Below are 72,089 nucleotides of genomic sequence, written 5' to 3'. Positions count from 1 at the left end.
TATTCAATGCTTTTCTTGTTTCTTGAGGCAGTATTGTATTGCTATAAACTTCCCTCTTAAGAGTACTTTTGCTTCATCCCATAGGTTTTGAGTTGTGTTTTCATTGTCATTTGTTTCTAGAAATTTTTTTATTTCTCTTTTGATTTCTTCAGTAATCTGTTGGTCATTTAGAAATGTGTTGTTTAATCTCCATGTGTTTGTATTTCTTAAAGTTTTTTTCTTGTAATTTATATCTAGTCTCATAGCATTGTGGTCAGAGGAGATGCTTGATATGATTTCAATTTTCTTAAATTTACTGAGGTTTGATTTGTGACCTAAGATGTGGTCTGTCCTGGAGAATGTTCCATGCGCACTTGAGAAGAAGGTATATTCTTCTGCATTTGGATGGAATGTCCTGAAGGTATCAATGAGATCCATCTCATCTAATGTATCATTTAAGACTTGTGTTTCCTTATTAATTTCTTGTTTTGATGATCTGTCCATTGGTGTGAGTGCAGCATTAAAGTCTCCAACTATTATTGTATTATTGTCACTTTCTCCTTTTATGTCTGTTAGTGATTGTCTTATGTACTGAGGTGCTCCTATGTTGGGTGCATAGATATTTACAATTGTTATGTCTTCCTCTTGGATTGATTCCTTGATCATTATGTAGTGTCCTTCCTTATTTCTTGTAATCTTCTTTATTTTAAGATCTATTTTGTCTGATATAAGCATTGCTACTCCAGCTTTCTTTTTTTTTGGGGGGGGGAGGATAGGAATTTATTGGTTCAGATTATTTGATGAAACCCACTCTTTATGGGCAGGCAAAGCACATGTAGGAAAAACAAGAAAACATCATGCAAAGAGAAACTCTTTACCTGCATAGAATTCAGGACTGTACACTGCACCCACAACTGGATTCAATTTCCAGCCTTAAAACAAACACACAAAAATGTTATCACATTTGATTCAACAATTCATATCATTGCAAGTTAACCACAAGTCAAATGGGTTGGCGTTTTTTTGTTTTTTTTTTAATGTATTTATGGCCTTCTTTGATTTTCTGCCTACATAATAGTACAGAAACTACTGACCAGCTACAGATGAACCTTTTGAAAAGGATATGGTGATTGATTCTGCCCCATATCCATATTTTCTAAAGCTCCTATAATAACTTAAATATTTTGTTCTTCTTTCATGTACCGCTGCTAGATAATCCATCACCTCTCTTTGTATTAAGTTTGCAAAATTTTGGAAGCTCACATAAAACAGAATTCTTTTAGAAACATTCTTCAGTTCAGTTCAGTAGCTCAGTCATGTCCGACTCTTTGTGACCCCATGGACTGCCAGCTTTCATTTCCCACTTGCATGGAATATATTTTCCTATCCTCTCACTTTCAGTCTATATGTGTCTTTAGGTGTGAAGTGGGTTTCTTGTAGACAGCATATATATGGGTCTTATTTTTGTATCCATTCAGCCAGTCTGTGTCTTTTGGTTGGAGAATTTAATCCATTTACATTTAAAGTAATTATGATATAAATGTTCCTATTGCCATTTTCTTAATTGTTTGGGGTTGGTTTGTAGATCTTTTTTCTTCTCTTATATTTCTTGACTGTACAAGTCCTTTTAACATTTGTTGTAAAGCTGGTTTGGTGGTACTGAATTCTCTTAACTTTTGCTTGCCTGAAAAACTTTATTTCTCCATCAACTTTGGATGAGATCCTTGCTGGAATAGTAATCCTGGTTGTAGATTTTTCCCTTTCAGTACTTTAAATATATCCTGCCATTCCCTTCTGGCCTGCAGAGTTTCTGCTGAAAGATCAGCTGTTAAGCATATGGGGTTTCCCTTGTATGTTACTTGTTGCTTCTCCCTTGCTGCTTTTAATATTCTTTCTTTGTGTTTAGTCTTTGTTAGTTTCATTAGTATGTGTCTTGGCGTGTTTCTCCTTGGGTTTATCCTGTATGGGACTCTGTGCCTCTTGGACTTGATTGACTATTTCCTTTTCCATGTTGGGGAAATTTTCAACTATAATTTCCAAAAATTTTCTCATACCCTTTATTTCTCTCTTCTTCTTCTAGGACTCCTACAATTTGCATGCTGGTGCATTTGATATTGTCCCAGAGGTCTCTGAGACTATCCTAGGTTCTTTTCAGTCTTTCTATTTTATTCTGCTCTTCAGAAGTTATTTCTACCATTTTATCTTCCAGCTCACTGCTTTGTTCTTCTGTTTCAGATATTCTGCTATCGATTCCTTCTAGAGTATTTTTAATTTCAGTAATTGTGTTGTTTGTGTCTGTATGTTTAGCCTTTAATTCTTCTAGGTCTTTATTAACTGATTCTTGCATTTTCTCCATTTTGTTTTCAAGGTTTTTGATCATCTTTACTATCATTATTCTGAATTGTTTTTCAGGTGGTTTGCCTATTTCCTTTTCATTTATTTGGACTTCTGTGATTCTAGTTTGTTCTGTCATTTGTGTAGTATTTCTCTGCTTTTTCCTTATTTTTTTTAAGCTTATGTTTGAGGTCTTCTTTTCCCAGGCATTAAGGTTGAATTCTTTCTTCCTTTTAGTTTCTGCCCTCCTGAGGTTGGTCCATTGGTTTGTGTAAGCTTCATATAGGGTGAGATTTATGCTGAGTGTTTGTTTGTTTGTTTGCTTGTTTGTTTTTCCTCTGATGGGCAAGGCTGAGTGAGGTGAGAATCCTGTCTGCTGATGATTGGGTTTGTATTTTTGTTTTGTTTGTTGTTTAGATGAGGTGTCTTGCACAGGGTGCTACTGGTGGTTGGGTGATGCCAGATCTTGTATTCAAGGGTTTCCTCTGTGTGAGTTCTCACTATTTGATACTGCAGCCATGAAATTAAAAGACGCTTACTTCTTGGAAGTAAAGTTATGACCACCCTAGATAGCATATTCAAAAGCAGAGACATTACTTTGCCAACAAAGGTTCGTCTAGTCAAGGCTATGGTTTTTCCTGTGGTCATGTATGGATGTGAGAGTTGGACTGTGAAGAAGGCTGAGCGCCCAAGAATTGATGCTTTTGAACTGTGGTGCTGGAGAAGACTCTTGAGAGTCCCTTGGACTGCAAGGAGATCCAGCCAGTCCATTCTGAAGGAGATCAGCCCTGGGATTTCTTTGGAAGGAATGATGCTAAAGCTGAAACTCCAGTACTTTGGCCACCCCATGCAAAGAGTTGACTCATTGGAAAAGACTCTGATGCTGGGAGGGATTGGGGGCAGGAGGAGAAGGGGACAACAGAGGATGAGATGGTTGGATGGCATCACTGACTCAATGGATGTGAGTCTCAGTGAGCTCCGGGAGTTGGTGATGGACAGGGAGGCCTAGCGTGCTGTGATTCATGGGGTCGCAAAGAGTCGGACACAACTGAGTGACCGATCTGATCTGATTTGAGGATTAGTTCTCTGGTAGTCCAGAGTCTTGGAGTCAGTGCTCCCACTCCAAAGGCTCAGGGTTTGATCTCTGGTCAGGAACGAAGATTTCACAAGTGGTTTGTTATAGTATTAAGTGAGATTAAAACAAATACCCAAAAATGAGAAACCAAAGAGGAACCCCAGACAAATGGCAGTTACAAAGTCAGGCAAATAATAATTAAAATAATGGAATATACACATATATGTATATACCCATAAGCAAAGTCAAAACAGTCCAATAAAAATAAAGTACAGTAGATTGACCTGGCAAACAACAGAAATCAAAAATTATATTTACCAGTTAAGAACAAAACTAACTAAAGCACAAACTGGAAAATAAAACTAAAGTAAGGTGCCAAGTGGGGAATAAAGCAATGAAAACAAAACTAACAAATATGTTGAGAGGAAAGGAAAGAAAGAACAGATATGCAAAGTTAAATAGAGGTAGATGAATAAGATTTATATACATTAAATATTAACTTCAAGGGGAAAAGAACAGTAGGAAAAGCAAACAAAGGAATAAATGTAGAAAATATTAATAGGCTTAAAAATTAAATATTAAAGAAAGAGAAAAGAAAAAGAAGGAAAATTCCACAGAACTGCAAAAGCCCAACATACAGGCAGAAGTTTATAACAATAAAAATATGTAACTGAGGGAAAAAAAAGCTCAAAAGCTTAATTAGATTTCATAGTGCCAATAAAATCGACAACTACAACAGGGGTTGAGGGGGGAGAGAAAAAAAATCCAAAAGAATCTACGGAACAAGTCAAAACATAAGAATAATAAATGTTTTTCTTGAGTCACTGCCATCAGAGTCCTTTCCCTTGCTGGGAGTCACAGTCCACCCCACTTCCCTAGGATGCCCTCTGACACTGTGCTGATCTCTGGACCTGCTGTAGGGGCAGCTCAGATTCTAATATGGTTCTACTCCTGTGTGTTCTCGCCTCAGAACTAGTGCATTTTCTTTTGTGGGAGTGCTCAATGTCCTTTTATATATTCCATAGAGAGAGAGTCTGCCTAGTTATTTGTGTGGATTTAATCTGCAGCTTGTACAGCTAGCTGGTGGGAAGGTTTTGGATCTTCTTCTTTAGCCACACTGCCCCTGGGTTTCAATTGTGGTTTTATTTCCACCTATGCATGTGGGTCATCCACTGGGGTTTGCTCCTGAGGCTGCCCTGGAGGACCTGGGTTTGCCCTGTGAGGGCCAAGTATGGAGGTGTTGCAGCTGCTTGGGTTGCAGGGGTTCTGGAAGCATCAGGTACTCAAGGAAGTTGATGGCTAGGGCAGCAGGAAATGACAACCAGTACTGGCCAGTATGTTCCAACATTCTTGCCTAGAGAACTCCGCTGACAGAGAAGTCTGGCAGGCCACAGTCAACAGGGTCGCAAAGAGTTGGACACAACCAAAGTGACCCTGAGTGCATAAACGCAAGACTTTTTTTGCCTGTGGCAGCTCTGTCCCAGTAAGAGTTGAGCGTGAAGGTGGCACAGCTGCTTGGCTTGTGGGGACTCTGGCAGCACTAAGTGTGCAGGGATACGGACTGCCTCTGCTGTAGTCATGGCCCTATCAGAGTCTTTTCTTGAGCCTCTTGTAGCTGATGATCAGAAGGCCTCTGGCCAGTCTTTCTCTGTAGGTCCACCCGTTCAGGCACTTACAGGGCTCCCTTGCCTGGGGTCCTTCTCTGTTGTTCAGTGTGTCAGGCACATAGAGGGGCCCCCTAGCTGGGGTCCTACTCTGAAGATTGGCACATCAGGAACTTAAAGGAGCACCCTGAGTGGGGTCCTACTCTGTAGTTCAGTGTATCAGGCGTTTGGTGGGCCAGCCTCTCTGTATTGTTCAGCTGCCAATGCTGGCAGTGCGTGGGGAGAGAGGCTATGGTGATGGCTGCACCCCCTACACATGACTCAGCAGTATCACCTTGCCTCCATGGCTGCCTGGCTTTCCTCCACAGGCGTCTCCCACCACAATCTCCTCCCCAACAGTTCCTCCACCCATCCTTGGCAGTCAACAGCAGCCCTCACCCTGGGATTGTTCCACAGTCTCTAAACTCCAGCTCCCAGTTTCTGTGCCTTCCAGGGGACCTGTGTCCCTTGCCCTGGCTGTGGCAAGGACTGTCTGATTTTCATTCCATTTAGGCTGCCACAGATCAGCTGTTTCACTCTCAGCCTTAAATATTTCTCTTCTGACTCAGACAATTTCCCCAATGTGGGGATTGGAGCCCGGCTTCAGTTTCCCTACCCACCAAGGGCAGGTCCAGTCCTACTAACACTCCTATTTTTCCCCCTAGTTTCTTCATCCTACCAAGTTTTGCATGATTCTATATATTCTTTTCCGCTGGTCAAGTACTCCTGTTTGCTCTCAGCTGGTGTTCTGCATGGACTTCTTTGAAGACGTATTCCTGATGTATCTGTAGAGAGAGATGAACTCCACATCCACCTACTCCTCCACCATCTTGTTCTTGGGAGTTACTTTTGATTCAATTTTAATTTACATAAAATTAAATGTATTTTAAGTGTACACTTTGGTGTGTTTTGACAATCTACATACACTTTCATAACTATCATCCCAATCAAATGTAGAATAGTTTCCATTACCCCAAATTTCCCAAAGTACCTCTCTAGTCAATCCCCCTTCCTAAGACAACTAAAGCTCCAGTTTCTATCACATTGACTTAGTTTAGTTCTATAAATTAATTTACATACTACATAATAAGCAACTTATGTGTCTGGCTTTTGTTGCTCAACATAATGTTTTGGGATATAATATATCCATGCTTTACACATCAGGAGTTCATTCCTTTCCATTAGTGATTAGTATTTTATTGTATGAAAATATCACAGTTTATACATCCATTCATCTGTTGGTGGACATTTGTTTCAAGTTTTAGGCTTTTATGAACAAAAAGGCTTTTATGATGAAAATCCTTACCCATTTTATATATACTTTGTACTTCTAATCAGTAAACAACCAGAACCAAAACTCCTGGATCATAGGGTGGATATATGTTCCAACACACTTTTCTTTTTTTCCTGAGTATGAAGTTCACAAAACAATTTTTCTTCTTCTGGCCTTCATACCATTATCAGAAAGTTAATATTAATCTCCAAAAATAAGTAATATGTGTTTAGTGCTCACTATGTGCTAGGACCAGGGATAAGCTTTCTGCATGTTACCTCATTTAAACTTGGACTGCAAGGAAATCAAACCAATCAATCCTAAAGGAAATCAACCCTGGATATTCATTGGAAGGACTGATGCTGAAGCTCCAATCCTCTGACCACTTGATGTGAAGAGCTGACTCATTAGAAAAGGCCCTGATGCTGGGAAAGACTGAAGGCAAAAGGAGAGGGTGGTGGCAAAGGATGAGATGGTTAGATAGCATCACCAACTCAACAGACATGAATTTGAACAAATTCTGGGAGATAATGAAGGACAGGGAAGCCTGGCGTGCTTCAGTCTGTGGGGTTGCAGAGTCAGACATGCTTAGTGACTGAACACAATAGGACAGAACCCCATTTAATCTTAACAAAACCCTTTAACGATCATCATTTACACAGCCTTGGGAGGTTAATAGGGGCTTCCCTAGTGGCTCAGCAGTAAAGAATCTGCCTGCAGTGAAGGAAACCCAGGTTCAATCACTGGGTCAGGAAGATCTCCTGGAGGAGGGCATGGCAACCCACTTCAGTATTCTTACATGAATTCCATGGACAGAGGAGCCTGGTGGGCTACAGTCCAAGGGGTCGCAAAGAGGCAGACACGACTGAAGCGACTGAACACACATACACAGGAGGTTAATAAGGGAAGCTGCTGTTGATCTTATGTGAGAGTTGGGAGTCAGAAGAAAATAAATCCAGGAGCTGCATGCATTCGCTCCCATTTTACTATACTACCCCTTTTCTTTCATCAGGTATTTTCTTCTCAGCCAGAACTACTGAGGGTTTTTGTGGATCAATATGGTGGCACACAAGGATACTGGGTTCACGCCCCCTTGTGAACACACCAAAACTACAGCTACCAAGAGACAGACTCATTGGGAACTAGCTGTAAAGAAAGATCCATACAGATTCTGCTAGGAAACAAGAAGGAATCTGCTTGGGGGAAAGAGAAGTGGAGGGGGATATCACAGGCTAGGAGCTCCTCTCAAGGGAGCAAGGGGTTTGAGGCACTCATTAGGCACCCCAGCCCTGGAGTCAGACATGAGGAAGACAAGACCCCTTAGTTGGTTTGAAAACCACTGGGGCTTACCAAAGGGCTTCAAGAAACCAAGACTGTGCTCCTAATGAGCATACACACTGATTTAGAGTCACAGTGTGGTGGTAGCTGATTAAAAGCTGCCTAGGGTCCAGGCCAGCTTGCTAGGACCACCCCAGGACACATCCCAGCCTGTGCCAGGCTGCTGCTCCAGCCCATCCTGCTCCAGCACTACTCCCCACTAAGGTGGAGGTTGCCGTTGCCAACAAGAGTGAGCAAACTTGTTGGGAACAAAGCCACCCAAACCGCAGTCTTGCCTCTGACCAGGACAGAGGCAAGCATGGCCAGCTCTCATGTCCCTGCACACAACCTGAAGTTAGCTCCAGGGCAGAGACAACCTGGGCTGGAGCCCCTGGCCCTGTACACACTTGGGAACGGGTGTGGCCATCTCAGTGATGTGGCACCAACCCCTCCAGCCTGACTCAACCTCTAACCAAGGCACACACTCCAGGAAAAAAGTGAAACCAGCACAGAAGTGCAGCCGTAAGCCCTCGGGCTCTGCCACATAACCAGAAGCAGCCCAACTCCCTCAAGGCTCCAGCTCCAGCTCCTCAGCCCCCAACAGGGTGGTGACAGCCACTGAACATAGAAGAAGCCCCAGCTTGCACCTGACTCTGGCTCGAGCCCCTCCAGCTCCACCCCTGTCTCCCACCAAGACAGGGGCTGCAGCACTCCCTGGGGAAGACGCAGCACACGCTCACTTCCGATCTCACTCTCCCATCAAAGCCACTGGTTACAGGCAAACTACCCAGGGACGCTAGTTCACTGTTGGTGGGATGTAAACTGGTACAATCTCTACAGAAAACAGTATGAAGTTCCCTCAAAAAACCAGAAACAGAACTACAGATTATCCAGAATTCTACTCCTGGCTAGATATCCAAAGAAAGCAAAAACACTAATTTGAAAACATAGATGCACCCCGATTGCCCACAGCACCATTACTTACAATAGCCAAGATACGGAAACAATCTAAGAGTCCATCAACAGATGACTGGATAAAGAAGACGTGAAGCTATAAAAGGAAATGTTGGGGGAGGGATAAATTAGGACCTTGGGATAAATATACACACCCTACTATATATTATATAAAATAGATAACCAACAGGGACACAATGTACTGCACAGGGAACTCTACTTAATGGTCTCTAATAACCTAATTGGGAAAATAATCTAAAAAAAGAATGAGTATATGTATATGCATAACTGAATTCTACACTGTACACCTGAAACTAACACAACATTGTAAATCAAACTATACTCCAAAAAAAAGGTTTCTTTTTAAGAAGATGTAATGGGATGTTGGAATATAATGCAATATTACTAAACCATAAAACAATGAAATTTTACCATTTGCAATAACATAGATGGATCTGAAGGGTATTATGCTTAATGAAGCTAATCAGAGAAATATGGATTCTATATATTTTCACTTCTATGTGGAACCTAAAAAATAAACAAATGAATACAACAAAAGAGAAACAGACTCACACATACAGAGAACAAATTAGTGGTTACCACTGGGGAGAGAAGAGGGAAAGGGGCAAGACAGGGAAGGAGGATTAAGAGGTACAAACTACTAGGTATAAAATAAGTAAAACAGAAGGATGTAATGCAGGGGTTCCCCAACCTCTGGGAACTAATGCCTGATAATTTGAGGTGGAGATCATATCCATCTGATGCATCACTGATGAAATGCACAATAAATATAATCACTTGAATCATCCTGAAACCATCCCCACCTCCTCCCCCATCCATGGAAAATTTGTCTTCCATGACACTGGTCCCCGGTGCTAAAAAGGTTGGAGACTGTTAAAATGTACAGGACAGGGAATATAACCAATATTTTATAACAACTTTAAATGGAGTATGGTTTATAAAAATACTGAATCACAGTATTACACTCCCAAAACTAATATAACATTATAAATCAACTATAATTTCAAAACAAAAAAATCTACTGATTCCTTGAGGCAAAACAATGAGTGCCTTTTAACCAAGTGGGAATGCTTCGTATCTCAGAGCCTCCAAACTGAAAGGCACCAAGGCCTCCAAGAAGTTGATCCATGAAGAGTCATTTACTCCCACAGATACTCTGTTTACCAAGTGAGAGAGTGTGGACAGCACAGGGTGACACCCAATTCTTCTAACAAGAATAAAATTTACAATGAAATACTCTGGTTCTAAATCAAGAGCATCATGTCTGTGGAACAGATTAGTACTAATACCCTGTCTTTAGAGTTTATCCGAATCACCTGGAGAACTTACTAAACAAGGTGTGTGGGGGCCGCTCCACCAGAACATCTAACTCAGTAGGTCTGGGATGGAGCCTGAGATTTTGCATTTTTAATAAGCGCCCAAGGAATGATGGTGATGCTGGTCCTCAGACCTTTGTGTAGCACTGGGCCAAACTACCCACATCACTGTAATAAATCTCTGGTGAGAAACTGAGTTTTTAGTTAAAGAAAGTGATAAAGTTTATCTAGCCAATTAATAGTAGGCCTGGAGCTGCAAGGTAATCTTTGAAGTATTAACTCTACATCTCTGGTATCCAGAATTAGGATTTCAAGGAACAGTTAAATTGTAAAGTTAAATGATCATTCTAGATCATTCTAGACTTGCCTCTGCATTTTGAGATATATAGGTAGATGATGATGATGATGATGACGATGATAGGTAGGTAGTGATGAAATAAAATTTATATTTTATAGAAAAACAAGAAAAATTTAAACATAAAAATTTTTCCTGCCTGTTTGGGTATCCTCCCTCCCCTTAACTGTGTATTGCACGTCTGCACTAATCAGACCTCCTCAGAAGTCCACATTTCTTCTTAATCTTATAAAGGGTGAGAATGACCCATTACTCAATAATTCCTTGGGAGATAATCTTACTTCTTAATCTTGTAAGGAATTGGGATGACCCCACTTGCTTTGTACATGCAGATCTGGGGTGTATAAACTGTCAATACGTCATTCAAAATAAAACACTTTGTCTCAAAAACATGCGTAACTGCTTTGACCTCTACAGGGTGGAACAGTCCTCAGAGCTTTCTGAAAGACTCTCTCCCAGGTTATAATCCTAGGTTGACTCAAACTAAATCTTCCATATCTTTCCTAGATTGATTAATTTTTTTCATGGATGTTAGATTAGATAGATACAGAATGATATAATCTCAGAATGTGTGCCTTTTAAATGAAAGCAAGAATCATTTTTAGAAAAACTCACTACTCTGTGCTTATTTTTATGTTTTTACTACAAAATAGGGAAACCTCTAAGGGGATTCAGTGTTCTATGGGACCTCACGTTAACATTTCCCTCTGAAATGCTTTTTTAGTGGCCACATAGACCCAGCTCTACAAGGATCCTTCAACCAATTTTCAGATTGAGTATTTAATTTCTTTACCAAAGCAAAAGTTTGGCGATTGCTTGATTAATTTAACCTCATTCTTCTTTGTCATGAGAACAAATCTAAATGTCTCAGCTGACAAACACCACTTTAGAAACATCCTGATTCTGATAAATGGCTTCCTTAAATGTCTTAAAAGTATTATTAGTATAGGTGCTAGTTTGATTCTCAACTCCTGCTCTTCTGAGAGCCAGAGGGTGGGAACTGAATTCAGGTTGGGAGGGCATTGCCGTGCCCTCAGGCAGAGTTTCAGGTTAGTATGCAGAACATGTATGGGTGACTCTGAATTCTTTAAGTCTTTTTTTTCCCTATTTTTCTATTTTCAGGTTCCAAGAAGGGAGCTCAATTATTCACTGTTACAAAAATGGCCACTGATGATCTTGAAAACCCAGGTAAAGTAAAGATACTGATGCTCAGCTGCATAAGTAGTTTTCGTTAATAGATATAATTATTTTTCACACCTCCCTAAATAACATGAAGAGCAGTTAAAGAAGCAGTATTATTGGTGATTTTTAATCAGGTTCCCGTGAGACCTGGGCAGAAAGTAATTATTCAAACAAATGAAGGAAGACAGCATAATCCATAACTGCACAAAATATTAAAGGAATAATGTCTCATTTTAAGATAAAGTACATAAATGATATACAGTTCAAGTAAAGCATCTTTTTTTTATGTACTTTACCACTTAATAAAAAACAAATTATAAGTAATTCTATTTAATGATTACATGGTATGTACAACATAATGCACCATTACTGTTTCTAGTATCTTTATCATTACAAAGGATTATTATTGTTAATATTAATAATATTATTAACTATCATCACAGTTCATTTATTACAGCACTTTTTCTGTGCCAAGCATTTCAGAGTATTACTGAAGTTAGTCCACACAACCCCAGAGTTAGATATTCTTCATTTCTTGTTGAAGAAACTGAAGCTAAGAGAATTTAAAGATCTAAGTATCAATCAGGTAGTTAACTAGAAGACCTGCCTAGGAATTAAATTTCTGTCTGCTTGTCTCCATGTGTCTGGTCCTTCCCACACTACCACCAGCTATGAGAGTCAAAGATAACACACTTGATATAATAGGTTTCAGCGCTCAATGACAGAGGTGTTTCTCTATATGTCCTAGCCCAAAACACCACTTGAAGGCAAGACAATTTTGCAATTCAATATCTTCTACCCTGAGTTTCTTATTTTCCTTTTTCATTTACTAGAAGTAGTATGTTCCTACTTCTATATCCTAATTCCTGTTTCTCTCAATTTTACTGGAAGAGAAAAGTACACTTTTGCTTTATCTAAGATAACTTCTTTACTACTAAGATATCATTCAACCTCTTGTTCTCTTAAGAGTCTAGATAGATATTATTTTGTCCACAATAGCCAGAGCTAATACAATTATCCCAGGACTAAGAAGGGGATGTACTTAAGGAAGAAAACTCATGACATCCACCTTATGCAAACATCTTTCTTAACCACTCCTAAAGTTAGTCCCTATCCCTTCACCTCTTCCCTTCCATAAGAAATGTTTCTGATTATTTCATAAATACAGGTCACACTGGTACAATAGAAAGATGGCGGCCTCTGGAATCAGATAGACCTGGGTTACAATGCTGGCTGGCTCCGTTTCAAAGAAAAATTCTTTTAAACACAATTTTAATATATCTCTTAAAATACAATAATATGATTTTTTTCTTTACAGTTTTCTTTTGTATTGGAGCATAGTTGATTAACAATGTTCTGTTAGTTTTAAGTATACAACAAAGTGACTGAACTGTACATATACACATCTATTTCCTTTTCAAATTCTTTTCCCATTTAGTTTATTACAGAATACTGAGCAGTGTTCCCTGTGCTATACAGGAGGTCCTTGTTGATTACCTATTTTGAATATAGCAGTGTGTACATGTCAATTCCAAAAAGTTTGGGTTTTTTTTTTTTTTTTTTTTTTTGGTCATGCTGTGAGGCTCGCAGGGTCTTAGTCCCCCCACCAGGGACTGAATCCAGGCCACAGCAGTGAAAGCACCAAGCTCTAACTACTAGACCACCAGGGAACTCTCTATCTTTTAATAGTTTTGACCACACTATTAACTTCTCTGAGCTTCAAATTTCATGTCTTTAAACTGCTACAAAGAGTGGTTTTGAGGATTTAAGGGGCAATTATATGTAAGAACCTGGCACATCAGAAATGGCAGCTAAACTTTTGGTGATGAGCATGCTATAGGATATACAGAAGTCAAAATATAATATTGTATACATGAAACTTATATAATGTTATAAATCAAGTAGTTATCATGTGTTTACTTTCCCTCCCCATCTTCCAGAGAAACAAGGAAAAACGGCACGTGCTTAACATATCTCAACAGTAGGGAAGAAAGACCTCGAGGAAATCAGTATAAAAATCAGTCTAAAAAGGCCAGTATCTCACCTGTCTCTGTTTCTTTCCTTTATTCAGAAAATATTTATTGGTTGTGTACTATACCCTAGGCACAAAGGATGACAATAATCCAAACATTTAAAGTAAACCAAGCGTTTAAAGAAAAGAGTTCCAAAAAAAATAAATAAAAAAAAAAATAAAGAAAGAAAAGAGTTCCAGAAGGTGGGGACAGAGACAGGTACAAAGGTCTAGAGACAGAAATATCTGATAAATACAAAGATGAGGAAAGAAATTAACACAATTGCAATGTGGTGAACCTAGGGAGTGGTATGAAAAGGCACTGAAACCAGGCAAATGCCAAACTATGGGGAATCTAATACAGTCCATTGTCTCACATGGAATTGATCATTTTCTTAAATCAGTGGGACTTTACTTTTTACAGAACCACATGATACGAATCTTGCTTTACTTCTGGATGATACTGTTTCTCTTGGCTACTTGCTACAGAGGTCTTTTTTCTGTTTTCCTATAGCTGCTATACAGATTCTGACTTGAATTTATGTCATAAACAAAAAGTATCACTAAAGCCTTTTAGACTTTTGGATGACCAAATCTGGTAGGGTTGTAGAATGGTTAAAAGCACAGCTTCTGGAATAACAGCAACCAGGCTGAGATCACCAGCTGGGGCATGTGCCAGCTGTGGGGCACACAGCAAGTCTCTTCCCTTTTCTAACCCTGACTCCTCTTCTAAAAATGAAAGCAGATGAGGACTTCTTGGTGGCTCAGTGGTTAAGACTCTGTGCTACCCATGCAGGGGGCATGGGTTTGATTTGGGAGCTAAGACCCCTGAAAGATGCCCATGCAGCCAAAACAAACAAAAACTCTAAAAACGAAAGCAGATGGTTCTAAGAATTAAATTCTGCACCAAGTGTACCTAGCACAGTTCCTGACACAAAATGGCCTACCACAATATAGTCACTGATATTATTAATATTTATGTAGAAAATAAACATCTCACTTGACTTTCTCTCAAAACCCAGAAGGTACAGAATAGTTTTTATGTTAAACTTTAGTTTGTAACTGCCAAACTGTTTACCTGTGCCTTTGCTAAACTAGGTAAAATCATGACTTAATCAAATTTAAGGAATGATAAGTTTCTCTGTTTTCATAAAGTCTCATCTTACAGGAACATGCATGATTCTAAAGAAAGTTGAGCAGTTATCTTTCAGCTGTGCAACCTCGAGCTAGAATAGCTCTTGTGTGTTCATTTACTCATCCTTTCATTTACATATTCATTATCATGTGCAGAACCCTGTGTCATGTAGTGGGCATAATATGGAAAGAGATAAGCCATGCTCCTTATCCTCGCAATCTAACAGCTTTCAGTTCAGTTCAGTTCAGTCACTCAGTCGTGTCCGACTCTTTGCGACCCCATGAATTGCAGCACGCCAGGCCTCCCTGTCCATCACCAACTCCCAGAACTTACCCAAACTCATGCCCACTGAGTCAGTGATGTCATCGAACCATCTCATCCTCTGTCCTCCCCTTCTCCTCCTGCCCTCAATCTTTCCCAGCATCAGGATCTTTTCAAATGAGTCAGCTCTTCGCATCAGGGGGCCAAAGTATTGGAGTTTCAGCTTCAGCATCAGCCCTTTCAATGAACAATCAGGACTGATCTCCTTTAGGATGGACTGGTTGGATCTCCTTGCAGTCCAAGGGACTCTCAAGAGTCTTCTCCAATACCACAGCTCAAAAGCATCAATTCTTCAGCGCTCAGCTTTCTTTACAGTCCAACTCTCACATCCATACATGACCACTGGAAAAACCATAGCCTTTACTAGACAGACCTTTCTTGGCAAAGTAATGTCTCTGCTTTTGAATATGCTATCTAGGTTGGTCATAACTTTTCTTCCAAGGAGCAAGCATCTTTTAATTTCATGGCTGCAGTCACCATCTACAGTGATTTTGGAGCCCAAAAAAATAAAGTCTGACACTGTTTCCACTGTTTCCCCATCTATTTCCCATGAGGCAATGGGACCAGATGCCATGATCTTCATTTTCTGAATGTTGAGCTTTAAGCCAATTTTTTCACTCTCCTCTTTCACTTTCATCAAGAGGCTTTTTAGTTCCTCTTCACTTTCTGCCATAAGGGTGGTGCCATCTGCATATCTGAGGTTATTGATATTTCTCCCGGCAATCTTGATTCCAGCTTGTGCTTCTTCCAGCCCAGTGTTTCTCATGATGTATTCTGCACAGAAGTTAAATAAGCAGGGTGACAATATACAACCTTGACGTACTCCTTTTCCTATTTGGAACCAGTCTGTTGTTCCATGTTCAGTTCTAACTGTTGCTTCCTGACCTGCATACAGGTTTCTCAAGAGGCAGGTCAGGTGGTCTGGTATGCCCATCTCTTTCAGAATTTTCCACAGTTTATTGTGATCCACAAAGTCAAAGGCTTTGGCATAGTCAATAAAGCAGAAATAGATGTTTTTCTGGAACTCTCTTGCTTTTTTGATGATCCAGCAGATGTTGGCAATTTAACCTCTGGTTCCTATGCCTTTTGTAAAACTAGCTTGAACATCTGGAAGTTCATGGTTCATGTATTGCTGAAGCCTGGCTTGGAGAATTTTGAGCATTACTTTACCAGCGTGTGAGATGAGTGAATTGTGCGGTAGTTGAGCATTCTTTAACAGACAGTAAATGAACACTTCAGGCTTCCCAGGTGACTTAGTGATAAATAATCCACCTGCCAATACAGGTGGGTCAGGAAGATCCCCTGGAGAAAGAAATGGCAACCCACTCCAGTATTCTTGCCTGAGAAATCCCATGGATAGAGGAGCCTGGCGGGCTACAGTCCATGGGATCGCAAAGAGTCAGACAGGATTTAATGACTGAACAACAACAACGACAAAGGGCATCTTAGACCTACTTTTCTGGAAGTTCTCCTTTGTATACCTGTTATGATTTATAGGCTTTAAAGAGATGCCCTCATTCCTTTGTTATGGACTGAATGAATGTTCATAGGTTGAAGACCTAACTCCCAATAAAATGATATTAAAAGGTAGGGTCTTTGAGAGACAATTAGATTTAGATAATGCCATGAGGGTAGGGCCCTCATGTTGGGATTTGTGTCCTCATAAAACTAAGAAGTGACACCAGAGCTCAGCCTTCTTTGACTGACAACAATCTTCCCAGAATGGAGAAGCTCTTTACCGCATGACTTAATCCTAAGTAGACAAAGGCTAACTGATTGATCAGCACACAACTAACTCTGGAGCAACACTTTAAATGACACTTTCCAAACAGAACAAACACAAGACTGGGTATTTTAGATACCTCATTTAATCTACTTTTCACAACCATCTGATGAGGCAAGTGCTCCAGGAATGCTGGATTGATTGATCAATTGATTTTGCTATTTTCACTACTTTAAGACAAACTGCTTTTTAACAACATCAGATTCTTAGCTGCCTTCATTTATCCATGGCTTACACAACAGCATAAGCCACTTTGGTAAGTTTGAAGCCTTACCTGCTTCAGCTTTTAAGAGTCAGAAGAATGGCAGGTATGTCTTGTAATTAGATTTTTACATCAGAATGGATTTGATTTTTGACATCAATGAACAAACCCATTTGTCTATCCCTGCATTGCAGGACTAGAAATCCATCATAATTATTTGCCAGCTGTTGGTTCACCCCAGTCATGGTTTCTTATTCTGAAATGTTTCCTAACTTCCAGAAAGTCCTCACTACATTTGTAGTTTGCAGGTATCTGAACGGCTTGCATTTTTAATGAATTCCTAATGTACTCACTCAAGCAAACAAGGAAAATTATAACCATGGAACATTACATTTCAGACATTAATCATAATTGCTTAATAATACCAAACAAGGAGATTTTATTGCAAACTGAGACTTATTTAACTTCAGAATCAGAATAATTGTCACATTTGCACATATTCTAAATGATACCACATATTTCCAAATGCCTACATTAAACAGTTTAGTCATAAAGAAATATTTTGTCAGCTAATTTAATTTCATTGCATGGCATAATCGTTTCACCTATTTCTCTAAAAACAGGTATTTTAATAAGAGAACTAAAAGGAGGTTATAAAAATCTCACTTTCTCAATTGCTAGGAAAGGTCTCTGCGGAAAGTTGCCAGACAATTACAAATTCGGGGGGTTTCTATAGTTCTTCAATGTATTTGTTATATACCATTAGTCACCAGTGAAGCCCTTCACTAATAGCAATACCCTTCAACAATAGCCCCAGAGAATTTAACACTGATTGATGGCAGGTCACCTGGAATTGGTTGGCAGAATTTCCAATTTTCTGTTGGGAAATTGCTTATTTCTCCAAGTCTATTCCCATTTTTACAAGTGGACAGCAAGCTGAGATTATACATTATTATGTGTCTAAATATAAAATTGTGATGGATGGTGTCACACATTTAAAAAGAGTTAAGCATTTAATTTAAAATTTAAAAAGTTTAAAGAAGTTTAAAATGTATTTTTAATCTTTCTCAGAAATTCATGGGCTGATTCATATTGGGGGAAATACTAAGAGATTACCTAAGGAGTGTCATTTATATGGGGTATTATTTTCCTAAAATTATCCTTTTAGACGCTTGAAGCAGTAGAACCATGACTTTCTTGTAAATACTATCTAAAGATCTCAGGCTTATCAAAAGACTGAAGGAATAAATAGATTCTTTCTGTAACAGTACTAATGCTAAATTTGGCAGAGTAAACAGTAAAGTAAGCAACCAAAACTCAAAAGCCACATTAAAATCAGAAGACACAGTTTGCTATTTACATTAAACTATCATTTATTTAAAAACATATACTAGGTGTAAATTTTAAAAGTGTATATTTAGGATGCAAAAATATCATATGTGTGTGTATGCTTAGTCTTGTCCAACTCTTAATATCGTATATCACAGGAATATTACTATATACTTTTCCACTTAGAAACTCTAGCAAATTCTTGAGTTAAGCATTAAGTCCCTGGCTAAACATATTAAAAGGCAACAGGTAACAATCCAATGACAAGTTTGAAATTTTGTCAATATGGGTCACTCTGGAGAGACAAACTAGCAAAACCCTCAGAATCTGCCTGCAGTGCAGGAGACCTGGGTTCAATCCCTGGGTTGGGAAGATCCCCTGGAAAAGGAAATGGCAACCCAGTCAAGTATTCTTGTCTGGAGAATTCGATGGACAGAGGACCTGGTAGGCTACAGTCCATAGGATCGCAAAGAGTTATACCCAACTGTGTGACTAACTTTCACTTTCACTTTCAACATAATTGGAACAATTTGGTGGTTCAAATGGCAAAGGATCTGCCTGCCATGTGGGAGACCTGGGCTCGATCCCTGGGTTGGGAAGATCTACTGGAGAAGGGAATGGCAACCCACCCCAGTATTCTTGCCTGGAGAATTCCATGGACAGAGGAGCTTGGTAGGTTATGGTCCATGAGATCACAAAGAGCCAGACACATCTGAGTGACAAACACTTTCACTCAACTTTTCACACACACAAATTCTTGAATTAAGCATTAAGTCACTAGCTGCCTATATAAATAAATTAGAGGCAATGGATAGCAATCCAATGACAAGTTTAAAATTTTGTCTATATGGGTCACTCTGGAGAGAGAAACTAGCAAAACCCTCAAAATCTGTAATGCTCAACATAATTGCTTAATCTGAGGATTAAAAATGCCTTTATTGAGCTTCCCTGGGAGCTCAGTGGTAAAAATCCCACCTGCCAATGCAGGATACACAGGTTCGATCCCTAGTCTGGCAAGATCCCATATGCCTCCAAGTAGTGCCACAACGACTGAATCTGAGTGCCCTGGAGCCCTTGCTCAGCAACAAGAGGAACTACCACAATGAGAAGCCTACCCACTCCCAGTATTCTTGCCTGAAGAACTCCATGGACCGAAGAGCCTGGTGGGCTACTGTCCATGGGGTCACAAAGAATCAGACACAACTGAGCGACTAACACTTAAACATTTCTAAAACTGTCATTTTAAAGGCTGCTTAGAATTTCATGATATGGCTACTTAATGCACTGGTGAATAATCTACTGATGGACATGTAGTTTGTTTTGTTTATGTTATTTATTTGTTAAATGGTTATTTATGCAATATTTGTTCATTGCTCAATATCTAGCTTGTCCCGGATTGGGAATACAAAGCCTCTGTTCTTGTAGAGCTTACATTTCTGAGACTTAGGGATAAAGACAGACAAGGAAAACAATGAACACAAATAAATATGGTAGTTGGTGATTAAGTCCTACAATAAGCTATAATATCATAATAAAGCAGGATAAGAAGACAGTGGCAAGAAGTAATAGATGGTCTCTAAGATAGGACAACTTTCAAACAGGGAACTGAATGAGAGTATGGCATTGGCCCAGGGGAAATTTAGGTGACAAACCTTCCAGATTCAGTAAAACATGAGGCAGAGGGAATTCCCTGATGGTCCAGTGGTTAGGTTTGGGCACTTTCACTGTCAGAGCCTGGGTTCCAACCCTGGTCGAGGAACTAAGATCCTGCAAGCTATGTGTTGAGGCCAAAAGAAAAAAGAGAGAGAGAAGAGGCAGAAAAAGGAGTATGTGTAACATGCTGATACAATGTAAAGGAGAAAATCATTTTAAAACAATAAAACTTTTGTGTCTAAATCTTTACACATACATCTTGAGAAAATATTCCCAGGAGTATATTTGTAAGGTCAAAGATACACTCATTTTTTAATCAGAATTTTCTCAATATCTTATGCAAGGAAACTTTTTATTGAAATAGTTCTTTTAAAAACCCTCTATGTTATCATTACTTAGTGAAGTATTGAGGCTCTCTGAGAATTAGTGCACTCTCAAGAATCTGCCATGTATGTTTCTGTCATTTATATGTACAAACAGCCCTATCATTTGACATTATTCAACAGTTGTTGGTGATAAATGTCAGCACGCCGTGATTTGCCTGACAGCTATTTTGCATATGTTCCCTTCCAAACTAGACCCTCACTGCATCACCGTACATGACAGCACTGCACATTCTACAGATTCTGTAACTGCGTGACTGATGTTGTGTAACACTTGCTTTTTTATATTAAATTCTCACCCTAAGTGGTGAGAATGGTGACCATGTAGTATTTGGCTTCATCTCCTCATCATCCAGCATAAATACCTACCACACAGGAGATGCTCTATAGGTACTTTGCATGAAGGAATCAATAAAAACATCTTCCTCTGCAATGGCCTATATGGGAAAAGAATATACAAAAGGGTGGATATATGTAAATGTATAACTGATTCACTTTGCTGTACAGCTGAAACTAACACAACACAGTAAATCAACTAGACTCCAACAACAACAACAAAAGGCAAATATCTTCAATGATATTATACGTGAGATCAGATCAGATCAGATCAGTCACTCAGTCGTGTTCGACTCTTTGCGACCCCATGAATCGCAGCACGCCAGGCCTTCCTGTCCATCACCAACTCCCGGAGTTCACCCAGACTCACGTCCATCGAGTCAGTGATGCCATCCAACCATCTCATCCTCTGTCGTCCCTTTCTCCTCTTGCCCCCAATCCCTCCCAGAATCAGAGTCTTTTCCAATGAGTCAACTCTTCGCATGAGGTGGCCAAAGTACTGGAGTTTCAGCTTTAGCATCATTCCTTCCAAAGAAATCCCAGGGCTGATCTCCTTCAGAATGGACTGGCTGGATCTCCTTGCAGTCCAAGGGACTCTCAAGAGTCTTCTCCAACACCACAGTTCAAAAGCATCAATTCTTCAGCGCTCAGCCTTCTTCACAGTCCAACTCTCACATCCATACGTGACCACAGGAAAAACCATAGCCTTGACTAGATGAACCTTTGTTGGCAAAGTAATGTCTCTGCTTTTGAATATGCTATCTAGGTTGGTCATAACTTTCCTCAAGATAAGAACTAACTAATAGCCAAAGAATAATTAATTAATTTTAAATACTAATATTTCAGAATGTACCAACAATTGTCAGTCCCAGGAGGCTCTCTTTGTGACTTCTAGTGGCTCAGCAGTCACTCAAAGACTTCACACTTGACTCTTAAACAACAGGGGCTTAGGGCACCAACCCTCCTCACACAGTTGAAAATCCCTTATAATTTACCGTTAGCCATCAGTATACGTGGTTTGTATCTCAGGTTCCACATTTAAGGATTTAACCAGTAAGGGATCATTTGGTTCTGCACTATTTACTATTGGAAAAAAAAAAAAAAAACATGGATAAGTGACCAAGGTTCCTTATACACCCCCAGTCATCCCTAACCTCTGCATCCAGCTGACCACCCTGCTGTTCACCAGGGCCTGGTACTCTGTATGAGACTTTAAAGATGACTTCTTCTGTACTCCATGAGTCCCAGACTCATAAGGAAGTTTTGCTTTTCAGTGGCTGGACCCAAACATGTAACAAAAACAATACTGCTGGACAGTCCTGCCCTCAGAGGTTCAAAAAGTCCCCCCACCACCTTTGGAGAAACTTTAGCCAAAGACCTAAAAGATCTCCATCTGGAAGAGGGAACCCTCCTCCACTGTGCAGACAACATCCTGATCATCAGCCTGCCTAAGGAGGCTTCTGAACCATCTAGCCTCCTTAAAGGATATATGGTGTCCAAGAAAAAGGCTCAAATGGCACAAACTAGTGTGACCCACCCAGGATTCATTCTCATAGGTCAGAGAAACCCACCCAGGAAAAGAGAGAAGACATTTGCAGCCTCACCCCCTCCTAAAACTAGAAGACAGCTTAAGGGTTCCCCCTCCCCATGGCCAGGTTTTGCCATTCTGGATCCCTAACTACGGTCTATTAGTTATGCCTCTATATGCAAAGTTCAAAAGAAAGGATGATGATCGTTTTGAATGGAATTCACAATGCAAAGGGGCCTTTCAAGAACTGAAAAAGTAATTGCTTCAGGCCCCTGCCCTAGCCCTCCCAGATTTAGCTACACTCTTTGACCTTTACATTCAGGAGAGAAAAACAATCATCCTTGGGGTAGTAGTTCAAAAGCTGGGGCACTTTCCTGGGGTGGTTGTTTATTTCTCTAAACAATTAGATCCAGCCACCAAGGGATGGCCTCCTTGGCTTCAGGAAGTAGCTGCTATTACAACCTGCTCAAGGAGGCAGAAAAGTTAACATCTGGTCAGCCAATCACTATATGAACTCCGTTATGATTCAGGTTTTAAATAAAGCCCTACTGTATAGCACAGGGAATTTTGTTCAATGTTATGTAACAGCTCGGTTGGGAGAGGAGTTTGCAGGAGAATGGATACATGTATATGTATGGCTGAGTTCCTCTGCTGTCCATCTGAAACTATCACAACATTGTTAACTGGCTATACTTGAATGAAATAAAGTTTATTTCTGGAGTGGTACAATACACTTGCCATGCAGGTGATACATGTTCAATCCCTGGTCTAGGAAGATTCCACACACCAGGGGTAGCTACAGGCGGTACACCACAACTACTGAGCTGCAACTTCAGAAGCCCAAGCTCCCTAGACCCCACACCCTGCAACAAGAGAAGCCACCAGAGTGAGAAGCCTGTGCACTGCAACTAACGAAAAGCCCGTGCAGCAATGAAGACACAGCACAATAAATAAATACATTTTTAAAAATAATAAAATTTTTTTAAAGTTTCATCTAAAAAAAGATTCGGATTTTAGTAAGTTCTAAGGGAACAGAGTAGCTATCCCCCAGAAGGTTGATTCAAGTTCAGACTATGTTTTCAGACAATCCAGTGGCTACCATAAAAACCTGTCACACACTAAATCCTGCCACGATACCCACAGGGCTCCTAGAGCACAACTGTACAGAAACCATAGACACCATCTATTCTGCTTGCCCCGACCTAGGAAGTGAGCCTCTTCCAAACATGGAAGAGGAATGGCTCACAGATCAGAGAAGTTTTATGAAAGAGGGGAGAAGTCTGCAGGATACGTAACAACTTTCCAGACCCAAGTCACAGAAGCCAGAAGCCTACCCTCCAGGGACTTCTGCCCAATAGGCAGAGCTGACAACTCTCAAGGGTGATCCTTAGAGCTCAGGACTGGGAGGATCTGAAACATTTACACAGACTCCCGGGGTGTATTGGCCATCCTCCATGCCCAAGGGTCTATTTGGAAGGAAAGAGTTGTGGTTACTGCAGAGAATGAACAGTTGAAACATGGCTTAAGCATACTGAAACCCTTAGAACTAGTACAGCTTCCAAAAAGGTGGCAGTGACTCATGGTAGGGGTCACCAAACAGGGCGGCGGCAGCGGGGGGCAGAGCTGAGGGAAACAAGGCAGACTCAACTGCCAAATGGTGGCCTGAGAACCAGTAACTTGGCAACCACCCCTTATACCTCAAGGGCCAGATCCATCCAATTATCCCCCAGTCTACATAAGGAAGAATTAGACAATGTGGAAACAGGGCTTTATTAGAGGTCTAGGCAGCCATGGGTGGCTAGTTATTGAACATGGGCCAAACTTCTTTCCCTAAATCACAGCCTGTCAAGCCATCAGGGAACTCATTATGGGAGAGAAGCCCCATGTAATTGGTTGGTTGAGGTCACAGTAGCTCCTGGCAAGAGGAGTATAAATGAGATAGTTGAGACATGCTGCTCTTGTTAGTATGTGGGCCATGTATCTTAAATCGACCAGTGTCCTTGTCACCCAGGCCATATGGCTGATCACAGAAGCTAATTGTGTTCTATCAACGGGATGCCACAAAGGCCCACTGCAAAACCAGACCAAACTGGCTAGATCCAAGATAGAGGGAAAAGTAGGCTAAAGCTCGCTGCTTTTCTTGCCTTGGTTGATCTCTATGTTTCCACACCAGCCCCTGAGAGCTAAAGGACACTTGCCCAGATTCAGCTCTGTGTTTGTTTCAATAATACGAAGTGTTTGGCAGAGATGCTCTGCAGCTGTACTTTGAGAGAGAGAGATGTTTTGAGAGTTACACACTGGTCAACTGCCCCAAATCCGTTCTGACTTGACCTCAGGGATGCACTTGCACAGATGAAACCTGGAGGAGTCCAAAAGTTACCTTTGCTTCATTACCACACTAAGAACTCCACTCCAAGGGCAATCCATGACTTACCAACTAAATAACAACAGCAACCCACTCCAGTATTCTTGCCTAGGAAATCCCACAGACAGAGGAGCCTGGCGTACTACAGTCCATGTGGTCGCAAAGAGTCGGACATAACTTAGCAACTGAGCACAGCACAGAAGCACAATTTGTGGGAGGGCAAGGGGGCGGGAGGGACTGCCCAGGAACCAGCTGTTCCTGGAAATCTTTGTCCTTCGCCCCAGTTCCTGATGATGCACTTGCCTCTCACCCCGCTAAAGGGGAGCAGGTGTCTTTAGACATAAGCTCCCCTTCTCCATTCCCTGGCCATCCAAGAACAGATTGTCTCGCCAGCGCCAAACTCAGTTTTGGTTTTGGCAGTGGGAACCTGAGCAGGAAAGAACTCCCTGACCAATCCAGGGGTGCTTCAGTTCAGAGGGACCTCAAGAGTGGGGGGGGCTCACATCTAATTGGGTAACATCCTCTGTCTCCAAAAGATTAGATAAATTGCCGTCGTTCCGGGATTCAGTTAGGGCCAAGGTCAGGTAACAAACATAGCTCAAGATAGCCGGGGAGTTCACTTCTCCACCCGGGGTTACACCACCGCCCCAAAACCAGTAGGCAGCAGTTACAGAGGCTGGACCTGCGCCCTTCCATGCCCCTCTGCAACGAGTACAAAAGACAGAGGAGGGACTTGCCACTGGTGAAGCCCATTAATAATTCCCGAGAAATAAAAATAGAGGCTGGGTAATAAAGCCTAACCTTTTTTTTGTCTGTTTCCTTTGTGCTAGTTTCACTTGCTCACTGGCTGCCGCGTGCAGAGGTCTTGTACCCGACACTTTTGGACCGAAGTTCCAAGTGCAAGAATGCTGTACCCGACACTTGGGCTCCACATGCCCTGTGCAGAAGCGCTGCACACCGCACAGAGATTCAAGATGGTGGCGGCAGGCGGAGGGCAGAGACGCTGCTTGGGGCGCTGCACTCTACCAGGAGCATGAGCGGCATACCTGCGCCAGACCAGCAAGATCTCGTCCTCCTCCTGGCTCAGTCAGTTCAGTTGCTCAGTTCTGTCCAACTCTTTGCGACCCCACGTGTTATAGCAGGCCAGGCTTCCCTGTCCATCACCAACTCCGGAGCTTGCTCAAACTCATTTCCGTCAAGTCAGTGATGCCATCTAACTTGTTCCTCTGCGGTCCCCCTCCCCCTCCTTCCCTCAATCTTTCCCAGCATCAGGGTCTTTTCCAATGAGTCACTTCTTCGCATCAGGTGGCCAAAGTATTGGAGCTTCAGTTTCAGCAGCAGTCCTTCCAATGAATATTCAGGGTTGATTTCCTTTAGGATTGACTGATTTGATCTCCTTGCTATCCAAGGGACTTTCAAAAGTCTTTCCAACACCACAGTTCAAAAGCATCAATTCTTTAGCGTTCAGAGGGCAAGAGCTCACACCTCTCCATTTTTCAGATCAGAGAGTAAAACCTTCCTCTGCTTCTGGACCAAATTCAGTATCATTCTATTGGCTTGAACAACACTGGGCAGGAGGACCCTGCTGGGGCTTGTTAGCAATTTTGTTGATCAGTTTCTTGTTTACGGGTTGTCAGGTTCCCCCACTAGAACATGAGTCCCAGTTACCATGTCTCTCCTGCTCATTTCAGTGCCCCACACTATACCTGCCCTATACAGGCACTCAGTAAATATGAGAATAAAAATAAAACTAATGAGGGAATGCATGAGCACTCTTTGATTATAAACATCCCACGACAGACTAGTTTCCAAGTATGACCTACAATATGTAACTCAAACAACATTCCTGGCACATAGGAAGAAGCATGCCCCAGGAATTGCCTGGCAGTCATGTGGTTAGGACTCCACACTTTCACTGCTGAGGGCCTGGGTTCAATCTCTGGTCAGGGAACTAAGATCCCGAAAGCTAAGCAGGGTGGTCAAAAAAAAAAAAAAAAAAAAAAAAAGCATGCTCTAAAGAAGTTCTTAATCCCTAAACTAGAGTTATCACACATCTGAGCACACATTCAATACACTAAGAATGAATGATACAGAATATGTGACGATTGCTTTTAATCTTTTATGCAAAGATAAAGAATAATATACACAACTACTTTCTTCCTTTTGAAATATCACAATTCATCATTCTAATCAGGGCAGGTGTGCACCAAGGCCCGCTGGCAATGTGTTTACAATTTCTTTATCCACCTCTTCTTTGCTGTATTGCCATCCACTTGCTAACTACACAGTCCTCAGTATCATATTTAGGAATCTAATTCTGGTAAAAAGTAGAAATTTCCTTTTTCTTTAGCAATTATGGCAAAGTTCCTGGTGCTTTGAGTGACTATTAGCATTGTAACTAGCCACATAGATGTCCCTTTTATTCAAGGTATTCAGTGTCATTTGAAATAATTATTTTGTCTCTCTAATAACATGCCAGCTACATGACAAAAGAAATCTGGTCATAATTGTTCTCCTTATATTCCTCTCCCTGCACCATCCCCAGTGCATAGAACAGTAGTACTGAACTCAACCTTGCTGCTGCTGCTGCTGCTAAGTCACTTCAGTCTCACAGTCCGACCCTGTGAGACCCCATAGATGGCAGCCTACCAGGCTCCCCTGTCCCTGGATTCTCCAGGCAAGAACACTGGAGTGGGTTGCCATTTCCTTCTCCAGTGCATGAAAGTGAAAAGTGAAAGTGAAGTCGCTCAGTTGTGTCCAACTCTTAGCGGCACCATGGACTGCAGCCCACCAGGCTCCTCCATCCATGGGATTTTCCAGGCAAGAGTACTGGAGTGGGTTGCCATTGCCTTCTCTACCCTGGAACTTAACAAATTTTTGGATGAAAGAACAAATCATTGAATGAATGAACCAATGAACTGTGTCTCAGTGTTGGGTATGGATTTCATGAGTAAGATGTCTTTCTACTCTTCTGTTTCATCAGCTTCAGCTGTACTGGGTTACTGATGTTAACACAGGCAGAGTATAGAACCTAGCTTCAGTCAGTGATCATCATTTCTATAATAAAGCCAATGATGGGTTTATAATAAAGCAAATTGAATGATGTTAACTTTGTGTCCCACATTCCCCATTTGTGAACTCAAGGAAGCAGATGCTGTCTTTGCTCTGACACCATCGGCAGCTCCTTATATTACCAAGGACTGCTTCTCTGCCTGAAGGTGCTTTTGGAATATGGTAACATGACAGTGCCTGGGAACTAATGCCCCAAAAGATGATCGATAAAATCTCCATCTTCTCTGTCCTTCAGCAGAACACTTCTGATTATACAGGATTTCCAGGGGCATTTGGAGCCCTGGTTGCCCATGGCAGACACCACTAATTCATAAAAATTCATTTGGTTTTCCTTCCTTCCTTGTTCCATTTCTCCACTCCCTCAGAGAAGACAGAGTGCCTGCCTGCCTGCTAAGTCACTTCAGCTGTGTCCAGCTCTTTGCAACCCTGTGGCCCGTAGCCCACTGGGCTCCTCTGTCCATGGGATTCTCCAGGCAAGAATACTAGAGTGGGTTGCCAGGCCCTCCTCTAGGGGATCTTCCTGACCCAGGGATTGAACATGTGTCTCTTACGTCTTCTACAAAGGCAGGTGGATTCTTTACCTCTAGCGCCACCTGGGAAGCCCTAGAAGACAGAGTATCTGAGATAATTTTCATGGGATTGACTACAAATCCCAGTCCCCAGGTCTCCTTTCGGGATGATACCAGGGAAGACATTGGGGAATCATGTATCTATTGTGTAAAGTTGTTGAAAGGATTCATTGAGTTAATACAACCAAAGTGATTAGAAGAGCACCTGCTATACAGTCTGAGGTCCATAAATTTAAGAGTTGGTATCTAGTATTATTTGTCTCCTCTGACCTACTAATCTTGGTTCTCTATTTAGGTCCACAATTTTCCTCTTCATAGCTGTCTCAATCCCCAATCAATCTCTGAAATTTCTAGATGAAGTTCATCTACTTCCTTTGAACCCACTTTTTTTTAATGACTCTATGCATTAGCTTACATTAATGCAGCAGAGGGGACCAAAGCTTACAAGTACTGCCCACATTTCACAAGATACACTGCAGGAAAAAAAAAAAAAAGACTAAGAATGATCAATAATATCCTAGGGTGTTGGTGGACACCTTCCTAGTGGAGGTGGACCTCTGATTCCTGGTGGAGGGTCTCATTCCAACAGAGGCAAGCTTATTGGCATCCCTCGAGTATGGGAAGCCTAACTGGTGGGCCTGTGGGTGGTCTCATACCATGTGGCATGCTAAGTTGCTTTAGTCATGTCCGATTCTTTGCAACCCCCAAGGACTGCTGCCCACCAGGCTCCTCTGTCCATTGGATTCTCCAGGCAAAAATACTGGAATAGGTTGCCATTTCCTTCTCCAGGGTATCTTCCTGACCCAGGGGTCAAACCCGTGTCTCTTATGTCCCCTGCTCTGGCAGGCAGATTCTTCACCACCCATACCAGGTGGAGAAGCCATAATTCCTGGAAGTGGGATTGCTCGACCAACAGGGGTGGGTGTAGCCCCCTTTCCTGGTGGATACTGAGTGGGGGGTCCAGTAACGCTGGCAGTGGCAACAGCAGCTACAATACCTCTTCCTTGTGGGGTCATGACTTGTTGGGACGGCTCCCCCGGCCCCATGGACAGGGCCTGTTAATCCAGCAAGAGTCTGGGGAATTGGAACACCAGCTAGAACACCTCTGCCAGCGGCTCTACCAACCCCCAGCATCACCAGTAAATGGTACCTGAGAAATGCCAGTGGTACCTGAGAAATTTACAGGGTGGTCCCTCCACAGACATGGAAACCAAGTTCTCCAGGGCAGCCACACCAGACCCCAAACTTGCTTTTCTTCATACTCTGAATGCTTTGAATTCTTTGCCTTGATCTTCCTGAATTCATCGCAGTCACAGAGGATCAAGTTCACCTACTTGCCAAAACCCTTAAAAGGGCCATTGAAGATCCAACCATCCTGCTGGACACATCTCACCTGTGGTCAATGTGCTGCAGCATTTTGCACCTCTTTCCCATAGTCACGATTGCTGTTCCACCAACTTCGATGTCCACAGGAAAGTTTCGGAATCCTTAAGACCTAAGGAAGCCTACAGATTAAGGTATGATGCAGGTTCTCCACCAAACACTGCAAGTTGGGGCAGAAGCTTCCAATAGTAGAAGAAGCCTCTTTGTTTTGATCTGTTTCCTGTTGGTATCAGCTACCTGGGTACTCTGATACTGCTTTAATGACCTCTTGGTGTCTCAGCTAAGAAGACCTGTCTCAGTTCTGCCTGGAAATCTACCACAGGTACTTGCTCCTACTCGGTGACTGCCTCCGGTACAGGTGACACCCACCGCTGGTTGTTCAGTGAGGCTGCCCTCCATTTGACTTGGGTGTCCTACCTCAGGCACGGCACTGTTCCGTAGTCCTCCTCAAGTGTAGACCGTCCCTGGCCTGCTCTGTCGCACCGCGGGCCACTCCTCAAAACAGAACAGAACAGGTCAGGCATCTCCAGGGACCACTCCCCTCCATGCTGCTCTTTGCCACGGGCGCACCAACTAATCACGCCGGCCCGTCTGCGCATGCGCAGCAAGCCCCCGACCCCACTTTTGATAGCTGCCTTTCAACTTGCCTTTCTCTAGGTCATCCCCAACAGCCTCAGAGATAGGAACATGAAACTCGGCAGATCTGACTTAAAAGGCTTACATCAGTGCTGAAAAATGGCTGAGGAGAGTCAGATTTTTATGTTTGGCCTTTTCTGTTCCACTAGAGAGATAATATTGCTCAAGCAATTGCTAGGTGAGCATTTAAGACATTCTTGTCGCTAAGAGTCGGACACGACTGAGCGACTTCACTTTCACTTTTCACTTTCATGCATTGGAGAAGGAAATGGCAACCCACTCCAGTATTCTTGCCTGGCGAATCCCAGGGACGGGGGAGCCTGGTGAGCTGCCGTCTATGGGGTCGCACAGAGTCGGACACGACTGAAGCGACTTAGCAGCAGCAGCAGCAGTGGATCTAACAGGCTTTCCAGGGGGTGCAATGGTAAAGAACCTGCCTGCCAATGCTGGAGAAACAGACGCAGGTTCGATCCCTGGATTTGGAAGATCCCCTGGAGAGGGCATGGCAACCTACTCCAGTATTCTTCCTTGGACAATCCCATGAACAGAGGAGCCTGGTGGCCTACAACCCATAGGGTCACCAAGAGTCAGCATGACTGAGCACACACGCGCGCACACACACACACACACACACACACACACCTCTAGTTAAATGTCATGGTAAATATTTTACCTTTATTTATTGATAAAATAATTTGGTCAAATTGTCCAATGGAGCCAGGATTAAAATTCAGAATTTTCTTACCTCAAATCTCACTCTCAAGCCACCACCATATTGCAGGTCTAACTGACCTAGTATACTTGTTGGAAATCTCATTCTCCTTTCTCCCTGGTGTCAGAGCTCTGAGTTTTTTGAGTTAATTTTTAGCTAATATTTATTCTAGAACAATTCCAGAAAGTTTGACTTTACAGAAGCAGTTGTGTCAATTCCCTTAATGTGTTATGAGTTATGACTCTGCTATATAAAAACTCTCAAATGTAGTCAGGTAGTCACCTTTTTGATATTTATTTTATCCTTTTTCCCAGTGACTAAAGGCTATGAAACACTATGAATATGCAATAAATACATCTTAGTGGATTGGTTTGAAAATTATAAAACAGTAAATTCCCTTTTGCATGTGACTATTTCTACAACAACCAGATAGTCTGTATTTAACCTAACTGCCCCTAAAACATTTCTACACTGTTGGTGGGAATGTAAGTTGGTGTAGCCACTGTGGAAAACAATATAGAGGTTCCTCAGAAAACTAAAAACAGAACTACCATATGATCCAGCAATCCCACTCCTGGACATATAGCCAAACAAAACTATCGTTTAAAAAAATACATGCACTCATATGCTCATAGCAGCACTATTTACAAGAGTCCAGATGTGGAAACAACCTAAATGTCCATCAACAGATGAATGGATAAAGATGTGGTATGTGTATAGCAATGGAATATTACTCAGCCATAAGAAAGAACGAAGCAGTACCATTTCTGGCAACATGAATATGACTAAAATTATCACACTAAGTGAAGCAAGTCAGAAAGAGAAAGACAAATACCATAGGATATTACTTATATGTATATTCTATGAAACAGAAACAGGCTCACAGAGAAGATTTGTGATTTGCAAGGGAAAGGTAGGAAGGGAGAGAAAGGGACTGGGAGTTTGGGGTTAGTAGATGCCAACTACTAAGTTCAGAAAGGATAAACAAGGTCCTACTGTATAGCACAGGGAACTATAACCAATCTCCTGGGATAAACCATAATGGAAAAGAACATCAAAAAGGAATGCATATAACTGAGTCACTTTGCTGCACAGCAGAAAGTAGCACAACATTGTAAATCAACTATACTTAAGTAAAAAAAAAATTAAAAATAAGAATAAAAGTAAACTAGCTGCCCCAATGGCAACCCACTCCAGTATTCTTGCCTGGAGAATCCCAGGGACAGAGGAGCCTAGTGGGCTGCTGTCTATAGGGTCACACAGAGTCGGACACAACTGAAGCGACTTAGCAGCAGCAGCAGCTGCCCCAAAGGGGCTTCCCCATTGGCTCAGGGATAAAGAATCTGCCTGCAAGGGCAGAAGCTGTAGGAGACCCAGGAGATGCAGGTTTGATCCCTGGGTTGGGAAGATCCCCTGGAGGAAGGTATGGCAACTCACTCAAGTGTTCTCACCTGCAGAATCCCATGGACAGAGAAGCCTGGCAGGCTACAGTCCATACGATTGCAAAGAATCAGACACAACTGAAGTGGCTTTGTATGCACACAGCTGCCCCAAAATGTATAACCAAAATTATAGATTTTAAAATACCTTTGGGATGAATTAATTTGATATAATTGCAATATATAATAATGAGGATGACTTCTCTTTTTCAGTTATATTAAATTACTGTAAAATATAATTAAGATAAAATTTACCCTCTAACCACTGTGAAGTCATACAATTCAGTAGTGTTAAGTATCATTTCAGTTCAGTTCACTTCAGTCACTCAGTCGTGTCCGACACTTTGCGACCCCATGAATCTCAGCACGCCAGGCCTCCCTGTCCATCAGCAACTTTCGAAGTTTACCCAAACTCATGTCCATTGAGTTGGTGATGCCATCCAACCATCTCATCCTCTGTCCTCCCCTTCTCCTCCTAACCCCAATCCCTCCCAGCATCAGGGTCTTTTCCAATGAGTCAACTCTTCACATCACGCGGCCAAAGTATTGGAGTTTCAGCTTCAACATCAGTCCTTCCAATGAACACTCAGGACTGACCTCCTTTAGGATGGACTGGTTGGATCCCCTTGCAGTCCAAGGAACTCTCAAGAGTCTTCTCCAATACCACAGTTCAAAAGCATCAATTTTTCACCACTCAGCTTTCTTCATAGTCCAACCCTCACATCCATACATGACTACTGGAAAAACCATAGCCTTGACTAGACAGACCTTTGTTGACAAAGTAATGTCTCTGCTTTTGAATATGCTATCTAGGTTGGTCATAACTTTCCTTCCAAGGAGTAAGCGTCTTTTAATTTCATGGCTGCAGTCACCATCTGCAGTGATTTTGGAGCCCAGAAAAATAAAGTCTGACACTGTTTCCCCATCTATTTGCCATGAAGTGATGGGACCAGATGCCATGATCTTCGTTTCCTGAATGTTGAGCTTTAAGCCAATTTTTTACTCTCCTCTTTCACTTTCATCAAGAGGATTTTTAGTTCTTTGCTTTCTGCCATAACGGTGGTTTCATCGGCATATCTGAGGTTATTGATATTTCTCCTGGCAATCTTGATTCCAGCTGTGCTTCTTCCAGCCCAGTGTTTCTCATGATGTATTCTGCATATAAGTTAAATAAGCAGGGTGACAATATACAGCCTTGACATACTCCTATAAGTATACTCACATCTTTGTACAACCAGTCTCAAAAATTCTTTTCATCTTGCAAAACTGAAATGCTACACCCATTAAATAACTCATTTCCCCTCCCTTTGAGTCACTAGCAACCAACTAACCTTCTATTTTCTTTCTCTATGAATTTTTACTACTCTAGGTACTTCATGTAAGTGGAATCATACAGCATTTGCCTTTTTGCATCTTGCTTATTTCACTTAGCCGAATGTCCTTAAGGTTCATCCATGTTGTAGCAAGCATTAGAATTTCCCTCCTTTTTAAGACTCCATTGTATGTATATACCACAGTTTGTTTATCCATTCATCCAACATTTGGATTGCTTCAATCTTTTGGCAATTATGAATTATGCTGCTATGAAAATGGTTGTGCAAACATTCCTTTGAGACTCTGTTTTCAATTCTGTTAGATATACACACATAAGTGGCATTGCTGAGTCATATAAGAATTACATGCTTAATTTGGGGGGAACTGTTATACAGTTTCCATGGCAGCTGCACCATTTTATATTTCTACAGTGCACAAAGGTCCCAATTTCTCTACAAGGTGATTCCACTTTTCCTACTGTCTCAATGTCACCACATCTTGGTTCCCATCTTCTTTTATGCTTCCTTATTAATTGTAAAAACCCTATTTTACACATTTTTATTTACCTTTGAACAATTTTTTAAAACTAATATTCACTCACTGAGTGCCTACTTTTCATGCTGGGAATTTTTTTTTTAATGAGTAAGCACTAGCCCCTCAGCTCTAGAACCTCTCTAACTAGTATAAAACATATAAAAATACTCCAAAATTATAATGTGATATGAAATATAATCATATAATGTATGTCACCTGATATACATGTGTAAAAGGAATTCCCAGATGACTCAGTGGTTAAAAAAAAAAAAAATCCGCCTACCAATATAGGAGACACAGGTTCAATCCCTGGGTCAGGAAGATCCCCTGGAGAAGAAAATGGCTACCCATTCCAGTATTCTTGCCTGGAAAACCCCATGGACAGAGGATACTGGTGGGCTACAGTCTATGAGGTTGCAAAAGAGTCAGACACAACTTAGCAACTAAACAACATATCAAAAAAAAAAACCTGTAAGAATGTTAGCTGATGTTTTGAAGAAAAGACAGCATTATGATTGGATATAGACTGCTGAGAAGGAGTTTCAAGTTGAAAGAGCGTAAAAGAAAATTTCATTATAAACCGGCAATTTTATGATACATATTATATACAAAGGCAGATGCGTTTGAGAGATTGGGACCAGGTTGGTCCCCAAAAATATTAAATGTCATGAAAAATTCTTGTTTATGTTTATATCATATAATTAAAATTCCATTCATGAAAATATAAAATGAAAGGAGTATAGACTCCACTCCCCCTAGATTAGCTACCTCTTGTAAACCAAGCTCAGCCCAGACCCAGGCATACAAAGTTTAATGATGTTGTCAGACCATTGCAATTTAGCCCAGTCCTCTGGGACTGTGATGGGTCAAAAAGTAGACATCCCATGGTCAATCTGATTTAGAGTACTTTAAAAAACCTACGAACCATGCCTCCATTAATTTGAACATGTCATAGAACCACTGTTAGCCTAAGTAAGGGCCTCCCTATATGGGGCATTTTCCAGTGGTCATGTATGGATGTGAGGGTTGGACTAAAAAGAAAGCTGAGCACAGAAGAATTGATGCTTTTGAACTGTGGTGTTGGAGAAGACTCTTGAGAGTCCCTTGGACTGCAAGGAGATCTAACCAGTCCATTCTAAAGGAGATCAGCCCTGGGTGTTCATTGGAGGGCCTGATGTTGAAGCTGAAACTCCAATACTTTGGCCACCTGATGAGAAGAGCTGACTCATTTGAAAAGACCCTGATGCTGGGAAAGATTGAGGGCAGGAGGAGAAGGGGACGACAGAGGATGAGATGGTTGGATGGCATCACTGACACAATGGACATGGGTTTGGGTGGACTCCGGGAGTTGGTGATGGACAGGGAGGCCTCGCGTGCTGAGGTTCATGGAGTCGCAAAGACTCGGACATGACTGAGTGACTGAACTGAGCTGAACTGATAGACATTCCTGAAAGAGAATTTTCATCAAACTTGCATGGTTAAAATGAATCACAGAAAAGTGATACAGATTCCAAGGACATCTGAATATACAGTTCCATCAAATTATAAACCCACACAGATGTATATGTCATATATATATGGCAGGTAGAGTTATATGTATATAAATATATGGGGGATATACATCTTTCAAAATTATTACCAAGACTATATATGTGTGTGTATATATATCCTAAAGAAAGAATGCATACCATAGAATAGAGGATGCATGCATATATGCTAAGTCACTTTAGTCATGTCCAGCTCTTTGCAGTCTCATGGACTGTAGCCTGCTAGGCTCCTCTGTCCATAAGATTCTCCAGGCAAGAATAGTGGAGTGGGTTGCCATGCCCTTCTCCAAGAATAGAGGATAAGTAGATATTATTGGCAGGTATGTATATTCATAGAGTGGATCAGTGGATCTTTGGGGAAAAGTCATTACTTCTTGCATTTATAAGTCAAGTTCACTGACTGATGTTTTGGGGAAATTCAATTTTAAAAGAAAATACACTTTGCACATAAAAAGCTAACTATTAATGTAGTAGTAAATCATAGATCACAGTTAGTTAGCATTAGCAAGATAGCAGAAAAGGGTACTTTTCAGATGCACAAAGTAAGAAATTTACTACCAAAATAATGTTACCACGTGTCTGATTATTTTTACCCATGGAAAGAAAGTATGATACACAAGTCTTTCATTAATGCTTAGGTGCATATGGACTCACCTTATTTTCTCTATCCCTGGAGCCAACACTTGTGTAATTATTTGATATATATAATTTTTTTATCAAAAGCATTGGTGCACATCAGTGAGAACTTTCAACCACCTTGAAAATGACTTTTAGAATATTTCATTAGCAGACTGTCTTTCAGAGCCTGAGTTGACATTCATGTTTCTTCATACCAGTCTTTCATCCATAAAACCCTTTGTTCTGCTGAACAGTTTTCAGACAATGTAGGCAATCAAAAAAAAAAGGAAAAGGAAAAGAAAGAAAGAAAGCATCCATTCCAGCATTTGATCAGTCTTATTCAAATCTCATCTATTAATAATCTTTCGAAACCTAAGAATTTTATTTCCCTTCTTTCAGTATCATATTTTTAAAAAAGCCTCCCAAGTTTAATGAAATGGGAGTTTGATATGTCATAGGAATGAGGCACAATTCATGGTTATATTTTATCCACTTTTGTCACTTTCAATAAAGTATATGGGAAATAACTGCTGTGTTCATTAGAAGATTTATTTTTAATTACAGAAGATTGAATTTTCAGCACTCAAACAACTGGGGGAAAAAAAACACTCAATTACTTAAATAGCATTTTATACACAGCAAAAAAATAATATGTTCAAAATTAAATAATTCAGTCAGATATTTTTCAGTTGTTTAATAAAAACAAAATATTAAGTGATTATTTTGAGAAGCAACATGTTTCTAACTTGTCCTATAAAATGGGTGTGTTTTGGAACCACAAAGACTCAGGACCACGTAAAACATGGATAACCACTGTGTCTAGTCTCCACAATGCAAGAATCACATTGACTCCCCCAACCATTCCAATATTTATGTGCAAAATATATATCATTTCAGCTGAGGTACTTAGGAAGCTTAAAAATGGAGCTATTCCTAAACAAGCAAAATTTTACCATATCTTGGCATGTTAAAGCACATAATCTGTGAAATATGCACATTTCAAAGCAGAAAATCCTGCTTTTCCTGTGCAACTATGCCTACTAATCCCACTACCATAATTTAAACAACCATTTGGAGCATTTAGTCATAAGGGTTAAACACAAACCATTAAAAACAAAGAAACACTAAGTTCAGCTTGATTTACTATCCTTTGTAGATTATGCTTCAGCCTGTTGTATAAAGGGCCCTTTAGGGGCCAAACTGGAATTTGCCAGATTCTTTCTCACAATAGAGATTTTAATTTCATCTTTTGTTCTATACTTTAGAATTTCCAAGTTTCATTATGTTTTATTATTTTGTTGTTCAGGCTAATTTGCTTTTATCATACTTCATAATATTATGGTTTGAGAATGAAATAAAAAGTAAAATTTGGTTTAAAATTATGTATCTTAGAAGAGAGAAATGGGAATTGTCAAAAAGAAATTAAAGAGTTATAGAAAAAGCAAGATTCTTTTTTATACTTTTCTTTCCAAAAATGTTACTAAGAATTTCTAAATATGTCAAAATACTTCTTAAACAAGAGAACCATATTTAAAATACTCATGAGTACCTAAAAGCAACTTTCAACCCCCTTCAGCCAGTTAGACAGGAAATACTTCTGTCAGTCTTAGAACTCAGACATTGTAATATCAGGATGGAAATGGAACCAGTTAAGACTGGAGAAAAACTACTTTCTAAGAAAGCTTTCCAAAGAAGCTTCATGGAGAGAAAAGAGTTTAGCGATAAACTTAAACTCACTTGAGAGATATTCCAGCATTTGTGCAAAGCTGATAAGGCTTCTCAAACAAGAACTGAACTTTGTCTGGATATAAGGGGTTAAAACTCATTTAAGGAAGACTACTCATGGGAGGAACAAATGGAGCGATAAACTGAGATGTATAATGTATACTGAAGAGGGATGGGACCATACTGAAGAGCTAAATAGAACACAATAGCTGACTGTGTTCATGCATTTGGATTATGCCTTTGGGATGTTTTTAGGGTTTTGGACATTTGAACATTTTGTATTCAAAATTTTCGCCAAGCACCTGCTGTGTTTCAAGCACTTCATTAGGCACTGAAGTTATACAGATGATGGTAAGACCTACAGTTTTGCAACTTGACAACGGTGAGAAAGAGATACACATACAGTAGAAACCATACTTGGAATTTTTAATTTTGACCTTTCCCAGACTAGCAATCTGCAGTACAATACTCTCCTGATGCTGGGCAGAGGCAGCGAGCGGCAGCTCCCCGTCAGCCACGCCATGACCGGAGTAAACAATGGATAACACCGACAACCATCATGTACCTAGACAACCATTCTGTTTTCACTTACAGTACAGAATTCAATAAATTACATGAGTCATTCAATAATTATAAAACAGGATTTGTGTTAGACAGTTTTGTCCAATTGGAGGCTAATGTAAGTGTTTGGTGGGTTAAGTGTATTAAATTCTTGGCTTAACGGTGGGTTTATCCGGACATAACCTCACTGTAAGCCGAGGAAGATCTGTAATGACATCTCTCTCCAGGGGGGAGAGAGCATGTTGGAGAGCTCACATGCATATAAATGAACTTAGCTACAAATCAGAAGTGGACTCACAGACTTAGAGAACGAACTTATGGTTGCCAGAGCGGGGAGAATGTGGGGAAGAGATAGGGAGTTTGGGATCAACATGTACACACTGCTATGTTTACAATGGATAATCAACAAGGGCTTACTGTACAGCACAGGGAACTCTGCTCAATGTTATATGGCAGCCTGGGTGGGAGGGGAGATGGGAAAATGGATACACATATAGGCATGGATGAGTCCCTCTGCTGTGCACCTGAAATTATCACAACATTGTTAATCGGCTATACTCCAATATAAAATTACAAATTTATAAAAAAGAGAGAGAGTAGTGGTCAGGGTTGCTGCCCTCCAGCCCCTCCCTGCAAAGCCCCGGGATCACATCCCAGAGCTCCTTCAGGCAGCCTCCCAACAAAGCTCTCCCACACCAGGTTTCAACAGCTGCACCCTCCTCCTGCCCCGTTAAGCAGAGGAACAAGCACGGCATCACCCTCTTACCAGCCCTGTTGGAAGGCACTGTCGCACGGAGCTTCCCTGCCCCTTTCCCACACCTTGGTAAACCGTCTCTTTATTAAGCTCTCCTCAAATGACCCAGTTTGAGAGTGTGATCTGTTTGCGGCTGGCAGCCTGGGAGACAACAGTCCTTATCTCGCTCTCTCGTTCACCAACATTTGATGTCACTGTCCCCTCTCTTCTTATCTCTGACTCTTCCTGCTTTAGACTCCTTAATGAGCCTGTCTTCATGTGGTCAAGAAACAGTGACAACATTTATCTTCAACAGCCCTCCCACGTAAACATATACTCCGAGTAAAAGCAGTGTGCTCTGATGGAAACACAGCTTCAAGACAAGGTCCCTAAGCAGGGCCTTTACCTGTCACACACACACACATACACATACAGAATCCAAATTAGTTTTGTGAGGTAAAATTCCTGTTTTATGACAAGTCAAGGACAATTTAAATATAAAAATTCTTCTCTCTGCCCTGTGCATTGTGTGGCTGTGTTAGGCATCGAGCACACTTCCCTCATTGGCAGGAGCACCCGCTCAACCACAAAGAGCAACAATCTCCTAGCATCAAGACAGCTCCTTAAAGGATTCCTTATTCCTTCTTGATCTTGGAAAGGGTCACGTGACCACCAAGATGCTGCTTAGATTTGGAGTATGTAAAATGTTGATAATACGTCATTTGACGTACAGTCCTCTGTCTCAAAAAAACTTTTATGACTATGCCTTGATTTCTAACCAGCAGAACAATTCTCAGAGCTTTCTGAGATGCTTTTCCCGGGTTATATTCTTCAGATTTGGCTTGAATAAAATTTTCTAGTTCTTTCTTAGATCAACTGATTGATTTTTTTCTGACAGTTTTATGCCCCTCAGTTCCGTTCAGTTCACTCACTCAGTCATGTCCAACTCTTTGCGACCCCATGGACTGCAGCACACCAGGCTTCCCTGTTCATCTATTTATGCCCCTAGGCACCTCCAAAAAATAAATTCTGATTTACTCTGGCTTCTCTTCCTCTGTTTATCCCTTAAATTCTATTTCCTTCTAGAGTTACATTTGACCTTTCCCATGCTTTTCTCTTTTTATTATATAGACTCTTTCTGTGAAGCTTCACATCTGTGACTCTGGTTTCCAAATCAGAGGAAATGCTCAGCACTTTCAAATGCTTAGCATAATAATACTAGTCCTCTCCACTGACTTTCAGTCCCAGATATCTTTCTGGGTACTGGACAACTCCCTTTAGGAGTCCTCAAAGACCTCAAACTCAACAAATTCAAAACTGAATCATCAAGTACCCTCCAAAACTCACTCCTTCTCCCGTTTCATATCCTATTGAATGGCACTGGTCTCTGCTCAGAATTCCAAGGCACAAAGCTATGAGTTGTCCTTCATACCTCTTATTCCATTATCCTTCACCCATTATTTCAGCCAGATAGGACTATCGGTTCTGTCCTCTTAAATACATCTCGAATCTATCCCCTCTTCTTTCCTCAGTCTCACTGCCTCCTAATTATACTGCTGGAATCAAACCTTACTCTTCTATAATCCACCTTCCATATCACTTCTTTCTGATGTTTCTAAAATAAATCTTATCCTACCACTCTACCTTTTATTCTTTAATGACTACATATTACATTCAGGATAATACATCCAAGCTTTCCAGAAAGACTTGCAAGAGCCTTGCCTGCATTTCGATAGATATGCCTGTATCTATGGATAGATAGAGAGATAGAACTTACTGGTTCTCTCTCTCTGAAGAAGCCTTACTAATACAAGCTGTGACCTACAATAGAAATACAGTTTATATCACCATCAACACACACACATACACATCCACAGCAAGTATATAACTAAACTAAAACCAAATCTCATGGCAAAATATTTGTTATTACAGGTGCTGAACTGCTGAACTCTTTTTTCTATTTTATTATTAATGCTTGTGTAACTTTTAAAATTACTTCTATGATTAATTAATAAATTTGACTTTCAATAGAAAAACAAAATTATGTAATGTTAGTTGAATCCATTTATTCCAAGACCTTCTGAGATTGCAGTCTTTTTTCCTGGCTTTTGTTTTGATTTCATTTGATTGAAATTTTACAGTAATCAAGTAGATCCAAAGACTACTTATAAGTTATTGATATTCTTCCCAAACCTTGAAATTTTACTTATTATTATACTATTTGCTATTATTATTTATTTTCTTTTTCAGCTTTGTAAACTTTATCACAAATTGGTATCTGATATATAATGCAAATTGACTGGAAATGCTCACTTTTTTCAGAGTAGACCTCAATCAGTCAGCACTTTCCTAACACAAAAGCTCTGGTGTGATATTCCACCAATTTATTCCAATTTCCTCAAAAAGAGATGATTTTTAAAGTTATTATTAGAAGTCTACCTAATAATGAACACAAATAAATAAAACTTAGTCATATGGTTTTCTTATTTCAATATAATAAGTTTACATTTTATTGTTTTTGATTCTGTGGCATATCATTATTATTTTTATAAAATGATTGTTAACTACCATCAGTATTTAATTGAGATTCATTGACTATTATTATGATTATTTAATTATCAAAGAAAATTATTATTTAACTTTAATAAATGAAAATATGAGTGCAATTAATTTTTCAAATAAAAGATATGCATTTTTTATTTTCATTGATAAACTATTTTTGATGTAAGTTTTCCACTTAATGAACTATTTGAAGGAAGACTGATATCAATTAATATGTCTATTAAGCACCACCATTTTCAAAAGTCATCCCTAATTATCTTGCTGTAGGCTATTTTGATAAATGTGAATGAAGTATCTGCATATTTTTCCTACAGCTAATATATAGCAAGAATTAAATTGGGCATTCCTTGCTTATATAATTTTCATCTAATTATATAGCCATTAGATATATCTCTCAAATGCTCAATAACTCTCTCTTTACAATCAACTCATGTTTAATTAAAAAGCAGTGATGAACTTGCTAACTCTGCATTAACTACTCATTTGTGATATAAAATTAATAGCAGGTCTAAATTATCTTAAGTGATTTAAGGATTTCCAATATACTCTCCCAACTTCAAAGGTACTTGATTCAAACAAACAGGAAATAAAAACATCATTAATTAAACATTTTCCTGTTAAATAATAATGCTTGCATTTCTATTTAAATTTTAGAATATATTAACAATAAATTTACAAAACAAGAAATACAAATGACCAGTGGTAATATAAAATTTATTCAGTGCTGTTTATATATAGTGAAATGTAATTTAAAATAAAAAGGAGGAGGGAAGCCTATTTTGCTCTGAGTTTCTACCAGAAATAAAGCCCAGCCTGTGAATGGGGTTGTTACACAGTTTGCCGTTCTCTCTGTCTCTGTCGTGCTTCTCTGCTTCCCATTGGACTTGGAAAGCCAGTTGACCTATAAAGCAGTGTGGAGCAAAAGCATGACCCAAGAGGAACATTCATGATGCTCTGACCCAATGATATTATTTATCTGGAAGTTAAAATATGAGAAATAGAGTCTATAAAGTTGATAATAAGAGCAGAAACCAGTAAGAAATATTAGGTAAGACATAAAAACAGAAGAGTGCTGCAGAATAGTAAAAATTCTCTTGGCAAATTTCAAGCATACAATAAAGCATTGTTAACTATAGTCACCATGCTATATGACGACTTATTCCTCTTATTACTTACATACCCTTTGACCAATGTCCACCTATCTCCCCCACACTCAGCGTCTGGTATCCACCATTCTACTCTCTGCTTCTAAGACTTTGACATTTTTAGATTCTACATGTAAGTGAGATCATATGTTATTTTTCTTTCAGTACCTGGCTTATTTCACTCAGCATAATGTCCCCAGGTTCACCCATGTTCTCACAATGGCAGCATTTCATCCTGTTTATGGTTCAATAATATTCCATATTATTTTCTAATATGTCTGTGTGCACGTATGCATAATTTTTTATTCATTCTTCTGTTGAAGTGTGCAGGTTGTTTCCATGTCTTAAATGCTATAAATAACACTGTAATAAACATGGGGATGTAGATATCTCTTCAAGATAATGATTTTACTCCTTTGGATAGATACCCAGAGGTGGGATTGCTGGATCATATGGTAGTTTTATGTTTAATTTTTTGAGAAACCTCTATACTATTTTATATAATAGCTTTATCAATTTACTTCTCACCAACAGTATACAAAGGTTTCCTTTTCTCCACATCTCACGAACACTCATTACCTTCTTTTTAATGATAGGTATCTTAACAAGTGTGAGGTGATACCTTATTGTGATTTTGATTGCATTTCCCTTATGATTATTGATGTTGAGCTTCTTTTCATATACCTATTTGCCATTTGCATATCTTCTTTTTAGCATATGTCTATCCAAGTCCTTAGCCCATTTTTCAATTAAGCTATTTGTTTTCTGCTATCAAGCTGTTTGAATTCCTCTCAGCCTTTTCTACTAAATATGTCATTACTATACATAAAAGCTAAGATTTTTTAAATTTTAAATAAAAAGTTAAAATACATTTTTTTAAATCTCTTACTGAGGGCAGAAGATGATCAGATCTGAGAGCTAGAGTTGGACTTCATCTCAAAAAACTTTCCTCTATCACATTCAGCATCCAACTCCTTGGTAATTGGCTTTTCTATGATCCTATGAAGCTCATTAACACAAAAAAAAAAAAAAAAAAATAAGAGACTGTTAAAATAAATTATAGTGTGATAGAATTCCATAGACTTAGTAAAAGTGGCATTATAAAAGTATTTTATTAGCTTAGAAACATGAAAATGAAGTAATAAATCACAATATAAAACTGTCATCCAATATGTGTGGTTTCTTTTGTTAAAAATAAAATGCATATTTTAAATATATGGTAGACAAATATATAATCTAGATAAATACTTAGGCCAACATGTTAAAAGTGTCACTTCTTAGTGGTGAAATTGTGATTGATATCATTTTCTTATCTTTCGCATTTTCTAAATTTCTAAAAGAATTTTCTAAATTTCTTCTCTAAACATGTTTAACTTGTATAATCAAAACAAAGTAAAATTTAAAAATACGAAAGCAATGTCTGTCCCTAAGTGTTTAGGATTATGCTTTTCCCTTACTTTTTTGTGACAAGCAAGTATTACTTTTACCATTGAAAAAATATATAATTTCAAAACAGCATAGGTAAAATATAAAATGAGAGAATGATTGATTCCACATGAGACTTTAATCAGGATTATGATACACTATTAATATATCCTACATAAGCAACTCTGTTGTTAAAACACACCACTGTAGAAACAACTTTTACAAAAAATATAGTACTATATAAGCTTGTTCAGTGCCAAAGATTTCCAGTGACAAATTGATCTTTAAAACCTCTGTAATACACAAAGGTTTTATACACACACACACACGCGCACATACACACGGGCTTCCCTGGTGGTTCAAAGGTAAACCTTTGAACTGCTGCAATGCAGGAGACCCCAGGTTTGATCCCTAAGTCGGGAAGATCCCCTGGAGAAGGGAATGGCTACCCACTCCAGTATTCTTGCCTGGAGAATTCCATGGACAAAAGAGCTTGGTGGGCTATAGTCCATGGGGTCACAAAGAGTTGGACACAGACTGATTGACTTTTACTTTCACTTCTTTCATATACATATATATTTATACACACACACACACATATATATATATACACAGACATACACACAGAAGAGCCTGGCATGCTGCAGCCCACGGGGTTGCAGAGAGTCAGACATGACCTGGCGACTGAAGAACACCACACATACATACACACACATCTTCTTAATCATACAACTCAATAGCAAAAAAATAAACAATCCAACTTAAAAACGGGCAGAACTTAATAGTCATTTTTCCAAAGAAGACATACAAATGGCTAACAGATACATGTAAAGGTATTCAACATCACTAATCATTAGGAAAATGCAAATCAAAGTCACATTGAGGTATCACTTCATGTCTGTTAGAGTGACTATTATTTTTTAAAAAATAAGTGTTTTGTTAGTAAAGATATGTAGACAAGGGAACCCTTGTACACCATGGATGGAAATGTAAATTAGTACCGCCATTATGACTAACAGTATGGAAGTTCCTCTAAATATTAAATATAGGACTACTATGAGGTCTAGCAATTCCACTTCTGGGTATTCATCCAAAGGTACTGAAATCATGGTGTTGAAAAGACACCTGCACTCCATGTCCATTACAGCATCATTCACAATAACCAAGAAATGGCAGCAACCTAAATTTCCATCAGTGGATGAATGGATAAAGAACATGTGGTATATACATAAAGTGGAAAATTAATCAGGCTGAAAAAAGAGGGAAATCTGCCATTTGTGACAACATGGCTCAACTTGAAGGACATTGAAGTGAAGTGAAGTGAAGTCGCTCAGTCGTGTCCAACTCTTTGCGACCCCATGGACTGTAGCCCACCAGGCTCCTCCGTCCATGGGATTCTCCAGGCAAGAGTACTGGAGTGGTTTGCCATTTCCTTCTCCAGGGGATCTTCGTGAAATAAGCCAGATTCGGAATAACAATATTATTATATCATTTATATGTGGAATCTAAAAATGTCAAACTCAAAGCAGCAGAGAGTGGAATGATGGCTACCAGGGGCTCTGGGTAGAAAAATGGAGAAATGCTGGCCAAAGGGTACAAACTTTCAGTTATAAGATGAATAAGTTCTAGAAAGATATATATTTCAGTTATAATGCTGAGTAAGTTATACTCATCATACAACATGATGAGTATAATGAACAATATTGTACTGTATACTTGAAACCTGCTAGATATTCAATGTGCTCACCACACACACAGAAAAGAAGATGGTAACTATGTGAGGCAATGGATATGTTAATTAGCTTGATTGTGATGGTTCCTCACAGTGTACGTGAAAATCAAATTTTCAAATTTTACACTATATATATATATATTTTTTTTTAATTGTCAATTATATCTCAGTAAACCTGGGGGAATAAAGAGAAAGTCGCATGATGGAGACAGAAGAACACAGCAACGAGAAGCCTGCGCACAACTAGAGAGTAGCCGCCACTCACCACAACTAAAGAAAAGCCCCACAGCAGCAAGGGTCCAGCACAGCCACAAATAAATAATAAATAAACTTTCAAAGAAAAGAAGCATCACAGAATGAAGTCAGAAAGAGAAAAACAAATATTGTACATTAATGCATATAGGTGGAATCTAGAAAAACGGTAGGGATGAATCTATTTGCAAAGCATAAATAGAGACGCAGATGAGAACAAATGTATGGATACTAAGGGGGAAAGGTGGTGGGGTGGGATGAATTTGGGGACTGGCATTGACATATACACTACTGAAACTATGGATAAAATAGGTAACCTACTGCATAGCACAGAGAACTCTACTCAGTGCTCTTGGTGACCTAAATGGGAAGGGAATCCAAAAAGAGAGGATATATGAAAGAATATAGCTGATTCATTTTGCTGTGTAGCAAAACCTAACACAACATTGTAAAGTAACTGCATTCCAATAAAAATTAATTTAAAAAAATTTTTAATGAGGTAAAGACAAAAATGATAATATGAGATTATGAGCATGTTCAATGTACAAAGAAGAAAGTGGGAAAAATTGGAGAATATTGTGGTCAGAAAAAACAATCTCTGACAATGAAGATATTTTGAATTATTGCTACTTAACTATGAGCAAGAGAAATAAACTATGCAATGAGATTAGTCTTTGTATACAAATAGAAATGTATACTGAAAAAACTCTTGCAAACTCTTGAATAGATCAGTAGATCTTATTTACCTATAAATAAAAGACTTCTAAATAGTAATAGAAAACAAAAATAAGACTTTACCAGCCTATGATGATTTACCAAGCAATCCCTACAGAGGTTCTATCTTAATTATTTTGTACAACTTACAAAGCTGCCACCAGGAAAATAATTGTGTGATTGATTATGAAATAATTGTTCAGCTCCTCAAAACACAGAAAACCAAGAAAATCCAAAATATAGTCATCCATACATCCAGTTATTCATGTAACAAGCATTATTTACCAACATATCCCAGAGACTAGCTCCCAGAAGTTGCTCCATGAATCAAACACTTAAGAACTGAGCATTGGGACTTCCCTGGTGATCAGGTGGTTAAGACTTCACCCTCCACTAGAGTTGTGCATGTTGATCCCTGGTTGGGGAGCTAAGGATCCCATGTGCCTTGTAACATTGTAACAGAAGTAACACTGCAACAAGTCCAATAGAGGTTTTCTTAAAAATGGTCCACATCAAAAAAATTTTTTTAATTTTTAAAAAATTTAAAAAAGAACTGAGCATTGTGCTAATAGTAAGCTCACAAAGATGAACAAGGCACCATTCAAAGCACTGAAGAGCTCACAAATTAGAAGAAAGAGTTGGAAATGTGAACAAACAGCTATAACGCATGTTAATGCTGGATATGTAGCTAAGAGTGCAATTCTACCTTTCAAAAAATTATTTTATTATGATTATGTAAATTCAGATTGACCTGAGCAAACGTGGACAAAGACTGGCAAGAATCATAAGCATTTATAAACAATATCCTAATCAAATTAGACCAAGTTCTAAAAGTAATTTTTATACCTATGTACAATTTAAAGACTGTTTAAAGACTGACAGTCATACCCATCACAGCTTAACTCTGGCTTTTCCTCTGGGGTCACAAAGAGTCGAACACGACTGAGTGACCAACACTTTCCTAATGGGGCTAAACAGGCTATGCTGTGCTCAGTCGCTAAGTCATGTCCAACTCTTTACAACCCCACGGACTATAGCCTAGGAGGCTCCTCTGTCCCTGGAATTTTCCAGGTACAAATACTAGAGTGGGTTGTCATTTTCCCATTCCAGGGGATCTTCCTGACCCAGAAATCAAACCTGTGTCTCCTGAATCTCCTGCACTGCAGGCAGATTCTTTACCATTGAGCCACCTGACACAGACTTCATTTCTGAGCAAGATTGATGTGTGTTGAGTCAGCACTGAAAATGTTAGTCAAGCTTTCACATCAACAGTATCTGAGGACAACTGAGAATAATAAGCCTTTTAACAACTTGAACGGAACCATTTTAAAAAAGGAAAACAGTAAAAGAAAAAAAAGAATAAAAATAAAATAAACGTATGACCTTGGCTCGCCAACTTTTATCCGCACACTTCTTTTTTGAACCATGTCCCATGGGTCTGTCTGCACAAGAGGGACTGCTGCTCTCCTTTGTAAGCTTGGGATGCCTGCCTCTCTCCCCAGTCCCAGCCCCAGTAGGGTGTCGACTTGTGATCAACAGAGAAATAGATCATGGAGAAGTGGGCTATTTTTCCACATTGCCTGTTTCCCCGCAACTGCATTTTTCCTGGTCTGGAAGAAAAGTTTCCATGACAACCAAGTCGCTAACATTCGCTCCCCACCAGCTGACTTGCTTGCCTCCCAAATGATCAGCTGGATATTGTGTTAAAATTATTTTACAGCGGCTGGCTAATCTGCAGGGATTATTTGTCTGTTTATTTTTGAGAAATGGGCTCCTTGCTGAAACTTCTTCAGTGGGCCTAACTTATTTTTCTTGTACTTTAAAAGCATAATCTCAACTACACAGAACAAGTTTACGCCAACATTAGAGAGTCACCTCCCAGGAAATAAAATATGAACGTGAAGCTTCCTTTCTCATGTAAGTGCTTAGAGGGCAGAACCAAGCTTGATTTTTCTTTCCCTCCTCAGGTGCCTAACACATGGTCTGGCAGGTGGTGTACATAAAATAAACGTTGAATATCTTATCACCCGAGATTCTCCAAACAGAGTATTTTATGTTTAGGTTGATGGGTTGAGGCAGAATTAACCTCCTAGCAATGTAATAATCTTTTTGTTTTTAAAAATGTCTGCCTATGAGAAAGGCAGGAAACTTACAGCAGAGTATTAGTACATGGCAATTGTTAAGACTGTGCCTACAAGAAAAACTGGAAGGGGACTTCTCTAGCAGTGCAGTGGTTAAGAATCTGCTTGCAATGCAAGGGACACAGGTTTGATCCCTGGTCAGGAACTAAGATCTCTCATGCCATGGGGTAACTAAGACCACCTACCACAAAGAAAGACTGGAAGGAAATATACTAAAATATTTACAATTGTTATGTTTAGTAGATGGATATGTGGAAGTATTTCTTCTGATTTTTCTCAACTTAATTTTTTCTTTTTTGTTAACTAAATGTATTTTCCTTTTCAGTATTATATTGGTTTTTTGCAGGGGCTGTAACTGTTAACCGAGTAGTTCACAAACAACAAACATTTATTTCTCACAATTCTAGAGGCTGGGAAGCCCAAGATCAAGCTTCTAGCATGGTCACGTTTTGGTGAGGGCTTTCTTCATGGCTCATAGTCAGCCTGCACCTTCTCATTTGGTCCTCATACGGTGGCAACAGTGAGAGATCTCTCTGGGGTCTCCTTTATAAAAACATTAATTCAATTCAGGAGGGCTCCACTCTCATGACCTGAGTTCCTCTCAAGGGCCCACCTGATAATACCATCACATCACCATTAGGAAATTCACCATGTGAGATTGGGGGAGACATGAACATTCAGATCATAGCAAGTATCTACTATGTTCAAGCCACCATGTTGTTGCTTAGTGGCTAAGGCATATCTAACTCTTTTGTGACCCCATGGATGGTAGTCTGCCAGGCTCCTCTGTCCATGGGATTTCCCAGGCTAAATTACTGGAGTGGGTTGCCTTTTTCTCCTCCAGGGGATCTTCCCATCCCAGGGATTGAATCTGCATCTCCTGCCTTGGCAGGCAGATTCTTTACTTCTGAGCCACCAGGGAAAGCTAAAGGCACCTTGTGTGTGTGTGTGTGTGTGTGTGTGTGTGTGTGTAAGTTGCTCAGTCGTGTCCGACTCTTGTGACCCAATGGACTATAGCCTGCCTGGCTCCTCTGTCCGTGGAATTCTCCAGGCAAGAATACTGGAGTGGGTTGCCATTCCCTTCTCCAGAGGATCTTCCTGACCCAGGGATTGAACCCAGGTCCCCCATACTGCAGGCAGATTCTTTACCATCTGAGCCACCAGCAATCCTCTAAGGCACCATGTGCTATGCTGTGCTTAGTCCCTCAGTCATATCCGACTCTTTGCGACCCCATGGACTGTAGCTGGCCAGGCTCCCCTGTCCGCAGGGATTCTCTAGGCAAGAATACTGAAGTGGGTTCCAGGGCACCATACTATTCCCCAAATAAGAAGGATTAACCAATTGCTCTCCTATTCAGAGCCATAAAGAAAAGAGGTGAACTAGATAGAAAACAACTCTTTAGAAGGATGATTTACCCTGAAATGTATGCTAACTGGTGTTATGACTATATGCTGTGGTATGAGGAAATGAGACAGGGACCCCTCCATTCAGAAAGGGAGCTTGTGAAGAAGGATGAAAAATCTTTTCCCCTTCTCTAAAGACAAATCTGACCTTAGTTAATGTTCTTGCTCTTTCTCCTGAAATAATGGAGGAAAACATATCTGTACTGGCTTCTGGAGGACAAGTAGGAACTAATTAGTCCAGGTAAAAACAAAAGAAAAGCAGAAAAATATTCCATGTAGAACCATATAGAAAGAAGAGCATGTTCAAAAAGCTGGATGATTATGAAAGCATGATGACACTGCAGAGAATGCAATTTTTCCACCTACTTACAGAACTGGAGGCAGGCGAGAGGCGATATCCAATGCAAAAACTATTAAACAGACTTATCATACACAGACATTGAACTTTAGACTAAAGAAAAGGAGAGGTACGGAAGATTAATGCACATTTGTATTTTATAATCATCTCTGTGTCTGCAACATGGAAAGTGGATTTGGGGAGGGAGGAATAAATGCTAGAAAAGACCAGTGTTCTTTGCAGGAGAAGATGTTAGCCATACCTAAGCTGATATAGAATTAATGGGGGAAAAATAGTAAACAGAGACATTTTGGAGGTAGAATTGATAAGAGTTGGACATTTATTGAACATGAGCTTTACAGAAAGAAAGGATCAAAGGAAACTTCAAATTTCTGACTTGAGCTGATGGACAGAGGCAAAAAGTGACAAAAGAGGAGGATGCTTTAGTGATTTCTAGATAAGTTGAATCTGATCTGTTTGTGAGACACTCAAATGGATATATAAAGCTAGCAACTCAATGTGGGACCAAGGCTGTGTGTGTGTATGTGTGCATGTGAGTGTGTATACATGAGTAACAGAGAAACAGAGTAGCCCACCCCCCCTTAATGTCCCAGCCATATCTAGATTTGTAACAGTCTTTCGGGTGTCAGGGGCTTTCCAGGTAGCTCAGTGGTAAAGAATCCTCTTGCCAAGGCAGGAGATATGGATTCAACCCCTGGGTTGGGAAGATCCCCTGGAGGAGGAAATGGCAACCCGCTGCAGTATTCTTGCCAGGGAAATCCCATGGACAGAGAAAACTGGCACACTACAGTCCATGGGGTTGCAAAAGAGTTGGACAAGACTTAGCGACTACCAACAACAAATGTGGGTCTCAATGGTACAAAATTACTCAGCAGTTATAAGATGGTGTGGTGCATTAGAGAGAACGAGTCTTTCAAGTCAGGTACACCTTAGCTTTTATCTCAACTCCACTACTTACTTGCTACAAAGATATGAGGCAAGTTATTATATTTGAGCCCACTCCCCCTCCATCAAAAATGGGACTGCTGATCCCATTTTACAGGCTTAAGTCAGATTATATATGTAGAAGCATTTGGCACACAGTAGACCCTCAGTTGGAGAAGGCAATGGCAACCCACTCCAGTACTCTTGCCTGGAAAATCCTATGGACGGAGGAGCCTGGTAGGCTGCAGTCCATGGGGTCGCTAAGAGTCCGGCACAACTGAGCGACTTCACTTTCACTTTTCACTTTCATTCATTGAAGGAAATGGCAACCTACTCCAGTATTCTTGCCTGGAGAATCCCAGGGACAGAGGAGCCTGGTGGGCTGCCGTCTATGGGGTCTCACAGAGTCGGACACGACTGAAGCGACTTAGCAACAGCAGCAGCAGACCCTCAGTTATTCTTTATTTTCTTAACTCAGTTTCTAGCGGTCTTGGCATTCTCTCCCTCCAACTCCGTCTTTTTTTTCCAGTACCTCCTGACTCCAGTTTCCACTTTAACTCATACTGTTAATATAAAGCATTATTTCAATTACCTGATAAAGAAAAAATTCTGCCCCGGTTCCCCCATCTTCCCTCTGTACTGTCTGGCCCTGCATGTGTTTGTAATCCTCTCCTGGCCTTGTCTACATCTAATTTACTTCCTTTCAGTTGAATGTTATCACAAGACAAGAATTGTACTCACTTCGTGTTTACTGCAAATAGATAACCATTATCTCCAATGGGCCTGCTTGGTTCTATCTTAGGTGGTTCACATTCTGCAACTTGTTAATTATTTCATTTTATTTCTCTGCATCAGGTTGGTTCCTTTCAGCATTGATACTCAGATAAAGAGATGAAAACAAGTTTGTACTTTCATACGCCTTTTCAAACAGATTACCACTGGAAACAAACTGAGGCCCTTAAAATTTGTTTTGATTGTAAAGTTCAATGACCGCATCAAAATTCTCTGACTGGCGAGGACAAAGACTTTCAGATTCCCCTTTACAGGGAGGTGAGTTAATTTCAGTGAGGGATCTCAGTCAAGTGAACCAAGGCTTGGTCAGTTCCAGAACACAGGGCTCCTTCATATGAGGGGTTATCTAGGGCAGCAGCCAGAGCATGAGGGATCAAAGGGCAAGGTTCAGGCAAATCCAGGAAAGAGAACAGTGGCCAGAGAAGAGAAAGCAGTTGCCTTATTCAAGGAAAGGCATTAGAATGAGAAAAGAAAGGAAATCAGTACTCTGGAATTTGGTAAACATAAGATAGATGGCAATGGCACCCCACTCCAGTACTCTTGCCTGGAAAATCCCATGGACGGAGGAGCCTGGAAGGCTGCAGTCCATGGGGTCACTGAGCGTCGGGCACGACTGAGCGACTTCTCTTTCACTTTTCACTTTCATGCATTGGAGAAGGAAATGGCAACCCACTCCAGTGTTCTTGCCTGGAGAATCCCAGGGACGGCGGAGCCTGGTAGGCTGCCATCTATGGGGTCACACAGAGTCAGACACGACTGAAGTGACTTAGCAGCAGCAAGATAGATGGAGAGGATTTAGGTCACAAACGGTGAGCAAGGGAAAGTGTATTTAAAGTACCCTCTTCAGGGATGATGGTTAAATATCTGACCCCACTCCTAAGCATGTATCTGGAGAAAACCATAATTTTAAAAGATACGTGTACCCTGTGCTCACAGCAGCACTGGTTAGAATAGCCATGACATGGAAGCAGTGTCCACTGACAGATGAATGGATGAAGATATAATACATATATACAATGGAATATTACTCAGCCATAAAAAGGAATGAAATAATGCCATTTGCAGCAACATGAGTGGACCTAGAGATTACCATACCAAGTGAAGTCAGAGAAAAATCATATGCTATCATATGATATCACTTACACATGAAATCTAAAAAGATGATACAAATTACTTTATTTACAAAACAGAAACAGACTCACAGACTTCAAAAACAAACTTATGGTTACCAAAGGGGAAAGGTGAGGGGGGTGGGGGTAAATTAGGAGGTTGGGATTAACATATACACACTACTACATATAAAATAGATAATCAACAAGGACCTACTGAATAGCATAGGGAACTCTACTCAATAATAGCCTGCACAGGAAGAGAATCTGAAAAATAATGGAGATATATATATATATATATATATATATATATATATATATATATCTGAACCACTTTGCTGTATACCTGAAACTAATACAACATTGTAAATCAACTATATCCCAATATAAAATTAAATTAAAAATAAATAAATTACCCCCTTCAGGGATGATGGTCAAATATCTGAAAATAATATAACTCAAACTGAAGCAGATAAAGGCAGGTCCTTTTTTCTCATCCTGATTATGACTTTTTGATTCTGTTGACCTGAAATAAACAGACTGCCTGATATGTCTCTGAAGATGGGTTTATTCATGGTCAGCAGAGAATTGCAATTCAGGGTCTGCAACCATGGCAAGCCTCAGGCAAGGCCCCCCACAGCAAGAAAAGGAAAACATTTTTATAGAGAGGAAAAAGAAGCTGGGAGGGCCATAATAAACCAAGTCCATGGCTGTTCATTGGCTGAGTCCTTGCCAGGAAAGAAGAGGAGGTGTTCTCTTTCCTGCTGGGCTTGGCTCACCTCACAGGGTGAACCCTCCCCCTACTGATCTCCCAACTCTAATCAAGGTTTCTATTTATTAACTTTTTACAATTTCCATCCAAGAAAATTATACAAGAGCCTATAGAAGATTGCCCCAATAAAAAGCCTGCACTTTATCCATACCTGCCTCACACTTCACTTTACCCTCACATCTTCTCAACTCTCCACTTCTGTTTCTACTTCCAGCCCCCACAATATGGACCTAAACCATTCCGTTTCTTCTTTGCTTTGCTTTGATTACTCTGTGCACATGTGTGTGTGTGTGTGTGTGTGTGTGTGTGTGTGCAGGCACACGCTTCTGGGTGCACTAAGCTGCTTCTGTCATGTCCAACTCTGTGCGACCCCATGGACTGTAACCCGCCAGGCTCCTCTGTCCATGGAATTCTCCATGCAAGAATACTGGAATGGGTTGCCAAGCCCTCCTCCAGGGGATCTTCCCAACCCAGGGATCACATTTCTTCTGTCTCCTGCATTGGCAAGTGGGTACCACTACTGCCACCTGGGAAGCCCCTTGACCACACTATCCAACTAAAAATTTTATCTATTCCTCTCCTCAGTTATATATCCCATACATCTCTCTGCCGATAAGAGGTCTAAAAGGAAACATAAAGAAGAAACTCCTCCTCCTCCTCTTCCTCCTTAACCTTGTAAATCAGCTCTGAACAATAGAACTGAGAAGAAAGGGAACCTGCTTTTTCTGAGCACCATCTAAGTGGCTAGCACTTAAATACTTGACAGGACTTATCCTTTTAAATCCCCACTATGTTTCAATTTCACAGTTGGGAAAGCTGAAATTCCTTAAAATAACAAAGCTGGTAGATGGAAGAGCTAGGATTTAGACACTAGTCATTCTAACTCCAAACACAATTTTTAACAAATCCTAATTCATGAATTGCACTTTGATGGTACAATATGAATCATCTTTCCACAATGTCCTCCATCACCCAGCTATTTCTTCCTTTGCTCAGTGTCTTTCTGACCCACCACAGGCACAAAGTGAACCAGGGACTTGCTCTAGAAAGCAAATATTGGGTTGGCCAAAAATTTTGTCCAGGCTTTCTCATTACACCTTATGGGAAAACCTAAACAAGGTTTTTGGCCAACCCAGTACGTCCCAACCTCTTCATTCAGAACTCTGGGTCTCTGGTATGCTTTGCTTTTCTTGTGCATTCATTGAAATATAATGTATTTTGTGATATGAATTCAGGAGTGGCATTCAGAGACCTAAAACCTGACACTTGGCTTTAAAATCCTATCATGAGATAAATATCCTTCTTGTATGCCAAGAGGAAAAAAAATCAAGTTGAAAAAGCAATGCATTTAATAATCATCCCAATGAACAGGAATGAAAGGAGCTGTGTGGCTGGGTTGATGCCAAGTCACCTCTGCCCTGTCTGATGCCAATCCACCACTTCTGTCTTCAGCTGTTTATTCAGTCCATGGGCCTCACTCCCTGTTTGATATGCATCCCATGCGTTGCCAGGGCCAGACATCCTGAAATAAACCATCAAATGGACTCCAGGCAAACTTCTTGTTCCTGTTATGAATTTTGAGAAGTACAGAGAACCATCTGCAGACCAGAGTGTAGTCCTTTTAGGCATACTGAGGAAAGGTCAGCTTCCCTCTTCTGGAGGATGTATCTCCCCTAGTCCAGGAGCAAAGAGCCGAGGCGACACATTCTGTGTTTATAATCTTGTTTGCAGCCTGGTTTAGTAAAAAGATCATAGACTTTGTAGTCAGAAAGTCATGGGTTTAAGTCTGATCTCTGCCACCTACTCTATCTGCAACCTTATAATACATGCAACCTAAATATGTATACATCACACATAATATAATGACATGTGTCCACCATTAGGGGCTTCCCAGGTGGCGCTAGTGGTGAAGAATCCACCTGCCAATGAGCGAGACATAAGAGCTGCAGGTTTGATCCCTGAGTCGGGAAGATACTCTGGAGGAGAACATGGCAACCCACTCCAGTATTCCTTCTTGGAGAATTCCATGGACGGAGGAGCCTGGCAGGCTACAGTCCACAGGGTTGCAAAGAGTCAGATACAAGTGAAGCGACTTAGCATGCACACACACACACTCATCCACTATTAGAGTATCATACAGATAGTTTCATGGCCCTAAAAATCCTCTGTGCTCTGTCTGTTCATCCCTCTCCCCTCATCCAATCCTGTCAACAAGCGATCTTTTTACTGTCTTCATCGTTATGCCCTAACTATAGTTTGTAGCCTTTTCAGATTGGCTTCTTTCATTTAGTAATATGCACTTAAGTTTCTTCCATACCTTTCATGGCTTGACAGCCTTTTGTTTTTAGCATCGAATCTACTGTTCACAGTGGTGAACATTTTTTAAACAGAAAAATCCAACTGAGATTTACTGCTTCAGAGTTTTTCCACATATTTTAACCTGGTCCTCAGGGTGATTCTGATACACATCTGGGTCTGATAATTGTAAATATTTCTCCTGGATTTAAAAAGCATATACATTATAGCCAGACAAAACTATAGTTTGAAAATATACATGCACGCCTATGTTCATAGCAGCACCATTTCCAATAACCATAAATAGAAACAACTTAATGTCCATCGATAGATGAATAGATAAAGAAGATGTGATAGATCGGTAGACAGACAATGGAGTGTTACTGAGTCCTAAAAAAGAATGAAATCATGACATTTGCAGCTACATGGAAGGACCTAAAGATTATCATACTAAGCAAAGCAAGTCAGAAAGACAAAGACAAATACCATATGATATCATTTATATGTGGAATTTAAAATAAAACACAAATTAACTTATCTATGAAACAGAAACAGACTCATCAACATAGAGAAAAGACTTGCAGTTGTCAAGGGTAAGGGGGCTAAGGGAGGGCTGGACTGGGAGTTTGAGACTAGTGGATGGAAACTATTACATACAGGATGGATAAACAACAAGGTCCCACTATATAGCACAGCAGAACTATATTCAACATCCTGTAATAAACCATAATAAACAAGAAAAAATAAAAGGCACATGTATTAATGCTCCCTAGATTTAAGATTCTTTTCCTTTGAGGGAAAAATGTTTATTTCCTCTAAGATGGGCAAGTCTATGCTCCATCCCAGTCGGTCAATGAGCCCTAGGACAAGAGAGAATACAGGAGAATCTGGACAGGGTGGGTTCTTCCCTAATAAAGTACGTTTTGCCTTTAGCCCTTGATCAGTTGGGAGGGAGGGAGGAAGAAGAGAAAAGGGCAATTTGTCAAGACAAAGTGGTAGAAAACAGGAAAAGTGCTAAAATTCTGACATCCTAATTTTTGCCACATGATAGGCACTCTAAAGAAATTGTCTCTTTAACTTTATTTCTATAGGAGGTAATATTTACCCATATAAAAGGAAACTAAAAGCAGAAACTTTAACATTTGCAGATGAGAGAATGGGGATTCAATCTAATGTCTGCCTGTCTTCTTGTACATTTATTATTTTACCCATTCCAGATCTAGATTGTATGATTTTTGAGTAAAAGGACCAACGGGTCCATTTTAAGCCTGCTGCTTGACAGACACAAGGTACACAATAAATATTTATGAAATACGTCCTAAATGAATAATTGTTCACAGGAGCATGCCTCCTCCTTTTGCCAGATTCACTCCAATAGAAAATTAAGAAAGATTAGTTAATATTTCTGATGGTCCAGTGGTTAAGACGGTGTGCACCTAATGCAGGGGGCTTGGATTCAACCCCTAATCAGGGAACTAACTCCCGCAGGCCACAACTAAAGATTCTGCATGCCACGATTAAAAAACAAAAATCCCACATGCCACAACGAAGATCAAAGATACCACATTCTGCAACTAAGACTTGGCACAGCCAAATAAATAAGTAAAAATATATTGTTATGACCCAGGAATCCCACTACTGGGCAAATACCCTGAGGAAACCAGAAATGAAGAGGACGCATGTGCCCCCGTGTTCACTGCAGCACAATTTCCAATAGCTAGGACACGGAAGCAACCTGAATGTCCATCAACAGATGAATGGATAAGGAAGTTGTGTACATACACACAATGGAATATTACTCAGCTATAAAAAGGAACACACTTGAGTCAGTTCTAATGAGATGGATGAACCTAGAGTCTATTATACAGAGTGAAGTAAGTCAGGAAGAGAAATACAAATATCATATATTAATGCATACATATGGAATCTAGAAAGATGGTACTGATGATCCTACGTACAGGACAACAAAGGAGAAACAGACATAAAGAACAGACTTTTGGACTCAGTGGAAGAAGGAGAGGGTGGGATGATTTAAGAGAATAGCATTGAAACATATACCTCACCATATGTAAAATAGATAGCCTTTGGGAGTTTGAAGCACGTCACAGGGCAACCAAAGCCTGTGCTTTGTGACAACCTGGAGGAACAGGGTGGGGAAAGAGGTGGGAGGGGGGTAAAGGATGGAGGTAGGTTAAAATGTATGCCTATGGCTGATTTGTGTTGATATATGGCAGACACCATCACAGTATTGTGGAGTAATTATCCTCCAATTAAAATAATAATTTTTTTAAAAAATAAATTGTAAAATTATGTATTTTTTAAAACAAAATCTAAAAAAATATTCCTGATATTTTATGCAATTCACTTTCTGATATTTTTTGATAGCATAGGCCTCAGACAGAGATACGTCCAAATGCTATTGATGATTCAGAAAAGCCTGTTAAACCTCAGACTCATAATCACAGGAGGCAATGGTGGTTCATTTTCTAAGCTCAACTTGACACACCTTTTGATCAAGGAGAGCCGGGGTAGTGGTACCTATGATTTATCACCCTTCCAGAAGAGCCACAGATCGCATTCTACTACGCTTCAACACATTTATAGCTTCTTTAGACTAAGCATCAATTCCCTCAATGTTAAAAAACAGTCGGCAATAAATAAAGACAAGAGTTTGCTTCTAAATATATGGAGGGTGTTTCCTTATAAATCCCCTCCGAGAGCTCCTAATGACTTATAGCTCATATCGTAGTCATAGAATGAGCTGCATTTGCCCCTGGGCCTTCTCAGGCTAGTAACACATTAGACATTTGGGATGTGCATTAATTCTCTCATACCATTCACTGCTTTATATTCCATAGAGCTAGTAGCTCAGGGCTAATGAGGTCAAAGTCCCAGGTTTGATTTCTCATGGGTACAAATGATTATCCCTCTCTTGTTTAGACATATAAGTATCACTGAAGCTTGCCAGCTCTGACTATGTTTTCTTCATGGACAAATTCTTATAGAGAAAAGAGGGTCATTTCAACCTCTGGGTCTCAACATTCTACTCTATGAGAATAATAATAATAATAGATCCTTGCAGGTTCAACCCTTGGGTTGGGAAGATCACCTGGAGAAAGAAATGCCAACCCACTCCAGTAATCTTGCCTGGAAAATTCCATGGACAGAGGAGGCTGGCAGGCTACAGTCCACAGGGTTGCAAGAGTAGGACACAACTGAGCACGCATGAGAGACATATCTTATAATGTCCAAAGAAGTATCCAAGAAGATGCTGTATACATGTGTACTTAATAAACATTATAGAAATAAAGGATAGGGGAAGGAAGAAAAGAAGGAGGAAGGGAGAAAGGGGGAGGGGGGGAAGAAAAGCCTTGGTAAGGTAGTATTAATAGAGTATCACTGTGGCCTTTCATTGTTTATTCCTATCTAATGTATATCTTCTATTTTTTAATAATAGCAACCCAATATTTTTCTCAAGGAGCTAACTTTTTTCCACTTTGTGTTTATGTGCTTGACACATGTCCTAGATCTAGAGGTGAAACCATACATATCACAGGTCTCACCAATCCACTTAGTTCCATCTTTTGGACACAGTGATTATTGCAGGATTGAAATAGGCTTACATCAATTCAAAGCCAATTTCAAAGCAACTGGACAAGGGGTTTTCTCCATAGACTTAGAAAGTGAAAAAGTGAGTCAGCACTCTCTTGGAACCATCTTGAATTGAGAGCTTGCCTGGAAATGAGAACAAAACATAACTGCAGAATCTAGAGATGTAGAGAACTCATTCCCAATGATGTTGTTTGAGCACCTGGATCTAGCTATACCTGAAGCTAATATTTTAAATTGTCAGCCCACAAACTTCCCTTTTTATTCAAAGCAGCTTAGAGTTGGGTTTCTATCACTGAGACTAGAAGAATCCTAATTAACACGGTTACAGAAAATAGGAAAGAGGTTAAAATACCTTAGCTCTGCCACTGCATATCTTTCAGCCTATGCACAGGAAAAGAAGAACAAAAGTTACACAGAGAACACATTTAAATCTTGACTCTACTACTAGTGTTCTAACTGGGTTTAAACAAATTATTTAGTCTTTCAGAGCCTTGTCTTTGTATATGTAAAATGGAGAGATAGCTAACAGCCATGTGGAATTACATAGAGAATTAAATAAAATGAAATACATTAAGAGGGTAGCACACTGTATGTACTCCATACACTACCTTCTACATCGCTAATTACCTTCTAGAAACCCAGAGATGAGAGGGGATTAGACAAGTCCTCAGGGATTGTGTTCTTGATGCTATCAGCTCACATAGAGTTTCAAGTTCAGTTTTCCACTCACTTGAGTTCCACTGCAGCGTGACTGACCAGATTACTATCTCCAACCCACCGTGGTTATTGTTTCATTCTCAATAAAACCCACAATCCTTTCATCAGTGTCTTTTATTTAATGGGGTGAGGGTGGGAGTCTGCCACAGAGAAAATATCTCAGGAAGTTGGAAGTGTGGTAAGATGGAAAAAAGAAATCCTGTGTCTAGTCTCATTCTCCGGAGAGCTTTACAAAGGCATGATGAATGAAGGCAGGAGGGACGAGAAGGTTTTGCACAGAGGGTTTTGGGAATAGCCAAATAGTTCAATGTAAGAGAAGGATGTGGCTTCGTCAACAGGAATGACACCAAGGAAGATGTATTTGTACACCAGACTGCCATAAAGAAGAATAACCCCAGAAGCACCTTTGCAGGGTAGGAGATGGAGAAAGTATGGAGTATGACATTGTTGAAAAAAGAAAAGATGGGGTAGGCAGCACATGTTACAGGGGCTGATGGAGTTTTAGTGCAGGGTGGTCAGTGCAGACCACAAGCAGGTAGGCGTGGTCCACGCAGGGTCCTCCACACCATGAGCAGCAGAGTTACCAAGATAGTGAGAGTGGCAGAAAATGCAGGATGGAAGCGTGCTCCCGGTGTCCACCTTACCACATGCAGAGACCGCCTAGGTGGGGACCACAGTATTCCAAGCCTCCTGCACACAGAGCAGGGACAGAGGGAGCTGACAACTAGGGTGCAGAAAAAGGTAGGCCCATGAGAAAGAATGTATATATCAGGTTAGAGACCAAAATTCTGCAGGGCTCCTCCTTGTCAGACAGCCTAGAGAGGAAGGCAATAAAGAAGATAAGGAAAACCCAGGACACCAGACCAAGGTCAATGGCCACCTCAATATGGATACTGCTGCAACTTCAACTACTGACGCAGACACCCAGAAAACCCTCAACCAAAGGAGAGCAAAGAGACGAATACAGTCCATCCACCCCCTGAGAATTCATCCACCCCCGGGCTGACTGAGTAGGGCAGTGCTAAGTCAGTGCTGGCTTATCACCACTACAGTCATCCAGTTTGATCATCCAAGAAGAAGAAATGACCATGAGATTCCAGCAGTAAGAAATGAACAGAAGATAGGAGCTGAAGACCTTAACTGGTTACTTTTTGCCCATTGACCAGATAACTAGAACTATCTGCACTGTCCCTGCAGCATGGGGTTTTCATTTTTACCTAAAGACATCTCTTTTTGGTAATGACAAATGTGTTTGTTTGTTTGCTTTTTAGAAGCCTGGTTTTTCTCAATACAGCATTAAAGGTTTTAAACTGTTTCATATCTATGAAGCTGAGATTTTTAAGGACCTCATTTTTAAGTTGTAAATGAAAGTTTACAACTTGATTTTTTCAAAAAAAGTCAACAAACTGCAAACACCATCTTAATAAAGGTCTTAACTTGTAAAAGGATTTGTTTAAGTTAAAAAAAGAGAATAACATTACATTACCTGTCCTGGCTTACAGAGACCTATCCAATCAGTTCAGTTCAGTTCACTTCAGTCGCTCAGTCGTGTCCGACTATTTGCGACCCCATGAATTGCAGCACGCCAGGCCTCCCTGTCCATCACCAACTCCCGGAGTTCACCCAAACCCATGTCCATCAAGTCGGTGATGCCATCCAGCCATCTCATCCTCTGTCTTCCCCTTCTCTTCCTGCCCCCAATCCCTCCCAGCATCAGAGTCTTTTCCGAAGAGTCAACTCTTAGCCTGAGGTGACCAAAGTATTGGAGTTTCAGCTTTAGCATCAGTCCTATCCAATCTGGTCCCCTCTAATCTTTCTGATCCTATCTATTGCCACATTTCCACTCTGCTTCAGAAAGCATCCATAAAGCCTTGGCATTAATTGTCTCCTCTTATTGACATGCTCTTCCTCTAATCTTTGCAGGATTAGTTCCTTCTTGTCACTCAGTTCCCAGCCTGTTACCTTCTCAGGGAGGCTTTTGTTGACTAAACAGAGGCACCCAGCCACTCTGTTACATCATCCTATATTAATTATCACTGTGGTATCTATTATTTTTCATTTTTTCATGTTGTTTATATTTGTTTTCCTCCATTAGAAAGTAAGCTCTTTAAGGGCAGAGATTCTGTTTGTCATTCTTTGCTGTTTTTCTGTCATCAGAAACAGTGTCAGAAACAGAGTAGGTGCTCAATAAATGCTCATTAAGTAGCCATATGGGGCTTCCCAGGTGGTGCTAGTGGTAAAGAATCTGCCTGCCAATGCAGGAGACGTAAAAGATATGGGTTCAATCCCTGGATCAGAAAGATTTCCTGGAGAAGGGCATGGCAATCCACTCCAGTATTCTTGCCTGGAAAATTCCATAGGCAGGGGAGCCTTACAGTCTATAGTCCATGGAGCTACAAAGAGTCGGACACGGCTGAGCAACTGACCACAAGACAAGTTAGACATATTCATGCATAAATAAGTTGTAGAGAGAGGTCTTGTTCGACACATAGTGATTCCTCTTGGCATTCAAGGCCCCCACCTGTCTCCAAAGAGTTCAACATCTCCACCCAAATATTACATCTTGGCATGTCAATGAAAAGCTCAATGGTCAGTAGGATAGCCCAGACCTGAAGGAGCCGAGAATTTAGAGAACAGACATATCCCAGAGATAGACAGAAAAAACAAGAAGAACCCAGGTACAAGTAGTAACAGAAAGAAGGAAAAAGTGGAATCCAGGTAAATGAAGCAAGCACACAGCGACATCCATAGGTGCCAGGTACTTCACTATACCCTGGAAAGATAAGAGATGCCATAGTCCTCATCTCAAGTGCCACGTGGTCCCTGATGACTCTACCTGAGAGGCCCAGCAGGAAGGGGCATCATCTGGGTGACCCGACAGATGGGCTGAACAACCTGAGCAGAGTGGCCAGAGCTAAGAGAATTTCATCTTAGAGATGACAATCACCAGGCAAACAACATAGTCAGGGACCAAACCAGTGGCCCCCATTTCCCTACAACGGGAATAGGTTCATCTTTACCTGTATCGCTTACTGGGCTTCTGGATTCAGCACGGGATCCCATAGTCAAAAAGTGTTTGAAGCCGCTGTGTATAAGGCAGATTGACATCTCGGGCTAGTTTAACAGCAAAAGAGTTTCAGTACATTCCATTATTTAAAGACAATATTTGCTTTAAACCTCTTCCACTTCTGTCTTTAAGAAATTGATAAATAGAAGCAATGCACCAACATTCTCATTTTCAAGTACCCAGTGGGTTTCACTGTCACAATCAGCTGGGGTTATCAGGTTCCTACCTCAGCAATTGCTAGACAGGTGAGACCCGGAACATCCCACTCCAGTTGGAACAGAGTTGTCTCATTCTTCAGAACAGAAAAAGTGAAAGTAAAGTCACTCAGTCGTGTCCGACTCTTTGTGACCCCACGGACTATAGCCTATCAGGTTCCTCTGTACATGGGATTTTCCAGGCAAGAATATTCAAGTGAGTTGCCATTTCCTTCTCCAGGAGATCTTCCCAACCCAGGGATTGAACCCAGGTCTCCTGCATTGTAGGCAGATGCTTTACTATCTGAGCCACCAGGGAAGTCCAACAAAAGCTGGTATTGATTTCTCTATGAGCAACAGTATTTAGCTCTTTTGCTTTCAGTCTGAGGGGCCCTGGAAGCTTCAGGTACTTTTCCTGGAAGAGAGTAGGCATCATTTTTCTCCCTTGGACTTGGGATGTTTGTTCCCCTGGTTTCTTAGATAGGCAACAGGAAGCAACTTTCATGAGCTGAAAGGCCAAACTACAAAAAAGCAGTAAGTCGGGTGTTTACAAATTTTTCACACTCTCACCTGCCGTCATGGGTTAGTCTTTACCAAGATGGCCATTCTGATTCACTAATTTTTTTACTGGAGTATAATTGCTTTACTGTGTTAGTTTCTGCTATACAGTGACATGAATCAGCTATATGCATAGATATATTCCCTCTCACCTGAATCTCCCTCCCTCTCATACTGCCCCTCTAGGTCATCACAGAGCACTGAGCAGACCTCCCTGTGTTACACAGCAGCTTTGCACCATCTATTTTATACATGGTAGTGTATTTATGACCAACCTAAGTGAAAGTGAAGTCGCTCAGTCGTGTCCGACTCTTTGCGACCCCATGGACTGTAGCCTACCAGGCTCCTCTGTCCATGGGATTTTCCAGGCAATAGTACTGGAGTGGGTTGCCATTTCCTCCTCCAGGGGATCTTCCCGACCCAGGGATCGAACCCAGGTCTCCTGCATTGTAGACAGACGCTTTACCGTCTGAGCCACCATACATGGTAGTGTATTTATGACCAACCTAGACAGCATATTAAAAAGCAGAGACATAAGTTCAGGGGAGGAGCCAAGATGGCGGAGGAGTAGGACGGGGAGAACACTTTCTCCCCCACAAATTCATCAAAAGAGCATTTAAACGTCGAGTAAATTCCACAAAACAACTTCTGAATGCCGGCAGAGGACATCAGGCACCCAGAAAAGCAGCCCAACTCTTCGAAAGGAGAGAGAAGAAATACAGCTCCATCCACCAGAACATCGACACAAGCTTCCCTAACCAGGAAACCTTGACAAGCCACCTGTACAAACCCACACACAGCGAGGAAATGCCACAATAAAGAGAACTCCACAAACTGCCAGAATACAGAAAGGACACCCCAAATTCAGCAATTTAAACAAGATGAAGAGACAGAGGAATACCCAGCAGATAAAGGAACAGGATAAATGCCCACCACACCAAACAAAAGAGGAAGAGATAGGGAATCTACCTGATAAAGAATTCCGAATAATAATAGTGAAATTGATCCAAAATCTTGAAATTAAAATGGAATCACAGATAAATAGCCTGGAGGCAAGGATTGAGAAGATGCAAGAAAGGTTTAACAAGGACTTAGAAGAAATAAAAAAGAGTCAATATATAATGAATAATGCAATAAGTGAAATTAAAAACACTCTGGAGGCAACAAATAGTAGAATAACAGAGGCAGAAGATAGGATTAGTGAATTAGAAGATAGAATGGTAGAAATAAATGAATCAGAGAGGATAAAAGAAAAACGAATTAAAAGAAATGAGGACAATCTCAGAGACCTCCAGGACAATATTAAACGCTACAACATTCGAATCATAGGGATCCCAGAAGAAGAAGACAAAAAGAAAGACCATGAGAAAATACTTGAGGAGATAATAGTTGAAAACTTCCCTAAAATGGGGAAGGAAATAATCACCCAAGTCCAAGAAACCCAGAGAGTCCCAAACAGGATAAACCCAAGGCGAAACACCCCAAGACACATAGTAATCAAATTAACAAAGATCAAACACAAAGAACAAATATTAAAAGCAGCAAGGGAAAAACAACAAATAACACACAAGGGAATTCCCATAAGGATAACAGCTGATCTTTCAATAGAAACTCTTCAAGCCAGGAGGGAATGGCAAGACATACTTAAAATGATGAAAGAAAATAACCTACAGCCCAGATTATTGTACCCAGCAAGGATCTCATTCAAGTATGAAGGAGAAATCAAAAGCTTTTCAGACAAGCAAAAGCTGAGAGAATTCTGCACCACCAAACCAGCTCTCCAACAAATACTAAAGGATATTCTCTAGACAGGAAACACAAAAATTGTGTATAAATTCGAACCCAAACAATAAAGTAAATGGCAACGGGGTCATACTTATCAGTAATTACCTTAAACGTAAATGGGTTGAATGCCCCAACCAAAAGACAAAGACTGGCTGATGGATACAAAAACAAGACCCCTACATATGTTGTCTACGAGAGACCCACCTCAAAACAGGGGACACATACAGACTGAAAGTGAAGGGCTGGAAAAAGATTTTCCATGCGAATAGGGACCAAAAGAAAGCAGGAGTAGCAATACTCATATCAAATAAAATAGACTTTAAAACAAAGACTGTGAAAAGAGACAAAGATGGTCACTACATAATGATCAAAGGATCAATCCAAGAAGAAGATATAACAATTATAAATATATATGCACCCAACATGGGAGCACCGCAGTATGTAAGACAAATGCTAACAAGTATGAAAGAAGAAATTAACAATAACACAATAATAGTGGGAGACTTTAATACCCCACTCACACCTATGGATAGATCAACTAAACAGAAAATTAACAAGGAAACACAAACTTTAAACGATACAATAGACCAGTTAGACCTAATTGATATCTATAGGACATTTCATCCCAAAACAATGAATTTCACCTTCTTCTCAAGCGCACATGGAACCTTCTCCAGGATAGATCACATCCTGGGCCATAAAGCTAGCCTTGGTAAATTCAAAAAAATAGAAATCATTCCAAGCATCTTTTCTGACCACAATGCAGTAAGATTAGATCTCAATTACAGGAGAAAAACTATTAAAAAATCCAACATATGGAGGCTGAACAACACGCTGCTGAATAACCAACAAATCACAGAAGAAATCAAAAAAGAAATCAAAATTTGCATAGAAACGGATGAAAATGAAAACACAACAACCCAAAACTTGTGGGACACGGTAAAAGCAGTCCTAAGGGGAAAGTTCATAGCAATACAGGCACACCTCAAGAAACAAGAAAAAAGTCAAATAAATAACCTAACTCTACACCTAAAGCAACTAGAAAAGGAAGAAATGAAGAACCCCAGGGTTAGTAGAAGGAAAGAAATCTTAAAAATTAGAGCAGAAATAAATGCAAAAGAAACAAAAGAGACCATAGCAAAAATCAACAAAACCAAAAGCTGGTTCTTTGAAAGGATAAATAAAATTGACAAACCATTAGCCAGACTCATCAAGAAACAAAGGGAGAAAAATCAAATCAATAAAATTAGAAATGAAAATGGAGAGATCACAACAGACAACACAGAAATACAAAGGATCATAAGAGACTACTATCAACAATTATATGCCAATAAAATGGACAACGAGCAAGAAATGGACAAATTCTTAGAAAAGTACAACTTTCCAAAACTCGATCAGGAAGAAATAGAAAATCTTAACAGACCCATCACAAGCACGGAAATTGAAACTGTAATAAAAAATCTTCCAGCAAACAAAAGCCCAGGTCCAGACGGCTTCACAGCTGAATTCTACCAAAAATTTAGAGAAGAGCTAACACCTAGCCTGCTCAAACTCTTCTAGAAAATTGCAGAGGATGGTAAACTTCCAAACTCATTCTATGAGGCCACCATCACCCTAATACCAAAACCTGACAAAGATCCCACAAAAAAAGAAAACTACAGGCCAATATCACTGATGAACATAGATGCAAAAATCCTTAACAAAATTCTAGCAATCAGAATCCAACAACACATTAAAAAGATCATACACCATGACCAAGTGGGCTTTATCCCAGGGATGCAAGGATTCTTCAATATCCGCAAATCAATCAATGTAATACACCACATTAACAAGTTGAAAAATAAAAACCATATGATTATCTCAATAGATGCAGAGAAAGCCTTTGACAAAATTCAACATCCATTTATGATCAAAACTCTCCAGAAAGCAGGAATAGAAGGAACATACCTCAACATAATCAAAGCTATATATGACAAACCCACAGCAAACATTATCCTCAATGGTGAAAAATTGAAAGCATTTCCTCTAAAGTCAGGAACAAGACAAGGGTGCCCACTTTCACCATTACTATTCAACATAGTTTTGGAAGTTTTGGCCACAGCAATCAGAACAGAAAAAGAAATAAAGGAATCCAAATTGGAAAAGAAGAAGTAAAGCTCTCACTGTTTGCAGATGACATGATCCTCTACATAGAAAACCCTAAAGACTCCACCAGAAAATTACTAGAACTAATCAATGACTATAGTAAAGTTGCAGGATATAAAATCAACACGCAGAAATCCCTTGCATTCCTATACACTAATAATGAGAAAACAGAAAGAGAAATTAAGGAAACAATTCCATTCACCATTGCAACGGAAAGAATAAAATACTTAGGAATATATCTACCTAAAGAATCTAAAGACCTATATATAGAAAAACTATAAAACACTGGTGAAAGAAATCAAAGAGGACACTAACAGATGGAGAAATATACCATGTTCATGGATTGGAAGAATCAATATAGTGAAAATGAGTATACTACCCAAAGCAATCTATAGATTCAATGCAATCCCTATCAAGCTACCAACAGCATTCTTCACAGAGCTAGAACAAATAATTTCACAATTTGTATGGAAAAACAGAAAACCTCGAATAGCCAAAGCGATCTTGAGAAAGAAGAATGGAACTGGAGGAATCAACCTACCTGACTTCAGGCTCTACTACAAAGCCACAGTTATCAAGACAGTATGGTACTGGCACAAAGACAGAAATATAGATCAATGGAACAAAATAGAAAGCCCAGAGATAAATCCACGCACATATGGACACCTTATCTTCGACAAAGGAGGCAAGAATATACAATGGATTAAAGACAATCTCTTTAACAAGTGGTGCTGGGAACTCTGGTCAACCACTTGTAAAACAATGAAACTAGAACACTTTCTAACACCATACACAAAAATAAACTCAAAATGGATTAAAGATCTCAACGTAAGACCAGAAACTATAAAACTCCTAGAGGAGAACATAGGCAAAACACTCTCTGACATACATCACAGCAGGATCCTCTATGACCCACCTCCCAGAACATTGGAAATAAAAGCAAAAATAAACAAATGGGACCTAATTAACCTTAAAAGCTTCTGCACATCAAAGGAAACTATTAGCAAGGTGAAAAGACAGCCTTCAGATTGGGAGAAGATAATAGCAAATGAAGCAACTGACAAACAACTCATCTCGAGAATATACAAGCAACTCCTACAGCTCAACTCCAGAAAAATAAATGACCCAATCAAAAAATGGGCCAAAGAACTAAATAGACATTTCTCCAAAGAAGACATACAGATGGCTAACAAACACATGAAAAGATGCTCAACATCACTCATTATCAGAGAAATGCAAATCAAAACCACTATGAGGTACCATTTCACACCAGTCAGAATGGCTGCGACCCAAAAGTCTACAAGCAATAAATGCTGGAGAGGGTGTGGAGAAAAGGGAACCCTCTTACACTGTTGGTGGGAATGCAAACTAGTACAGCCACTATGGAGAACAGTGTGGAGATTCCTTAAAAAACTGGAAATAGAACTGCCTTATGATCCAGCAATCCCACTGCTGGGCATACACACTGAGAAAACCAGAAGGGAAAGAGACACGAGTACCCCAATGTTCATCGCAGCACTGTTTATAATAGCCAGGACATGGAAGCAACCTAGATGTCCATCAGCAGATGAATGGATAAGAAAGCTGTGGTACATATACACAATGGAGTATTATTCAGCCATTAAAAAGAATACATTTGAAGCAGTTCTAATGAGGTGGATGAAACTGGAGCCTATTATACAGAGTGAAGTAAGCCAGAAAGAAAAGCACCAATACAGTATACTAACGCATATATATGGAATTTAGAAAGATGGTAACAATAACCCTGTGTACGAGACAGCAAAAGAGACACTGATGTATAGAACAGTCTTATGGACTCTGTGGGAGAGGGAGAGGGTGGGAAGATTTGGGAGAATGGCATTGAAACATGTAAAATATCATGTATGAAATGAGTTGCCAGTCCAGGTTCGATGCACGATGCTGGATGCTTGGGGCTGGTGCACTGGGACGACCCAGAGGGATGGAATGGGGAGGGGGCAGGGAGGAGGGTTCGGGATGGGGAACACATGTGTACCTGTAGCGGATTCATTTTGATATTTGGCAAATCTAATACAGTTATGTAAAGTTTAAAAATAAAATAAAATTTAAAAAAAATAAAATAAAATAAAAAGCAGAGACATTACTTTGCCAACAAAGGTCCATCTAGTCAAGGCTATGGTTTTTCCAGTAGTCATGTATGGATGTGAGAGTTGGACTATAAAGAAAGCTGAGTGCCAAAGACTTGATGCTTTTGAACTGTGGTGTTAGAGAAAACTCTTGAGTCCCTTGGACTGCAAGGAGATCCAACCAGTTCATCCTAAATGAAATCAGTCCTGAATGTTCATTGGAAGGACTGATGTTGAAGCTAAAACTCCGATACTTTGGCCACCTGATGTGAAGACCTGACTCATTTGAAAAGACCTTGATGCTGGGAAAGATTGAAGGTGAGAGGAGAAGGAGACAACAGAGGATGAGATGGTTGGATGGCATCACCGATTCAATGGACATGAGTTTGAGTAAACTCCAGGCGTTGGTGATGGATAGGGAGGCCTGGAATGCTGTAGTCCATGGGGTCGCAAAGAGTTGGCCACGACTGACTGACTGACTGAACTGAACTGAGTGTATTTATGTCAAACCTAATCTCCCAATTCATCCCACCACCCCTTCCCACCCTGTATCCACATTTCCATTCTCTACATCTGTGTTTCTATTCCTTCCCTGCAAACAGATTCATCTGTACCATTTTCTAGATTCCACATATGTGTGTTAATATACAGTACTTGTTTTTCTCTTTCTGACTTACTTCACTCTGCATGGTAATGTAAACTGATAAATAAAATTCAGGGGGAGGGAGGGAATGGTAACTTCTAAGATATGTACAGGTTCCAAAGTTAACATAGGACATTCTGGTCCATTTTCTGAGATGGTCTTCCTAGCAGCTCTGTAACAGAGAGAAGGCAGGGATGAGAAAACTGACTCAGTCTCCTAGTTCCTAGAGCTCTGGCTAACCTATTGTGCTTCTTTTCAGAAAAACTAGTTGGCTGTTCTTCCCCTGACATGAAGAGTAAT

General features: G+C 40.2%; 3 pseudogenes; 1 reads left to right on the top strand and 2 right to left on the bottom strand.

The window, feature by feature from the left end:
• Positions 1-28,508: 28,508 nt before the first annotated feature.
• LOC102404913 lies at positions 28,509-29,570 on the bottom strand (annotated as a pseudogene).
• A 206-nt stretch (positions 29,571-29,776) lies between these two features.
• LOC123465073 lies at positions 29,777-38,567 on the bottom strand (annotated as a pseudogene).
• An 892-nt stretch (positions 38,568-39,459) lies between these two features.
• LOC112580112 lies at positions 39,460-62,306 on the top strand (annotated as a pseudogene).
• The last annotated feature ends 9,783 nt before the right edge of the window (positions 62,307-72,089 follow it).

This window comes from Bubalus bubalis, chromosome 18, assembly GCF_019923935.1.
Source record: "Bubalus bubalis isolate 160015118507 breed Murrah chromosome 18, NDDB_SH_1, whole genome shotgun sequence".
Taxonomy (NCBI): Eukaryota; Metazoa; Chordata; class Mammalia; order Artiodactyla; family Bovidae; genus Bubalus; species Bubalus bubalis.
Note: the sequence above shows the minus strand (reverse complement) of the source record. Positions and strands in the feature narration are given on the sequence as shown.